The 72,089-nt window shown below is 39.7% G+C and overlaps 1 long non-coding RNA gene across 1 annotated transcript; it reads left to right on the forward strand.

Annotated features, from left to right (window-relative positions):
- Positions 1–26,137: 26,137 nt before the first annotated feature.
- Positions 26,138–34,307, forward strand: LOC124235365 (uncharacterized). The gene is made up of 2 exons (XR_006887452.1): positions 26,138–27,106; positions 27,445–34,307. It is a non-coding gene; the product is annotated as an uncharacterized LOC124235365 (long non-coding RNA).
- The last annotated feature ends 37,782 nt before the right edge of the window (positions 34,308–72,089 follow it).

Here is a 72,089-nt window from a genome sequence, read left to right on the forward strand (position 1 = left end):
TATAGTAATAAACTTGCCCAAAAGGTTTTATTAACCAGGAAGTGGCTAGAGTAACTGGAAGGAATTGCAAACACACTTTATATGTAACAAAACAGTATCTCAAACATCGTTATTATGATATTATTATATTTCAAAATATAACAAATCTTAAAATGCACATTCAATTCAATATTAAAAAATTAGTGAGATCCTTTTGCTATTAAAATAATTTTTTAGAAACTCGAGTAGAGTTCATATTAAAGAGGACAGGGATGAATTTATTCAGACAACACAAGTCCAAGAAGTATTTGGTGGGTAACACAAACTGAGTTATTGATGAGTGGCAGGGAATTGGAAAGTAGAATTAGAACAGTAATTAATGTCTTGATAAGTTACCCACTAGAAACCATTATAGGCCAAGATAAATTGTTTTGTTTTTTCTTCTTTTCTATTTTTTTCTGTCCTTTTCTTTTGTGAGGAAGATTGGCCCTAAGCTAACATCTGTGTCAATCTTCCTCTGTTTTGTATGTGGGAGGCTGCCACAGCATGGCTTGATGAGCGGAGTGGAGGTCTGTGCCCAGGATCCAAAGCTGTGGACCCCAGGCCGACCAAGCAGAGTGCATGAATTAACCACTACGCCATTGGGCCAGCCCCTCTTCTTTTCTATTTGTATCTTGCCAGTTGGGACACTTTGTTTTTATTTACCCTCCAGGCTCTCGTGAATGAACAGAAAACAAATGTTAAAATATCACATATGAAGAACACAAAGGCTGTAAAATGCACCAGCTACAAATGATTGTATTCATTGGCTCACTGGTCAAAAACTCTGTCAGCTGGTGCATGTAGGAAGCTAAAGAATGTTTTCTTGCCAACTTAAGAGATCAAAATTTTGGATCACGACAAGGCAGGACTTTTTTTGGGGGGGGGGGGGCGCGCCAGCAATCTGCTTAAAAGTGGCTATATAAAACATTGTGTCAGGACAGCTTCACCCCCTCCAAGAGTGGAGCCTGATCTGGTGTTCCACAACTTAATTAGGGGAGGGGAAGCACACATTATGGTCAGCTGGAGTCTCCCTGGGCACAGAGTCAGCACGGGACATTTTGCCAAAGTGCCGCTGGGTCTTCACTGATCCTAAGTGCTGCCATTTGTACTTTGTCACCTCATCTACCCCAGAGCAGCCCAGGAGCTAGATGGCCCTTGAAAATCACAGTCTTGCTCTCACCACTACCTGGGAAATTGTTCTCTTTAGTAGAGAGGCCTTTGCATGGAGGGTAACCCACAGTTCAGGGTTGCTTAACTCAAGCCTCAGAATGCACACACTGCATCTTTAAGAAATAGTTTACTTGTGAATCAGTAAACGTACCAGACAAAGCAGCCATTACTTATGCATTCCTGCATACCCAGCAAGGTGAAAATAATAGAATAAACATCATATACTTCATTATGATATCGGTTTACACTTCCAGGGTACACAAAAAGAGGCCATTTCATCAAGCTAATTGCCTGAAAGTAAAAGAGAGAGAACTTTAGCTATTAGTCTATTATGGGGCTTTTTTCTTAATCACAAATAGGGGCCGTGTGTCCCTGGGGGGATGTGTATTCTAATTTACAACTGAACTACAGATCAGAGCAATCAATCTTGGGCAGCACTTTGACAGTGTAATTGCTGCAACATAACAAATAAAAAAGAAGAAGAAGAAGAAGAAGAAGAAGAAGAAGAAAGAAGAAGGCCCAAGCTGAGCTTCAGCTAGAGGTGGAGACGTTTCCAGGCACTAGCACAGGGTGGGAGGGAGAGAAGAACCGCCACAGACATGAATATGCAATGAGGGCTCATTAGCGGCAGAGTGTTGCCATGACGAATGGCATTATCCCCGGCCTGGTGCTGCCTAAACATGAATTTTATAACGACCCATTTATCATGACTTGTCATGGGCTTCTGTACTGTACTTTCTTCCAGCTCACACACCTTTCCCTATTATGACATTAGAAATGTTTCCTTTTATTATTATTGCTTCCTTTTGTATTATTTCTGGCTCTTCAAAGCAAGTGTCCAAATATAGCCACACGCTAATAAGTGATTACTGACTTCAAAAAGTTGAACTAAAACTTGATTTTTCGTTCCATCTTTCACTCTAGTCTTAGAATCGAGCAAAAAGTAGGACTAAACTTTTAAAGAAATTTCTTAATGTGTGAGCTTTTTTTCTGTCGGCTTCTGACACGGCAGATTTTTTTAAAGTTTAAAATTAGCTAGGTTGTCTTCCTTTCATTTATTTTATTCACTTTTTGGAACTTCAAGAACCTCTCAATATCTTAAAGGTAGAGCTCAAAAGTTTTGAGGTTTTTTCCAAAAGTCTTGGAGCCATGACAAAAAAGTATAAGATTAAAATGCTTGAAAGATCTTTAGTGCTTAGCATTTCTAAGTGAGTTAACTTCTCACTTAGAAATGCTCTTATAGTGTGGGGAGGAGGGCTGGGCTGTTCTTTGATGACTACTTCCCAGAACTTAACGTTTTACTAAGAGCAAAAAAAATGTGAAAGCAATCTCCCTTGATAGAAATCCTGAGGTCTGTTTGAATATTTAGCAGCCATAAAATTGCTATATGCAAAGGCTTGAGTCATTGCCATTGGCCAGGAGGGTGTGTGAGCCCATCCAAGTTGGGTCCACCCGTTGGTCAAGAGTATGGTTCCAGATTGGGAGAAGTGCCCTGCTGTAATAGAGATCCAATCAATGAAACCTATGATTAGTCTGTTTAGTTACCATAAAGAGAGTAGTGTTAAAACTATTTCTTAGTTCAGCTAGATGAAGCATAGGAAGGACAGAGGAGCCCAGGGGAGTAGAATCTGGTATTGTTTTGCCCACCCAGGGATTAGAGTCATTCCTGTAAACAATTTGTAAACAGCAAATAGTTAAGCAGATCTTTTTGACTGCGGCTATCTCTACTGTGCCCCTCGATTCTATATTAACAGTAACTGTAGTACTGTTTTACATAGTAATATTTAAACATTAATAATACGTAAAATTAATGATAAAACATTTTATATGTTAGTGATCATTTTGTACTTGCCAAGCATTTTGCAGGTTCAAAGTTCTTTCATCTGATCCTCAGGTTAATTGGGGGCAGGGTTATTATTCCCATTTTAAAGAAGAAGAAATTGAGGCTCAGAGCTTAAGTGACCAGCTTAAGTTCACACAGTTAGAAAACAGAAGTGCAAGGTCAACATCAAGTCTTCACATTCCTAGGTCAGTGCTTCTGTAGATCCCAAGTCACCAGAGCAGAAATCGCTCCTAGAATGTCAGGTCTTCTCTTTTGGGATTTGGTAATAAGTGAGTAAGTTGGGAAAAGAGCCCACTGAAAAGATGGCTGTCATTTACACTGAGAGCCTGTTATTCTCCTCAACTACTTACTAGAACTGGAATTATCATGTGCGCGTCAATTAAAATTAAGTTGCCATTCCAACCATTTAAGTTGAATTATCTTTCATCATTTAAAAACACAGATAGGAAGTGTTTTCAGTGTGAAGACTTGGGCACCATTCTGCCTGGTATTATCATGTTGTGAGTCTAATGGGCATGGTATTGTTTATTTCTGAAGAAAATATCTTTGTGTTTTCCCTCATGAATGAATTAAACAGGATTTTTGGAGATAATTTGGTGAGAAGGGATTTAAATATTGGCAAATGATGTTAAAGAACATTGTGATTATGACTGAACAGACTAAGACTGTCTGACACCAAACATCTGGATGAAAATGGAAAAAATTAGTTGAAAACCTTGATGTTTTGTTTACGTGACACCATACATCTGGATCTTTAAAAACATATGAGTTTTTGACTCTTTTCCCCCCAGATTTCACCTGGATGTTTGGCATCGTGTACAGCAAGGTGACAAAAAAATTAATGCTGTTATTACTGAATTAGATTAAATTATTGTATTTAATTGATCTGCCAATATTAACTAATTATTCTATTTAACATAATATTTGATGAATAAAACTCTCCACCAGGCAAATAAATACAGGAAGAAAGATACAGTTAGGTGATTTAAGAATCAAACTTGGCTTCAGGCATATTTAAATCTTGGTCATAGTTTACTGACATCAATTTCCTTGGGCAAAAATCTTTTTAGGTCCTGAGACAACAATTTTCTCTCCTGGGGAGTTGTTTCCCCATGTGTTATGAGAAGCCATTAATTTACAATGTGTTTTGACAACAGTAAAATTTCGTAAACACTTAGTAACATATGAGATACATCTAGTAATAGACGTTTTCTTTGCCAAGTGAATTATCCAGCCTGATAAAATCAGGGTAAACCCACTCTCACAGCAGCCTCTGACATGCCCGAGGCTGAACCCCAAAGAGGAATCAACTGAAACCAGACTTCAAAGACTCCATTGCAATGAAAAGCACCTTATGCGACTGACATTGTTTTCTGATCTCATCTAAAAAAAGTTATCATAATTATTGAACATTTCCTCTGTAGCTTATTCTCAATCCAATCAGTTATAATGAAAATAGTCTGCCGGCCTTCTATATTCTCAAGTTTTCGAAATGATTAGTGCTTCCTTGAGATATCCCATTAATTGGATACACAACCCAGAAGAAAAGGCTGAAACCCGAGAGTGTATAAAAAAACATAAGGTTGTTGCAATTTAAGTGCCTTCAAAAGATCTAATTTGATTTTTAAAAGCAATCCTGCAGATGTGAAAATTAAAGGCACGCAGAAACAAGATATGGTTTAATGGATTTGTAGGTTAAGAAACATTTAGTTGTTTTAGTAGCCTTGCTTGGATTTTGTTTTTTATTTAGCTGTTAGGTTGGAAAGATTGGGCCCATAACACAATAGAAATTGTTGAGTTTTGTGGGTTGCTATAATCTTGTCGAATTGCCCTGTTTTTCTTGCTCGATGTTTTTCTGAAGCAACTTGTTATTTCTATCTGCAGATTTTCAATCCTACTACCCGTCAATCAGATTTCAAATTCTAATAAAGTATAAAAGAACCTCTCCACTTGGTTTGTCATGGCTGCTTCATCAATGAGCCCATCCCCCTCTGAGGCCAAGCAAATTTTACACTTATTCCCACTTAAAAAGAAAAGAAAGAAAGAAAGAAAGAAAGAAAGAAAGAAAAAAAATCCCTTCTACTGGCTCTAATGACATCTTCAGTCATTAATGAGTTAATAAAAATCTCAAAGTCATCTGGGGCTAGATAAGGAGGAAGAAAGAAAAGTATTGTACTGTAATGACAGGCTGCCTGGCTGCCCTCTGAGATGTCATGGGTCAGTCATGTTAAGAATGTGTGCGTCCAATAATCTGCTGATTTTTATCAGCAAGCCCTCCAGCAGGAACTGACAAGGGCCAGTTTGGGAGTCACAATGAATAAACAATGACTTTTTGGATTGTTGGGGGCTATGTAATAGAGTGAGGGGTTTATATATACTAAAACATGATGACATTAGCAATCAATATACCAATTACCGGACAAGTTATTGGATGAGGCATTCACGGGTCTTCAGCCTTCTTGTACTTTGAAGAGGCCTTGAGCAGAGAGACTCCCTATGCTCAGAGGCAGGCAGAAGTCCAAGACCTGAGGCCCTGATCTAAAAGGCAAGCCCTGCTTCTCGGGCTGAAGTAGTCCAGACCTGGATGTTTTGAATCGCTTGGAGAGTTTATTAAAAATACAGATTCCTGAGTCTCCTTCCTAGAGATTCCATCTCGGGAGTCTGGGGTAGGGCTGCTGCTTGGTGTTTGTAACAAAGGTTCCAGGTAGTTTTGATCAGGAAGGTTAGGGAGCTGATTTACAGCTGTAATTCCCAAAGCGTGGTCCCAGACCACTACCTTCAGCATCACCTGGGAGCTTGTTAGAAATGCAAATTCTCAGGCCTCTCCTCGTACCTACCGAACCCACAACTCTGGGTGTACAGCTCAGAGAGCTGTGTTTTAACACTGCCTCCACGTGATTCTGATGCACTCAACAGTTTGGGAACTAAGGCTGGAGAGCAAAGATCCTCGCCAAAGGGTTGCAACACAGCACTATCATCCATCACCTCCGAGGCTCCTCATGAGTAATTTGTTACTCATCCTAGTTAGGAGGCTGAAGTGTGCAAGTGATTTACTTAAAAAAACTAAATGAGAATAGATCCAAGCTTATCTCCTTAATCATCTCACTCTCATTCACTTGCACACCGCTACGTTTTCCTGAATGATCTTGATGTATGAGTGACTTTGATTATAGAAAGGGAAGAATCAACATGGCTTTTGTCTATTATTTAAAATAGAAAGAGAAAGTGGATTTGTAAGTAATCTCAGACAAAAGGGATTCTAAGAAAAAGCAATGTGAAGTATTTATTTACTAATAAATGTAGCTAATACTCATCTGGGCATTCAATGCCCTCAGACTCTTGTGTGGATTAGTGAGATCTACTTAAAAAAAAAAAAAAGCAGCTACAGCACATGCTCCAATTAGAAGAGAAAAATAACGCATGGCTCAGGGCTGGCAAATCACAAGGAGAAAAGGAATGGGAAAGGCCCGCCTGTAGCAAAGTTACGGATTTCTCTTATTTTGGCTGAGAGTCTTACTAAAGGGGCAGCCCGAGCTTGCAAAACTTTCAAAAGACGTAGACTAGTCTGCCAGGCATGCAGCAGGTTTAAATTGGTGTTTCCCAGAGCATGTTTCAAAGAACAATTCCAATGTTCTAAGCACTAATATAAAAAAACATGTCTGGGGTCAGGTGAGAAAGTGTAGGTTAAACTGAGTTGAATAGGATTGTTTGAGGCAGATGCCTCTAACCCATTACTCTGCACTGTGATTCTCTAGGAAAGGGTTGCCCAATGGATTTGATCAGCAAAACTGTTTTATAAAAGATAATCTTGTAGAAGTCGTGTTCCAAGGAGTAAATTTTAGGAAACATGGATTCAAATCATTTAAGATGCCAAACACCTGTGGGTAGAAGCTAGCTATTCTGTGTGTTATATAATAAGGAACCTCTATCTTTGTTATAATTTATTAAACCCTCTGTGTCTGGCATCAACATTAATTATGCAGTGGCTTGAAGCCAACAAGAAGGTTCCTGTAACCATCACCAAAGAGTTAAATAAGTTGTCCGGCTGTTGATGGTCTGGTTAAATCATCCTTGAATTGTTGGCGTATCTCCCAGAACAGGTAGTCGTTTAAAAAGAAAAAAAGAGAGAAACCTGGATTTTACTAGTGAGATTACATTGTTTTCACAAATGAGAGATAATTCTATCACAACATTTTATATATACCTAGAAACTTCACACGAAAGCAGATGTGTACCTAGACTGATGCTGGAAAGACCTTCTGCCCCCATTGAAAGCATTGCCCTCGTTGTTTCCACCTCACTGGGTTCCAGATGGCTGTGGCCGTGGCAGCATCTTGATTCCCACACTGACTATTCCTGAAGGTGATAGGAGGTCGGGGATGTGTGCTACAGAGCTCAGGCCAGTAGAGATCTTAAGCACATCCTTGGTTGTAAAACTTCTTCTCTTGAAGTTGTTGCCAGAGCTGTGCGTTAATGCCAAATGTTAATTCTTGCTGGGGACATGATGTCTTATAAATGTTATGAAAGAATATCATTTTTCCTGTAGAAGTGAAGGTACTTTTAAGGCCATGTTAAGAAAGGGATTAGTTTCCCAAGTAACATCTGTAGGTCATGTGCTTGCCTATAAATCGCTTCTTTGCTAACATCCCCCCCCAATTGTTACACAAGAGTTGGAAGGAATTCTCACATGGAAGAAAGAATAGAGCTTAACTGACATTTGAAAGATATGTAAAGATGAAAAAGAAACAAACAGGAACTCAAACATAAAACAACCCCACCACCCATGCTAATATTTGTCATCTTTTCTACATAGTCCTGCAAGTCTATGCAAGACTCAGAACCCATTGGGATGTGTCTCTGAACTACAAATAATAGGGCGAATTCAACTTTAGGAGGTTTTCAAGCCCTTTTTTTCATCTCCTTTGTAAACACATCCTTGCTGATACCACATGTGCTTCCCAGCTTTGGAGACACAAGGTGTTCCCAGGAGGAGATTCAGTCTACCCCTCGTAGGAAAGAGCAGAAGTTAGGCAGAGCTCACTGAGGTCTACCCACCACTTGTCTGGTTTGTTATGGAGTTGAATATTTCTCCCCTTCCTATTCTTTGAAATGTTTTGAATTAAAATAGCTTACTCAAGGTCACTGAAGGCATATGGTCCTGCTCAAAACTTTAAACAAAACATTAGTTTTTACAACCTTTTGTAATTTGGTATTGTATACAACATGGTTATATGCAGAGTTTCTGTAATCTTTTCAGTGGGTGACAGAAATATGAGAAGCAAATTTATAAGCCATTTAGTGAAGCATTTAATCAATTTCATGCATAGGAAATAACTCCGATTGCTTGGCTTTATCTATCTTTCTCTCCAGGAGAACTCCAGTCAACGTGCTCTCCAAACATGGGGCTACGGGTGGAGGTAGGGGTGTCGGGGGGTGGGCACAAAGCACAGACAGGGGCAGGGTGGGGGGAGAGTATATGCACCGACCTTCCCATGTGCTTGAAATATCAGGGACTTCTGAAGTCTGCCTAAGAGGGTTGCCAGCATCTCTGAGCCTTCTGGAGGCTGTTAATGTATTTCAGAAAGAAGGTCCAGGTCTAATGTTTAGAGGAAGTTTTCAAGGCCTTTTACTGCAAAGTTATTCATTAAACACCCTTTTCCCAGAGTGACTCTCACGTGCTCAGCATGGCAGACTGTGTTCAACTTTAGGCTCAAAGAAATATTCAGTGGTTATCACTTTCAAACACATGAAAAGTAAAACAACTTACATTAAAACTTACTTCTGAATTAAGGAGTCAAAGCAATGTGACCAAAATAACTGAAAATCCACCAAAGTGGACTGTTAAAAGTAGAGATATTTTAGCATATTTCAGACTATTTGAACTGTCTTTTAGGGTTCATGTTCTGATTCTCTTTTGAATTGCTTAAAAGATTAATCCAGCTCTTGGCTCTATAGTGGGTTAATATTTTCTTTTCTGTCATGTGCTAGAATCCCTCTTACAACATTTTACCCCAAACACCATCAAGTTCTTAAGTGCAAAAGTCCTAAGGGAGCAAAAGAAGATTTTGTGATAATCACTATCTGCTAAACTATATTAAAATTGCATTAGCCCTGCCTTGTCCTCTAAAATTGGAACTGATATAAAGGTACCGTAGACACAGTTTCTAATTTAGAAAATAATTTGCTTCCACTTATTTCTGAGCCTAGAAAGATATTTCAGTGAATAAATTCCAATCTAGATTATTTAGTTCTGATTTTAAATCACCTCCATTCATGGATCTTGTCTAAGAAGGATATGATGTTTCACACTCTCTTCTAAATATAACATATACGAGGATGTTTCTGCATTGGCAAATCAGTGGCATGCCAGTTGATATGTATTTTGCCACATTATTTAAGCTGTGGGGGCTGCACCATTGTATTGCACAGAGTGACCCTGGTAATCTTGCATAAAATCGGTAGCTCTGAAGGAGATTGGCCAATGGAGGTTTGCTTGTCTGTCTATCTATCAATCATCTGTCTATCTATCTACCTGTTCTATTCCTATTCAACTTTTAATTCCTGCTTTAAACCTCACTGACTTTTTTTTAAATAAATCATTTTAAAGGAAAGATGTCTTTGGTATAAGACCTGATATTTGATGGGGAGAAAGCGATTCCTTAGAATCAAAGTATTTAAAAATTTTCAGATAAATTTGAAATGCAAAATAATTGCCATACATTTACTCTCCTTGTAAATATTAACGTATCAGATGATAAGGCTCAAGTCCCCCTTGCCACCACCTCCAAACCCAGTGGCTTTCTCCGTCTTCCTTGATGTGACTATTTTAGCAAAGGTGTACATCTTTCTAGTCCTTTTTCTATCAAAACGAAACTCTAAAACATGTGTCATATTGTAAATATCATTGCGCACTTGGTATTCTCCCTCGCCAGTGTCTTGGAGATCTTACCTTCTTAGTAGAAACAGCTACACACCATTTTCTAATTGCTTCTAGAATTTCCCATGGTACGGCTATACCAGTGCTCATGGAGTTATTCCCATACAATGTGCATGTAGATTCCTTCCACCTTTTTGCTATTATACACAGCCCTGCAGCACATATCCTTGTACATACTTCCTTATGTACTGAAGTATTTTTCATATGCTCATCTGCATAATACTCGTAATGCTCATATGCTGTGAGTATTTTTCTAGCATGGGTACTTACAGTGAAGTTTCTGGGTATGCCTATTTTATATTTTCCTAGTTATTGCCCAGTTATCTAGCAATTTTAATTTTGAATGACACTCCTACCAGAACCTCTAAAACGACTTTTCTCAACTCAAACTTTCTCACACTCGGCCACTTTCATTCTTTGTTAAAAACTTTGCCTTTGCTTCTCCAAGAATTTGGAAACCATCCACAGTGCTTTTGCCACTGACTTTTCCTTCTTTCAGGGTGAGCTGGGACAGGCAGCCTAATCACTGGCCAGATGTTTAGAAATTGGGCTTCTCAGGCCCTTGGAGGTGGCCAGATATTCAGAGATTGGGGAGCATCAGGTCAAAAAATAAAACCAAACCTACTGGTCCTTTAAAAATGTGTTGGTAAAGTCAATGACATTTCCATTTCAATCATAACATTGGTGCCTGAATTCAAACAATTGTTTCAGCCAGCTTTAGACCTGAGGCTCACACATTTTTACTGTTTTAGAAGACAGCATTGTAACAGAGTGATGTTGGTTTAGGACTGAGGGCCCAGGAAGGAGATTGTCCTGGGGACAACTTGCCAAGATTACTTTCCTATTCTCCTTTGCTCGGTCAATTTCTGTTCCTTTCCACTGTACCGTGCACCGATGTCCTCCTCCCCGTTCTTATTGCTGCCTCTTCATTTGGAACCCCCTCACCAGCTTTTTTTTCCAAATATGGTAGCTCCATACTCACTTGTTTCAGTAGGCCCTTCTCTCTACCATCCATTTTACCCAGCTAAATCTTATCAAAACACAAATCTGGTTTTGATTAGCTCTTGCTTAAAATAATTTCTTATTATCCAGATTCTTTGTCCCGCTGTTCAAAGTCCTCCATGATTTGTCCCCAAACCAGTCTTTGAAAATGTACTTTCTCTTCCTTTATATATCTTTTACTTAGCAAAACAAATGGTCACGATTCCCTAAACGTTCCTACCTCTCTGCTCTTCCCATGGCTGGAATGCCTTTTCCTCAACTCCAGAGAAGACCCTGCCTTCAAAGTTGGGCTACTTCCTGTGGCGTCTACCATCTTCCTCATGCTCCACCAAAGCCAGGGTCACCATTACTGGGGGGACTACGACAGGTGCTGGAACAGGGAAGGGAAAACAAACGTCAGATGCTGGGTTAGTTCTAAGTGAACTGGTTGGACTGGTATAATCTACATAAAGGTTAAGCAGATTCTAAGTGATGGATGTTAATGTGTTTTCAATTCTACTGTCTAAAACACAAAGTGAGATGTAATCAAATTACACCCATATTAAAAAGTTAGGCTACAGCAAGTCTCTCTTCAGCTCTACTCTGCTGCAGCCATCTAATCAGGAAATGGCCTACTACGTAACCCGTGAATTGTGTGTAACTCTGAACCATTAAGTGCAACAAAGCTAACCCCATATATATTAATAATATATTTACTCTACATTATGTATAGTAATTCATAGAAGAAAACGATGCTTTTGGGTCTCTCAGTAGAACACGTACTTTCAGCTGATTTTAAAGATTAAAAAGGATCGATTTTATATAGTTTTCTCTCTACTTTTCTATCTGTTCCTCCTTGTGACTAATGGTATACACTTCTGAGTAGCTTAATGGAAGTTAGCAAAGTAATCCTGGCCATGGGCCAACTTTTTCTTTTCTTTAAGGATAATTGTCAAATTTCTTTTCTTTAAGGATGATTGGGATTGAATCTCTAAAATCTCTTTAGTTACCTTTTAGAATTTATTTCTAATAATGAAAAATTGGAAGCCAACTATATGTCCAAGAGTAGTAGATTGATTACATACACATAGCATATCAATATTGCAATATTATGTGCAATATTAAAATGCTATGAAGTCTATAGCAATATTGAAAAATGTTTTCTATGAACTCTTAAGGAAAGTTAAAAGGCAAACTCGTATGTAAACTTAACTTGATATGTATATGACCATCAACTTGTCAGGATGGTAGACTTGCAAGTAATTTTATTTCTTTAAAACTTCTTTTAATGTTATAATAATGAGTGGATATAGAAATCCAAGCACTATGCTAGCCTTTTTGCTCGTAGTTGAGTGGTGAGAGTTAGATTGGAAGAGGGGCATTCCTTGTTCCCTTATCCAGCATGCTGGCTGGAGGGGGTCGCCCAAAGTAGGAAAGAGTACACCTTGCATTTGCAAACAAGGAGAAACTGCCCTGATTCTGCTCAAGGAGCCTGGTTTAAAGAAACACTTGTAAGAAGAACCTGAAGCTTCAGCACAAGGGAAAAACTCATTGCAGCTTCCCCACATGTTGTAAACACACCCAGCTGTCCCAATCGTGATGGATTGATTATCTTGTGAGAGGGCAAAGAAACCTAGCGGATAGGATTCCAAAATGCTTTACCAATCTTTGAGGAACTGTGGAAATTGGAAAAATTACTGGCAATTTAGCGATGTGCAAATGGTGATTTACTTTCCGAAATATTTCGAAGGTGAATTTTAGAAATGCTTGGAACATGCAAAAGCCCATAAATTAGATGTTGAGTTTCAACAAAATTTAATTGGATATTTTGTAATCCTTTATCAGAGGGTGATGGAAATCTAGACTATTAGACTGGGAAGGAAGCTTGAGATAGAAACAGAGCTCACTTGCATCCTTCATAGGTTCGCTATGAGTAATCTATGTCAGGCTGACATTTTTTTCTGATAAGGTGAATGTAGAGTAGGAGAGGGATGCTGTAGACCAGCGTTCTGCAGACTGTAATGTGTACAGAAAATCACCTGGGGACCTCATTAAATTGCATGTTCTGATTCTGTATGCCTGGATAGGGTCTGGGAGTTTTCATTCCTAAGAGGCTCCCAGGTACTGCTGATACTGCTGACCACACTTTGAGTAGCAAGGTTTTGGACCAAGAGCTCCCAATATAGTGGTTAAAAACCAGATTCCTGTGCTCTATGTCCAAAGTCTCTGAGTCACTAAGCACAAGACTGTATTTTTTCAATCTTCCCAGATAGTTTTATTACACAATCCTGATAAGAAACAACAGCTCTAGATGTTGCATAACCTCTCACAATATTTTTGATTACAACACAGTTAGGTGTATTTGTAACCAGTTGTACTTTTATTCAATCCGAGATGAAATTAATTCCTTTCACCTCGGTACAACTTCTTGACCTTGTACCTAATTCTATAGTTGCATATTCCGTTTTCTACTCTTGCATGCCTTGGCTTCTCCTACCTACGCCCTCCTTCTCACCAATACACCCTTCATGGACTTTGTATGCTTGGTTACTTCTTTTTGAACTGAATTGAGCACTGACTTGTCCTGTGTCCTTGAGCTTCAGATTCTCATGTGCTCAATGGACATCATAATACCTTCTCTGTCTACTTTGGTGAGAATCAAATAAGAAGCCTGAGGTTGTAAACCAGTGAGCCTAGGTTCTAGACAGCTCTAGGGCAAATTTGATGTGACCTCAGACTAGTCATCTGACGTCTCTGACCTTCTCTCTTTCACCAATAGCAAAAAGTTTAAAAAAAATATGAAGTGCTAAATAAACATGAGAGAGTTTTCTTATCAGTGGTAGGAAAATACATTACTCTTTAATTGGGCAAAATGAACATCCAAAATTTGTAGAGCAGCATTTAACATGTCATTAATTTTTACATGAATTCTCCCCATTAGCACTGTTTCTTATGAATGTCTTTGAGAGGGGTCCAAAATGTCAGCATTGCTCACTGCTAGCTGAGTTTCCCCTGATACATATGCTGAATTTCCATGCATGATTCTGGTTGGGGACCATATTTTTCCAGGCTTAGTTGCTGCCAAGGTATGTGAGAATTGCTCTCTTCTAGGTTGTGCAAACCCACCATGAAAGCAGAGTGCCATCAGTGCTCTCCACTTGTGCCTCGCTAGAATTCTAGTCTTCAAGACCTGTTTGACTTTGGCCAGAGAAAGAAGCCAAGGATTGCATGCTGACTCTGCCTTCTGCCTCTAGGGCCACCTCATCCCACTGGGCTGTGAAATCAGCATTCCTCTGATGCCTATCTGGTTCATACCGGTCTTTGCCTAAACATTCTTTGCTATGGTGAATTTCAGAGAGAAGAGATACAGACAACTAATTTTTTTCTTTTAGGGTTAGTCTGCCTAACTGAAGAATTCTACTGAAGAAAGTCGGCCAACTACCTTTAAGTATTAACTTCTCAACAACCCAGAAAAAGGTGAGTTAGAAATGGAAAAGACACGAGAGAGATGGGGGTTAAGAATATGGGCTCCAAAGGCCTGGGTTCTTCTGGCTTTACTATCTTCTTGCTGGGTGATCTTAGGTAAGTTAGCTCACCTCTCTGAGCTTCACCTTTCCTTTCTGTGCAAAAAGGATTAAATGAGGCTATCAATTCTGTTAGAATCTATACTAGTAGGAGCAGATATCTTGGTTTTGTTCTCCAACGTACTCCAAATGCCTAGAAAAGTTTCCAGCACACAGTAGGTGCTTGACTGAGTTGTTGAATGAGTAGCCTCCTTCTAGAATGATAGAAAATACATGTCTTTCTTTAAGTTCCCTCAAAGTGTTTCTCCATGTTCTCTGAAAGTGCTGCTTCATCAGCATGTTCTCATTGTTCTTTAACATTAACTGGCCCCAGCATTTTGTTTACCATGCTAGACAAAAGCTAGTGGCCCGGTTAAAAGTCTGAACATTCTGTGGACTTCTGCATCATCTCAAGTGTTTATTGACTTTAACTAAAGTAGATGCAACCATTTGAAGCTTCAAGCAAGTTTCATCTTGTTTTTATTTTTATTTTACTGTTTACAAAACAAGGTATTTTATGGATGTAATTTATACATCGAATAGAAGAGGGCCATTCCCAATATTATCTTTATCTTTGAGACATAAATAACAAACAACTCCAGTAATCAAAATTTACTACAATTGTAATAGATTTTGGCAGAGTTTATGTATTGTATGCAATGCTAACATAATGCTGACTTCCAAGGATAGAGGCCAGGAATTCTTGTTTGGCTTTGTTAAATAGAAAAAAAAAAAATCCACTACTGTATTTGTAGCTTTTACTACATTCAAGAGATTAATTCTCATAAATAAAATTGTTTATACCGGCTTCTAATCAGAAAGTTGAAATTATCTATGGCAATGTAACCACTAAAAACCTGTATACTATGAAAATATTTCAATAATTAATGCATGCTCCATCTAGAGTAATTGACAGGAGGTCATAAACGTAATGGGCCATCTGTGTTTGATTTGTACATGAAAATGCTTAAAGGGCTAGGCAGGTAATTCAAGCTTCTCTGGCAAAGAAGATTTGTTCCAATTTCTCCAAGTAGCAGAGCCGTTTACTAGAAGTTTGTTTTCTTTCTTTTTTCTTGAAGTCTTTCCAGATTTCTACTTGGGCTATGCAGTTCTCACCGCTTCTCATTCGAGTGCAGCAATCCCTTCTAGTGTTCTTGGTGTAGGTGCGGACCATGACCATCCTCAACAATTACGCTTGGCTCTCTTAGCCATTTCAATAGCAACTTGAAAGCCACATCTGATTAAAAGTTATCAGAGGCTCACTCCAATGCTATGACTCTATCATTCACTCTGCTTAGTCTGACCACTTCCAAAATTTATTTTGCAGATTTTCCTCTTCTGTCAGTAGCAAACAACCCTGCTTTTATCTGTTAACAAAGAGTAATAGCACCATTAGGAATCTTAGTAAGATTTTTTGTAATTTACCCTTTTGGGAGTGGACCAGAATCACCATATTTCTGGATGTAAAGTGGTCTTGGTGGATGTCAGAGGAAGTTCTAGAATTTTCTGTGCAAGGAAACAAAAGAGCATTGAATAATTGCCTACAACACTGTCCTGAGATCCAGACTCGTAAATTTATCCAAGAACACATATTCAGTTGGAATTTACTGTGCATTTGTCATCTGCTAGGTATTGTGCTAAGCAATGATTATGTTGAAAACCACATCTGATTGGTTGAACGAAGCTGAGAAAGTCCCTGCTTTCATGGATCTTACATTCTAGTAAATACAACTTCTTCCTTAGACAATTTATAGGTTCTATAAACTCTGTGCTTAGAAAACTAAATGTGTTATCGCCCCTGACCACCCCCCTCCGCATGCTGTATTGCTTATTTTGGGAAACTGTGCTGCCATCCACCCAGTTGCCCAAGGCAACAACCAGGGATTGTCCTAGACTCTTCTCCTCTTCTTTCACCTTCACCAAAGCAATCCACAAGTCCAGTCAATGCTAACTGCTTCTCATTGCTTGACTCTGCTTCCTTCTCTCCATCCCTATAGTCACGCCTTAATTCAGTTCTTAATAATTTTTTTTTTGAGGAAGAGTAGGCCTGAGCTAACATTTGTCACCAATCCTCCTGTTTTTGCTGAGGAAGACTGGTCCTGAGCTAACATCCATGCCCATCTTCCTCTATATTACATGTGGCACGCCTGCCACAGCATGGCTTGACAAGCCGTGCATAGGTCCGCACTCAGGATCCGAACCGGTGAACCCCTGGCCGCCAAAGTGGAAGGTGCAAACTTAACCTCTGTGCCTCTGGGCTGGCCCCCTTAATAATTTTTTTTTATCTAGAATATTGCACCAGCCTCCAGCATTACTTCCTTACCAATCTATTCTTCCTCCTGTTGCCAGAATAATATCTTAAACATTAAAATGTTAATACCATTATGTCATCTCCCTGTAAAAAGTTCTTACTGTAAGGTTCTACAAGTGCCTTGGAGGCACAACGCAAACTTCTTAACGAAGCATACAAGGAAGACTTTGCTAATGTGGGCTGGGCCTCATTCTGCAATGCCACCTCTTGCTGTATATCCTGCTCTTTGTCACAAAGAAGTGTATCCTCTGAGCACATCATGATAACTTAGTGCCCTAGAACATGCAGTTCCCTCTCCCTGGGATCCCTGGAATTCTTCCTTCTATTCACTTGAGCAATCTCTCTTCACCCTCAAACTCGACTCAGACAGACGATGCTTTTTGACACAGCTTCTCTTCCTGGACGCTTGCCTGGCTTATTAATGGCCTCATTTTGGAACATTCTGGGTTTGCCTCTATGGTATCCTGGTGCAGATCTGTCTACCTGCCTCAGGTGGTCACACAGTACCTGCATATGGGAAGTGTATTGAAAAGGAGGTGTTGAAGGGCATTCACGATGTGCCCGGCATTGAGCTATGTCAGCTCCAAGACATGACAGGGCTTAAAGCCAATTCTCATGAGAAAGTGGGGTTGGCAATAAGACAGTCACTCTCTTCTTTCTCCCATCCTGTTACTTATTTGGAACCAATCGTTAAGTCACCTCTATTGTTTTCTTTTCCAGGCTAATTTTTCTTAAATGTTTTTAGCCTTTAAATATCTCTTCATATTCAGTTATGTCAGTTCCTACAACTCTTATTTACCAACACATGCCTTTTAATACCTTAACCTGCGCCCTTCATGTTTTCCACAGGCCTTGGAGAAAGATACAAGCAAAAAGTTAAACTTGTTTTACCTTCATTTTTGAAGTGCAGGAGAGTTTTTCAGTTCCACTGAGGCATTTTACATAATGCCAGTCAACTAAGAAAAAAGCAAAAAATAAACGCCCCCCCCAACCAAGTTCTTCATGTATTTGACATTACAAAGCTATAATATCTGGATGTTTAGCTGAAATTTTCATTTTTCAGATACATTTTTGTTTTGAGCCGGCACAATCTCCAGTCTTTCTCTCCTGTAGAAGTGAACTCAATACTAGCCACCATTCTGATTTGAATCAGGAAATAAAAATATAAAATATAAATTCAACAAAACTATAGGGGCTGGCCCCGTGGCCGAGTGGTTAAGTTTGCGCACTCCACTGTAGGCGGCCCAGTGTTTCATCGGTTCGGGTCCTGGGTGCGGACATGGCGCTGCTCGTTGGGCCACGCTGGGGCGGCATCCCACATGCCACAACTGGAAGGACCCACAACTAAGAATATACAACTGTGTGCTGGGGGGCTTTGGGGAGAAAAAGGAAAAAAATAAAATCTTAAAAAAAACAACAAAAGTATAAAGAGCTCTTCACTATTTCCTCAACATGGGCTCATTATCTTTTAATATATAAAGTGTACTTTCAGAATGATAAGAAAAATGAGAACTTCGAAAATTGTTAATGCGTGTGGTTAATGTATGTACTGAAGCAAAGAGGTAAGAAATTCCACTTATAGCAGGAAGAAAATGCAAGGCAGTTCAGGAGCCCGCATCTGTGGTTGTTTTCAACATGGCTGAGGGTGCTCAGTGTGCTGTACTCTGGAGGATGTTACTGAATGGGGACAGAGCAGGGTCACATGGGTCAACCTTTGTTTCTCTTGCACCAAGCTTAAGAGGTGGATTGTGCCTTCAACACATAGGACTAGTTCTTTTTGATTCATCCTGATGATCAGAAGAATTTTGACGTATTTTTCTGTACATATTCAAACACTAAAAGAGCAATATTAGACAGCTATAGCCTTTGCCACCCAGATGTTTAGAGTTCAAAGCAAATAACAGTATGACAGGCCAGAGGCAACTGAGCCATCTATCAAACAGATGCACAGCCTGATGAGACAGCAGATTAAAAGGTTTAACTGAGGGTCATTTCAGCTGGTAGAGCTCTGCGCCTAGCTGTGTTTTCCACCAAAACGTAGTTTCTTCTATTGTTTTTTGATATTATAAAAGCAATGCATACTTGTTACAGAGAAAAATTAGAATATACAAAGAGCAAAACTGAGAACACCTAAAAAATGAATTTTCCCTCTCACTACAAATCAGCCATTGTGATCCCATTGATATATATCCTTGCAGATGTGTAAAATTGCATCCTGTTCTACAGACACATTGTAACCAGCCTTTTCCATTTCATGTATCATCAAATACACTCTTTTCACTAAACTTATTTATCTAGTATCATTTTATGGCTTCGAACTATTCCATTGTCTGGATTTACTAATGTGTATTTAAACAATTCACATTTATTAAACATTCAGGCTGTTTTTAACTTTTCTCTATTTCAAGATGTTGCTTTAAAATGTGTATAGTAAGACATCTTGATTGGCATAATCATCTCAGAAGGTTTATGTGCTTGAATGAGAAACTGTTGTTTGTCAAGAAGGCATATTACATGCTACAAAGCAGTTCACACATCATTTTTTCAAAAAATTGCAAACATACAGAAAACTGAGAATAATATATAAATACATCAAGTTGGCATGATTCTTTGTTTTAAAAATTTGGAAGATATGCCTTGTAAACAAACCAGTTCAGTGTTTGAGAGTGATGGGTAAATACGTTTGGAAGGTGGAATGGCTTAAGGGCACGTGCTGTAATAGGACAAGAGTGGGCTGTAGAGGCAAATGGATGGATGTTTGAATCTCAGCTTTCTGACCAGGCTGGTTATGATCACTTGAGGCCCAGACTGTGTGTGGGTGAAGATACCTAACACTATCCTCGGCACCCTGTCGGTCTGACGAGAGCTGGCGCTCATTTAAATTAGGTGGAGAAGTAGAGTCTTAGGACACGAGGAGGGTAAATGTTGACATTGTGAGATGGAGATGGCAAGAATGTGGACGAGATACTAAAATGACTCAGTGGGCCTGAGAACAGGGGAGAGAACTCAGTGGTGGAATGAGGAGAAAATGCCGCCAGGTGCTATACAGCAACAGAACGCCCTGAGGCAGATGCTGATGATGACTGTAGCCAATGTGTAGATGGCATTTACAATAATGATGGTGACAGCAGCTCATTCTTATATAGCATTTACAATGTGCCAAACAGGGTCTGTAAGTACTTTAAATATACTCACCATTTAATCCTCACCATTCTCTCTCTGACCTACCTCCTACACCTGTTGAAAGGATTAAATAGGTTAACATTTATAAAGCACTTAAAATAGTGCTATATAAATGTTTGTAAGTTTCCCCTTTTGCTGAGGCACAGAGAGGTTAAGCACCTTGTCTGAGGCCACACAGCTAGTCAATGGCAGGAGCAGGGTTAGAACCTGGCTGTCTGGCACTGGAGCCCATGCTGCCTCTGAAATCTCTGGCCAAGCGGGACAGTGATGAAGTGCAGCTACCACTGCCCTGACTTCATTTCATCCACAAAAGAACAACAAAGGGGACGCTCCCTCTGTCCACGTGAATAACCCTTAAAGCTGAAGCTTTCCAATGACGGGGACTCACAGACCAGCTGGTGGCTGCATTGCTGCCGCCCCGTCTCGCCTCCGCCCACCCATTCCATCCCTGGGCCCCTCTTTTGGGTGGACTGGGTGGGAAAGGCACTCTCTTGAGAGGTTTGGAGTAACATTATTTAGCAAAAGGGAAACAAAATATAGACCCAACCTGTAGAAATGACACTGTAACTGGGAAAGAATTTAAAATCTCCTTAAATAACCAGTGTCTCCAAGACCTCTGGATTAAGATTGGGCTAACGTCTTCCCTTTCTTGTCATTGTCCCAGCTCCTCTTCCCGTCACCTGGCATCTGCTCCTCAGTTATTGACCACTTATCATTCTGTCCTGATTGTAACAATGATGGTCATAACAATAATGCTATGAGCTCACGGTTATGGAGATCTTGTGTGCCAGGCACATTCAAGCATTATCTCATTTAACCCTAGAACAGCCTTGTGTGCTTTTTTTAACCTACTTTGTGAATGAATTGAGGTTCAGAGAAGAAAAATCACATAGCTGGTAAGTGGAAAGGTTGGAAGTGGAGCCCAGATCCATCTTGCTTAAATCCGATGCCACAGCTTCTCCTCTCATCTCCCCTCCCTGACCGGGTACTAGCGCCACCTCCACTGAGCATTCAGCTTTCCAGCATCACCTGATTCTCAGAAGATAAGTGGGGAGCTGTGCATAGACTTCCTTGAGTTAGATACTCTGGCAACTTCCATGCCTTCCATAACTTTTCTTTACACATATTTAATGAGATTCTACGAAGGGCAAAAAGCTGTGCTAGGTTCTTTGGGGATATAAAAATTATTTTAAGAGGAAGATATCCTAATCTTTATGAGATGTTTTATAAATATATAAAAGATTATAATACAAATATGACAACTATGAGAGAGCAATGCTCAGTCAGCTACAAACGTGCAGTTATAGTGTGAATATACACTATATGAGACATTCAAGCAAGCTTTGTACTCAGACAAAAAAATTATATCCTGAAATTATCTTTATGTTGAAAAAAAATAAGGATTGGGTCAGCCTTGATGGCCCAGTGGTTAAAGTTCAGTACGCTCACTTTGACAGCCCGGGTTTGATTCCCAGGCATGGAACCACACCACTTGTCTGTCAGTACCCATGCTGGGGCATGGCTCACATAGAAGAAGTAGAAAGATCTTCAACAGGAATATACAACTATGTACTGAGGCTTTGGGAAGGGAAGAAAGAAAAGAGAGGAAGATTGCCAACAGATGTTAGCTCAGGGTGAATCTTTCTCAGCAAAAAACAAAAAAAAGGATCAAAAGTAAATTTTAAAATACTCAAATTCAAAAGTAACAAAATAAAATAGGAATGTAGAAGGAAGGAATTAATAAAGGTAAGTGCTAAAACTAACAAAATAGGAAAAACCACGGAAAACAGTGAGTAAAATCAAAATTAGGCTCTTTGAGAGACTAATGCACTAGATACACCCTTGTCAGGCCTGATTAGAGAAAAAGTGAGATAAATATAGATTATCAAGAAAATATAACTACAGATGTGGAGAAGATGAGAAAACTTACTGGTGGATATTATGTGCACCTTTATAGAAATAAATTTGAAAACCTAGTGGCAATAGATAATTTTCTAGTGAAAACTGGAACTCTTAAAATGATCATTTTAAGAAACATGAATAGGTCAATTATTGTAGAAGAGACTTGAAAGTAAAAGATCTGTCACTAAAAAAGGCACGGGACCTAGACAGTTTTACAGAAGGATTCTGTTTAGTCTTTAAAAATTAATTTAAACATCAATTCCAGTGTTGTATAAAATCATAATCACAAGAAAGGAAAGATACAAAAATCATTTGCGAAGATAGTTTCTAAAGACAGTACAGAATTTGAAGACCAACTTCTATAAAGAATTATAAACACAATATTAACAAATCAAATCCATCAATGTATGAAAAGCATGTGACACCGTTGCCAGAAAGCAAGAATATATCTTAATCATTTCAATTTTATATATTGTGGGAAGGATTCCAATTATTTATAATGTATGTTATGGTGGTCAATGTATTATCAATGTGTAACTCTTTTTTTCTATTGAGGTCACATTGGTTTATATTATATAAATTTCATGTGTACTTCATCATATTTTGACTTCTGTATAGACTACATCGTTTTCACCACCAAAAGACTAGTTTTCATCCATCACTGTACAGATGTCCCCCCTGAATCCCTTTCACCCTCCTCCCAACCCCTTTCCTCTCTGGTAACTGCCAGTCTGTTCTCTGTGTCTATGTTTGCCACTGTTTTATTTTTATCCTCCACATATGAGTGAAATCATGAAATCTGACTAATCTCGCTTAGCATAGTACCCTCAAGGTCTATTCATGTTGTTGCAAATGGCAAGATCATAGTGTGTAATTCTTAAATCCTGATTCTTGAATAGCTTGGAGATTGTAGGAGAGAGATGAGTGTGGAAGGTGGATGTTGGCGGGGGAAGGGAGAGAGTCATTTAGCTTTAGGCAAATGTTTAGTTATTTGTGATTTTTTAACTTGTAGGATATGCAAGTTGAAGAGAGCAGTGATAAGTAAAGAAGGAACCTGTGAAGAATATCTACCATGTTCCAAACCCTTGGCACTCTGCATAATATGTCATTTAATGGTTTGATCAGGTTTGGGTTAATAAGCAGAGGGCACACATGCACACTCACAACAATAGAATGCCTTCTAGAAACATTCATTAATTAAGGAACACAAACCAACATATTATTTTTTTAAAAGTTATTTAGGAGAGGGGCTTATCCATAGAACATTAGTATTAAATTGGCCACAAATAGACACTTCAAATATTTTCCTGACATATGTCATTCATGAGACAAGAGAGACAGCAATTTTAATTGACGTACGAGTTCGTAGATCCTGACGTTGCTTTATAAGCTCGTTAGAATGGTTTTGCTGGTCGTAACCACAGAGGAACGAATATTCATGCTGTGGAGATGTCTCTGCTCACCTTGATATTCTCAGATTGTCTTATAGGGTAGGTGTCTGCTGGTTGTAGTGTCTCTGGATGGAGAATCTTAGAACCTCACAATGCCCGGGCAGAAGCTTTCTTTTCTATCCAGCTCAGCTATACCTGGAACCTCTTGGGATCCTGGGGAGGTGGGTGGGTCCCAAGAGGAGGGAGGAGATCTCTGGGCATATTTTTGTCATGCAGCAGTCTCCCAGGACATCTCTTTGAGGATTCTTTCCGCTGTGTTTTTCTCTGGCATAGACTGGGGGCTGCTTTCGAGGTTTCTTCCTCTGGTTTGCCTTGAGAAAGGAGATTCCCTGTTGCAGTTGTCTGCCCTTGAAGACCTGGTGCCTTCCTATGTGGAGGGGAGCACTCTCTCTCATAGCACTGAAGCGCAGTGGAGCAGAACTCTGACTAAAACATATTACTAAGAAAATTTAAACAAAGCAAACTGTGGACACCTCAGACGCAAGACTTTGTAATTTAACAAGTTGGAGTAATAACTATTAGGTCAGTGAATGTAAGTCTATCCTATAAACAAGGATTATAAGATTTAAACAGGGCTTTGCCTCACTACAATTATGTCAGCAGCCAATGGCAATAGCTGTGGAGCCACCCTGTCTCTCTGCTTCATCACTTAAAGTGACAGTATCCAGCTTTCCACTCTGCATCTATCATAAAGACACATTGATTTCCTTTCTGGAGAAACACATATTTCTCTTCTCCTGCTAAAGAGATAAATCTGACAGATTTTAATCAAATGTAGTTGTTCACAACTACAGAAATGTGTTCAGTGCCACACGTGAAAACAAAAATACGCCAGCAACTAAAGAAGGAGTTTCGTGGCCAAGTTTATTTGTATTAAAACACACTCACACACACGCACTCACACACACGGCAGTGAAACCTACCAGTTGGTTAATATTCTTCAAGGTAGTGTATCATTTGTAGTGACATCAGTAAATGTTGGTCTCCATTAAAATTTCCGCTAAAACTATGCTGTCTAGATTCTCTGTTTTACCCTAAGGTGCTGGAATATTGGGCCTTGGTCTTTAAAGCAAGGTCTTTCCCAGAATGAAACTTGGCTTTAAGAGGAGACACCATTTGAGATATGGTATAGAAGGTGAAGAAACTTCATGTCTTGTATCCAACAGGCTCTCATATCTGTATTTTTGCTCAGTATTTGGCTATGATTTGGCTAAGGGTGTTATGGAGCATTTGCATTACTTCATAAACTTATATATTGATTCCAAGTAGCTCATTATTCTTTTAAATGTGTCCAAGGAAAGCCAAGATGTGACACATATTTTTTTCTTATGAATTTAGGTAGACATTTAAACAGATTTTTTTTAATTTGGTGGGTACAAAAAAATCCATGGGAGAGGGTCTTAAAATCAGTACAGCTTGACACCTTTCGCATCTCATTCATTGATTAGTTCAGGTTCTCTCCTTATAGGCTGAGTTGATTTTTAATGCTACTTTTCTAAACATTTGAGTCTTTGGCGTGTTTTGTCTTTTCTTGTCAGTCTAGATATGACTGATTGCATTTTCATTAGCATGGAGAGATTGGATGTCTCTTGTTCATACCTAGTGGCAATTTCCTGCGCACATATCTTGGAATAATATATCTTATTTCTGCTAATTTTCAGAGGTGAAAAAAAGAATCCACATCATGAGTGGAAGTGTGGAGATACAGTTTTAATTGGCCATCAATCCAATCCTGCCTTAAATAGTCCATCTTCTCAATAAAGTTTTTTCATTCTGTCCTCATAATTTTGAATATTATATTAAGATATATGATTCAAGAAAAATTGTATTTGGAAAGAAAAGTATTGAAAGAAAGTTATTTTAATAATCCTACCTAGTGGGTCATGGTGTATGTACATCTGTAATTCCATTGCGTTTCAATGGGAAACAATGGAGAACTGTTTCTCTTTTAAAACATGAGTTTTAAAAGTTTCCTTTCAGTGCACTTCCACTGTCATTTCTAAGTTCGTAAAAATTACGAAACACTAGTTTTTATATGATAATGTGCCCTATAAATGAATTGCCCTGCACTGTATTATTGGGTTAATTTTGACAACCACTTTGGTCTAAGAATGATCTTACGACTCTGCTATTTGTCCTTGATGTACCATTTGGAGATAGAATTTTTTCTGAAAAGCGTAGGGTGATATGGGGAAGAGGGAAGATGGAGAGTGGCCAAGTCAGAAGTTACCTTGTAAGAATAATATTAGAAGAGGTTGGCGTTTAAACTGTAAGAGGAATAGACTAACTTCTTAAAGTAAAAATTAAGAAAAGGAAGCCAATAAAAGTGGGTGAACTCATTTATTTGAAAATCATAGTGTCCTTATGAAGCCCTCAGCCAAGAAACTGGTGGTTAAAAATTTGTCCTAATTTCTATCTGGTACTGGTGTGATTTGAAAGTTTAGCCCAAAATGAAAGGCCATCCTGACATAGGAAATACGTGATTCTTGCTTGAAAGAATATTTGTGATAGCCCAAACTACAGCCTCTAGAAGATATGAAGGCAAGCACAAAATGTTACCTGGATCGTGATTTATACATGCTGAGCAGACACTAAACTCACCACCCTCCTTTGCCCCCACAGAAAGTGCTCCAGGCTAGCCATGACTCCAGCACAGTATTTCAAAGCAATATTTCCCAAAGTTTTTTCTTATTTACAAAAGAAGCAATTCATTTTGTAGGACATTTTAAACTGGCAACTGGCCAACAACAATTTTGACCAAAGCTGGGTGCAAAAGGTATTGCAAAACACAAAGCTAGAGGATATTTGGGAAAGACGGAAAAAAAAAAAGAAGGTTATTCATCCTTCCATATGGCTTTTTAAAGTCATTTACAATTATGTGCCGTTTATGGTAGTTTCTATAAATTTTTTTCCGTTGGGAAGGCAGAAGACTGAATACGTTTGTGGATGCATCACAAGAGAGAAGAAATTCAGAATGACAATGGAATTTAGTTAATTGTTTGAGGATCTGCACGTGATAATGACACTGTTAACCAGGAGAATGGAGAGTGTGATCTCATTTGTTTTTCCAGAGAGAGATTTCAAGAACTTAACCAGAAATTAAAGTTGCTAGTGATAGTGTGAAACGTAAGCAATAACAGTCCTACCGCAATTACGCATCTGATTGGAAAGTACAGTATATCAGATGTCTTAGAGCCTGTGTTTGTTCATATATCTGGTGCCCATGGAAATGCACTTCAAGAGAAAGGAGAAGTGTGGAGCTTTCTCAAGATGTATGTAGATAACTTTATATGATACACAATTTAAACCACGTGCCATGCCACCAATTCATGTCCTTGGCCTCTTATGATTAAACCGTAAGGAGATTTATAGACATTCGGGTCTAAATGGGATTCTTGGAGCTTTCATACATAGTCCATTCCATAGCTGCCAAGTAAAGACTTTCTTACACAATTCCAGCAAAATTGGAAGACATTTTAATTGTCGAATTATTCACAGATCTTCACCAACAACCCCTCTCTCCCAGTACACCACCATTTGACAAGTCCCAATCTTGTATCTTATAGATGGAATTTTCATAACCTTTCTACTAGGGCTGGCTTTCTGTTTTTTTTGGAAATAATTCTTGGAACCTCTCAAAATTCTCTGTAGCTTCCTAAAATTGAGAAGTCAAACCATGGCACTTCCTCAAGAGCACTAACTTTGGACATGGACAGACCCAAGGAGGAGTCTCAGCTTGGCCAGGTACTAGATATTCAGTAACTTCGGACAAGTTACTAACACTTTCAAGCCTTAACTTTCTCAGATGGAAAATGGGAACGATGATGCCTACCTCATAGAAATTACATGTGCAAAGGTATCGAAAGCACTAGCATAGAATGGCATATTGAATAACGGCGAGCTAAAGACAGAAGTGGAAAGAAAGCAGGAGAGAGTGACTTGTGGCTTTTAGAATTCCCTCTCTATCATTCCTATGCTGTCATTTCTGCTAATTTTATCGACAATGCTGTATACGTGAACATTTGCCAGATTCTTGTTTGTTCTTGTTTTTTCCTGACGTGTTCTCACTCATCTTGTTGCAGATAGCTCTGAATTTGGAGCCTCAAAATTTCAAGAAATTAAATCTTCTCTGAAGAAGAGTGCCATCTACAGAGGAAGGCACTCTTGGTGTTCCGTTTAGTGAAGTGCCACTCTGATGCAGTAAACCACGTTCTGGAGGCTGGAAGTAGGGGATCCTGCATCTAAAGTGCACAGCCTTCCCAGGATTAGTCTCTTGGCTGTCTCACTGTGCAGCTAGTAATTCAGAGATAATCATGTTACCAAGATGCCATTTAATCTGCATTTGGCATATCTCAAGTTTTCATCTTCATTAATAGAGCCATCAAAGTTTCATTGGGTCTGACTGCTATTGGACACACTAGTGATTCACCCAGAGGGGGGGTTTGCAGTTTGCATGGAGAGACTCTGCTTGCCAGATGGCAGCTGTTAATCTGCCTGCATCAGGGGTGCGAGGGGGGCTAAGCTCCTTGGGCCCATAGCCAATGGGGCTATCCCTCACCTCTGATCACACATCGTTGCCGGCACCAGGCTGGGGATCCTGAGCCCCTCTGGCAGGGTCGATCTCCACTCCCTGCAGGCTGGGGGGAATGGATGCCTGGTAAAGGGAAGGGATGCTTTTTCTGGTCTTCTTACTGTGTCCCTGCTGCCTCTAGCATAGGCCACTGAATCAAAAGATACCTGTGGAAGGCAGTTTTGCTCCAGTGGAAGGGCGCAAAGCTGGGAGTCAGAGTAATTTGGCTTGGAATCCCGACTCTATGTGAAGTTGGGCATATCACTTAACCTCTTTTAGCTTCAGATTCTCCTGTTTGCATGATATGAAGCTGATGCTGTGGCCATGGTAGGTCCTCCATAGAGTAGTCAGGGCAGGGGAGCCAGATGGAGACCTATCCATCAGTCCCATGTGGCGCTCTTGGGTGTAGAGCCCAGAGAAACTCTTATACAGGTCCCTGAGGGGGCTGGATAAGGATGGCATCACAGTATTGTTTGTGGTAGTGAGGATGGTGGCAGCCTAGGAGTTCCTCAGGTGGGAGAGATGATAGGATGTTAGGGAGGCTTACCACGCAACACTGTGCAACAGTTTGAAGTAGTGTAGAGAAATCTTAAAAACTGTGTTGGGAGAAAAAGAACAGAACAAAGTCTGTGGACATCATTTGTATAAATTAAAAATACACACACAGAACAAGGATATACTATGTGTTTCACGAGGATACGTACACATTCAAGGATATCATCAAAGCTAATAGTGCTGTTGCTTGTGGGCTGGGGACAAAATGGGTGAAGGGAAATGGGATGAAAGGTGATGAACAAATGAGCGAAGGGCCTGTACAAACTTAAAATGACAGCATGCTATGAGTACAGGAACATGACTTATCCAGTGTTCTGCCCCTGGATCTGAAAGCAAAAGGAAAGATCGAGAAAAAAGTCATGGCCTCAATTAAAAAAAAAAGCCACGGGGAGGTAGACGATCTACTGAGAGTAGTGTTGTGGGGGCTTTAGGATCAGGCGTAAGGACAGGTAACTGCGTGGCTGTGGAATAGCTTTCCATTGGGCCTCGCTCTCTCTCTTTTGGGAAGAAGTCTTATGAAAAATGTGAGACTGGAATGAAGCAGAATAGACTGGGATACTCATTTGCTCTTGTCTGAACTCTCAATCATCACAGACCCTCACTTCCTGAAGGCACGTCCCCAATTTTTCCCAATTCTTATTGTAGACCCAATTTTTGTCACTTGGTCCCTGTAGAGCTTTACAAAAGTGTGATGCTCATTCTTGTTAAACCAGTTGGGAATTTCCTTGATCCCCAACTCTTTGGCCCTGCACAGAAGTGTAGCTGCTCTTCCAGTAAATGAGAGCTTTGCACACAGTAGGGCAGAAGGATATTACTGTGTGAGAAAGGACCACAGGGAAACTCCCATCATTTTCCTAGAATCTGAGAAAAAAAAATTACAAATGTGTGATGGGGCACACTCTGTGGTCTTCTTTTGTTAATTTATGAATTGCAAGAGGAAGGTAGACTTATTGGAATAGTATAATTAAGTGTCACCGTGGTATGGATAGTAATTACCACCAAGTATAATGAAGCAGGGAAAGAAACAATGTCCCTCCTGGATGGCATCATCCATATAAGCCTTGTCTTCTTCAAAGCTCTGTGTCCATTTCCTTTAAATACAGTAAATAAGGCAGGCATAAATAAAGAACAAAATCTGAAAAGGAGGATGAAATGATCTATAATCTGCTTCCTTTCTTGGAAGCTAAACTTTTGAGAGAACATTGGAGACAAAAATCAGCAAGACCTCTCTGGGCTAAGAGAGGCTACTATTGCGCCACACTTCTATTCATTACCACCATCTCCGTCTCCTACTCTTTCTCCTCCTTTCCTCCCTTCCTCCTCCTCCTCCTTCTTGATTGCCCAATCAGATGCCTTATCCCTCGGAAGGCAGTGATTAGTTCAAGGATGGGTATATGACCCAGGCCAAGTCAATTGAAGGCTTCCCTGGGACTTTGGTTGGTGATATAAAGAAAGAGGTGCTCCCATTTCTAGGAGAGCCATATATAATCCAGTTACTGCTGATGGAAAGAGCCTGACTGAGAAGGAAGCCAGTGAAGAGAAAAACAGAGCAGAGCAGGAGCAATAGAGATGGACGAGATGCCATTCCCTGAGCGCCTGCCTCCAGCCATGCTTGAAACCAGAGGTCTCTGGACTCTTCACTTACATGAACTAATCAAGCACTATTCTGGTTTTAGCTGGTTTGAGTTGACTTTTTATCATTTACAAACCAAAGATTTCTGTGTAACGTGCCACGCAAGTAAGGCAGATACTGCTGTACCAGGGAGCATGTGCTCATTTATCAAACATTTAGTGTAAGGTTACTTTATGCCAGAAAAAGCCTTTCCACAGCAAAGTCACGTGACTCATTGAGTCATTTTCAAAGAAAAAGAGCAAATCTATGGGTAGTTCAAGAATACCTGACATATCCTCGGGTATCTGAATAAGTTTGTGTGTGTGGACACGTGTATGTGTCCATTAACTTCAATAACTAAAGAGTAATATGACCATATGTTGGGTTACCTGGATCGCATAATATAACTAGACGTGATTCATGAATTCTTTGCGAGCACTTTCATGTGCATGAGGGCATGAAGAACTAGTTTATTGCTAATAGGTTGATGAGCTGTGTGACTTTAGGCAATTGACTCAACTTCTCTGAGCTTTCATCTGTAAAGTGCTGATAGTAATAGTCTCTACATTAACCGATTGTTGTGAGTAAGAAATGAGCAAATACGTGTAAAGTGCTTAGCACAGTGGCTGGCACATAATAAAATCACTCAATAAGTCATAGCTTTATTACCATCATCATCATCATGAAGAAAGCTTCCCCAGTACTTTGAATACTTTGCATGCATGTAGTGCTTTATTTACGGTTTACCGTGTACTTTTGCATACATCATCCAATTTGATATGGTGGGTCTACAATGCCTTGCAATAGCCATTTCCTATTTTGGCTTCTTGCGAGATGATAAGGGCAGTTTTTTCCAAGGTTTCCGTGATATTTGGCACGATAGACTGAACCTAGTATCACATTACGAGTGACGGAGAGGTGCATTTGCTTCAGCAGAAGAGTTTTAAAAAAAGGAAACATTTTTAGCACAAATGTGGCCTGGTCCTGAGTATCTTTAATCAAGGCTGGAAGGTTAACTGCTCAAGAAAACTTGAGTTACAGCTGTTACGCTTGTGAACAGACCCAATCAGGGGAGATGAAATGCTATTTTGACGAGAGTGTCTTTCTTTTTCTTTTCCTTAATACGTCACTGATATCAAAAAGAAACCTGAGGCAAACTCATCTTTTTTGTCATTGGTCATTTCAAATAGTCTTAAAGTTGGACTTCCTGAAAGACTTCGTGTGTTTCCTGTTACCAACATAAGCAGATTGTTGAATTTGACACATTGAAGTATTTTCTTTGTTTATGGAATTTTTTCACAAAGGCATGCTTTCAAAATGCTAAAATACAGATCCATAGTAAGATCTTCTTTGCACAAGAAAATATTCTTCAATTAAACAACTGGGTAAAAATCCTCAATTGTATTGTTTAAGGGAATGTTACACTTTTGATTGTACACAAATTTCTAGAATAAGAAAAGGCCTTGATTTACTCATTCAGCAAAGTGTGCTAGTAATTCTCTCTTTTAGTTTTGGATCTGGATGTTGTTTTATCTAATTCAGGGAAAACACAGCTTCTTTATTAACCGTTAAGGGGACGGCGGTGGTCCAAAAGGAAAGATTTGTACATTTTTACTCGTATAAATTTTAATAATCTCTTGTACAAAAACCAAAAATAAACCAAGAAGCATAAAAACAAAGTTTTCTTGGGTATTTAGATGATTTCCTCTTTGTCAGAGTCCCTGTGAGAAGCTGGAAGAAATATTGGGTTCTGAATTTTTCTCCTCTGTGTAGGGTACTCCTGTAGCCCGTTACTAAGTGACTTCTGATGTTGCAACACACACGCACGCACACACACACAAGCACACACACACACAGAGTCAAGAAGTGTTCTTCCTTTTGTGTCATTGATTTACTGATCTAGTGCCTACCTACATTCTTAGAGTAGCTTATCAAGAGTGCTTAGTTCTCCCTTCTTCGTTGTCCATCACACGAAGGCCAAATTCTAGATTTATATGTTGACACTCATAATTATGGACACCAATCATTATATGAAGATAAGCCATAATATTTAGGTTTTTCAAATACTGAACGCGTTTTAAATGACAGGGAGCCAGATTCTCCTAATGCTTAAGCAATTGCTTAATAGTAAATTAGCCACCCTTAGAAGCCGCATTAAAATACGCTGCGGAAATTATTTGGTAATACACAGAAGAGGTCTGTTCGCATTGGTGAAGAGTCTGTCCCAGAGAAAGGAGCTACAGCTTCGTATTATCAGTGAGCAATTTAGCTACCTTACTGCCATGTATTCCAGAAGTGATGCTCAAATTTTAAATGTAAACTTAGCAAATACCACTCATGTGTTTTGGGGAGATGGTGCACGTTCAGCTCCATATTCCATACACAAAGGGAACCTGGCTGTGCCTAGGTCTCATTTATCTATGGGCGCACATGAGGTCAAATTAACATTAATAGTTCTTGAGAGCCACCCCTGGACACCAACAGGACCTCCTGTGCACGCCCCGCTCCCTTCCATTGCTCCATCTGGGCTCTGTTGGGCTCCACAGTTCTCCAGGGCTGCTCACCGTGGAATCAGAGTTGCTGTGAGGTCTGTGCTAGAGTGTGTGTGGGAGGGCCTCTGTCTGTGTGTCACACTTCATCACTTCAGCCTGGAGGCAGCACAATTTGGACCTGAGTCTCACAGTGGCTTTCATCAAAATTGCTCCTTCGGCCTCATCCTGCAGCGTCTCGATAGAGTGTCAGACTGAGTTTCCGGCACTGCCCGGGAAACAGACAGCATCCCCTTCCATCTACCTGGCTTCCCACGTCTTTACGGATGCCTATGCTCCGAAGTTCTTCTCTTTCAGTCCCAACCTCCAACAATGTTGGACATGAACTCATGCAAATAAATGAATTCAAACAAATGGGGAGCGAGGAAAGGAGTCTGTGGCCCCACGAGTCTCCGCACATATTTTGCTACCGTTAGTATATTTCATTTTAATGGATCATTTTAGAGATGGCTTGAGCATGGTGATGATTTGGTCTCAAAGGATAAATAGACCCAGAAGTTTAATAAAAATCTTCTTTTGTGATTTTGTGGTTATGACTGCGTTGGACTCTTAAGAAATGTACTATTACTAGATGATGGTACAGGTACAGAGATCATCACAGAAAGTGAATAGGAATTTAAATAAATTTGTGAAAGATCAAAATAACAAGCTTGCCGTGATGATTTTTCAGGGCAGATCAGAGATCGAAGAGACGTGGGAGTGTTCAGTAGTCAGTGACTTCTGCATGATATTTGCATAGAGAGAACTTTAAAAAGGTTACATTTCTCTTCTACTTTCATATTTACTTCATGTTAAGGTTATAGGATCTTGTTGGCAGTGTTGCCGATGCTATTTTTATAAACTCCAACTCAGTGTTCAAATGCAGTAGGATGGAAATTTTGAGCCTCAACAACAATAAATATGTTTTATGGGCCTGTAACATTCAAGCTGTAGTATGTCTCAGAGTCAGCGAAGGCTCTTTTCTGCCTAGAACTCTGAAGGGAGAAAGAAACTTTTGTTTATAAATTTCAGAGATTTTTGTCTTTGCACTCATCACGAAGCCAAACGGAGATATAATCCACTTTAAACAGTTTTGGTCAAGTATCAAATATGCCTGTTTTTTGATAAGGGAAAAAAAATCCCCTTTTGCCAATGTAAGTTCTCCAGTCTGTGTTGCAGTGTATGACTTCTGTCGGTCAAGCTGTGATCTGTGCACTTATGCAATACTGATCCTGAACAGGAAGTAAGGGGGAGATATGTAATCTGGCACATCTTTCTGATCCACTTCAGTTATGCCTGATTCTGAATCGACTTATAGCATTTAACATAAAAAGACAGTTGTTTCTTATATTTTTTATTCCTCCCTCCAAAAAATGCAAAATTTTTTATGCTTATCTAGGCAAAATAGTCTGAGGTATTCAAAATCGATCAAAGATTATTTAATTTGTGCTGCAATGTGTTCTATATCAGATTCCTTTACAAAGATATTTGGTAACAGAACAATTGTGTGGGTATGTATAAATTTTTTGACTCTCTTAGATGAGTGTACTAAATACTTACATGTGTGTACTAGACTATAGGTGCCTTGAAGGGCAGGGCTGTGTTGTATTGTTCATTTTGTCAACCCCACAACACGTAGTGGAAGGCTCTAGAGAAATAAAACACTGGTTTATAATTGTATAGACTTTACATTCCTGAAGATGTCTTTCTTACAACCATCTGGTGAGGTGGTTTGGGCACATCTTTACCATTGTTATTTCACAGATGATGAATTTGAGCCTCAGAGAGAGCGAGTCATTTGCAATTCCCTCCATCCGTTTCTTGCGTCCCACAGCCGGACCCTTTATGTTGAGTAGAAGCAGTATTACCATGCAAAGGTGGTGGGAAAGGGCTGCTAACAAATGGTATGTTTGAATTCATATGTCAGGTTAGTGACAGTTCATAGAAGCTTTCCTACAGAGCCACAGGACTTCTCTATCATCACTGACACCTCACCTCCAGGACGAGAGGGAGTATCAAACTGCTTGCAAGACAGCTATGAGCAAACCTCAGCATGACTGGCAGTGAGGTTTGCAAATGGATGGCAGTGGAAACGTGTCTCTGGCCTGAAGGTGGTCTCCAGGGTGCTCACAGTATGTAGTATGTAGCTTTCCCCTAAGCTTCAGGTTCAGCCCTTGAGTTGCTGGACTATCTTTACCTAAATATTACCTGGTTCCATTCATTATAGACTGAGTTCTCTCTCAGATAGACAGGAGGTTCTATTGAGAATAGCTTAACCACCCGTTCTCAAGCACGGCTCACTGGGCACATTCCACCTTGTATCTTTGGGTGGCAAATCTTTATATAACAAAACTTCCTTATCTTTCAGAGTCATAGTGAGAAGCTTAACATTTAGCTAAAGCCCTGCACATAATTCTAGGATGCACAGTGTAACAATTTAGCTTGTCTCTTGGATTGTGCTATGTGCCTATACATTTCTATCCAAGTCAACAAATAGTTTATTGAGCACATACTACACGCCAGGTCACTGTGCTGATGTTGGGAATATGATGTAAAATGACACATGCGCAGTCTCTTCCTTCATGAAACATATGCCTAGTGGTGACAGATGAGAACAAAGGAGTGACAGTTGGATTAGTGTGATGAAAGAACAGTCTCATGAGATGGGAATAGCCTTTTCAGAGTTAAGCATGCTGGAACTTTCTGGTTATCTCAGATTTTAGATTGACTGAAATTCTTCATGCTCTGGTCTTGGTAGCTGTGAAATGCTGTGGAAGTTTCATGGCCTCTTGGGACTAAAGTTTCATCATCTGTGAAACATAGGAGTTAAACTGGATGATTTTTAAGTCTTTTCAATGAAACATTGAAAACTTTTCCTCTAATATATGGAACCAGATAAGAACACCCACTCTCACCACTCCTGTTCAACATACTTCTGAAAGTCCTAGCCAGAGCAACTAGGCAAGAAAAAGAAATAAAAGGTATCCAAATTGGAAAGGAAAAAGTAAAATTATCTCTGTTTGCAGATGATATGATGTTATCGATAGGAAGTCCCAAAGACTCCACCAAAAAATTCTTGCAACTAACACACAAATTCTGTAAAGTTTCAAGATACAAAGTCAACATACAGAAATCAGTTGCATTTCTATATACTAACAACAAAACATCTGAAGAAAAAGAAAATAATCCCATTCACAACAGCATCAAAGACAATAAATTACTCAGGAATAAACTTAACCAAGGAGGTGAAAGATTTCTACCTAGGAAATTACAAGACTTTGATGAAAATAATTGAAGAGGGTGAATAAATGAAAAGATATCCCATGTTCATGGATTGGAAGTATTAACATTGTTAAAATGTCCATACTACCAGAAATATCTATAGATTCAATGCACAAAATTCTAATGCATTTTTTCACAGAAGTAGGAAAAACAACCCTAAAATTCATATGGGACTACAAAAGACCACAAATAGACAAAACTATCCCAAGAAGAACAAAGCTAGAGGCATCACACTTCCTGATTTCACACTATTTTGCAAAGCTACAGTCATCAAAACAATATGGTACTGGCAAAAAACAGACACATAGACCAATGGAATAGAATAGAGAGCCCAGAAATAAACCCGTGCACATACAGTCAACTAATACATGACAAGGGAGTCAGCAATACTTAATGGGGAAAGGATAGTCTCTTCAATAAATGGTGCTGGGAAAACTGGATAATCATAAGCAGAAGAAGGAAATTGGATCTCTATCTTACACCACTCATGAGAATTAATTTGAATGAATTAAAGACTTAAACATAAGATCTGAAACTTCTAGAAGAAAACATAGGGAAAAAGCCCCTTGACGTTGGTCTTGGTAATGATTTTTTGGATATGACATCAAAAGCACAAGTAACAAAAGCAAAAATAAACAAGTGGGACTACATCAAACTAAAAAGCTTCTGCACAGCAAAAGAAATAATCAACAAAATGAAAAGGCAACCCACGGGATGGGAGAAAATATTTGCAAGCTATGTGTCTGATAAGGAGTTAATATCCAAAATATATAAGAAACTTATACAACTCAATAGCAAAAAGACAAACAATCTGATTAAAAAATGAGCGAAAGACCTAAATAGACATTTTTTCCAAAGAAGACAGACAAATGGCCAACAGGTACATGGAAAGTTGCTCACCTTCACTAATCATCAGGGAAATGCAAATCAAAACCACAATGAGCTATCATTTCACACGTTTTAGAATGGCTATTATCAAAAAGACAAGAACGAAGTGCTGATAAGGATATGGAAAAAAGGAAACCCTTGTGCACTGTAGGTGGGAATGTAAATTGGCGCAGCCTCTATGAAAAAAAGTACGAAGGTTCTTCTAAAAATTAAAAATAGAACTGCCTTATGATCCAGCAATCCCATTTCTGGATATTCATCCAAAGGAAATGAAATCAGGATCTTGAAGAAGTGTCTGCACTCCCATGTTCATTGCTGCATTATTCACAATAGCCAAGATAGGGAAACCTCTTAACTGTCTGTCTGAACAATTGGGTAAAGAAGTCATGATAAATATAATGGAATATCATTAAGCAACGAGAAAGAAGGAAATCCTGCTATTTTCGACAACATGGATGGACCTTGAGGTCATTATGCTAAGTGAGATAAGTCAGATGTGAAAGGCAAATATTTTATGATCTCATTGATATGTGGAATCTAAAAAAAGCTGAACTCACAGAAACAGAGAGTAGACTGATGGTTGGCAGGGGTTGGGGGCTGGGAGAAATGAGTAGATGTTGGTCAAAGGGTAAAAATTTCCAAGTCATAAGATCAATAATTTCTGGGAATGTAACGTACAGCATGGTGACTATAGTTAACCATACTGGATTGTATACTTGAAAGTTGCTAAGAATAGATCTTAAATGTTCTCACCACACACACAAAAGGTAATTATGTGAGGTGATGAAGGTAACCATTTTGCAACATATATGTGTATCAAGTCACCACATGGTACACCTTAAACTTACATAATGTTATATGCTAATTACATTTCAATAAAGCTAGGTGAAAAAAACCCTTTTCAATCTAAAGTATTTTTGTTGTATTATTGCAATAGCTAATATTGATGAGAGACTGAATATGTGCCAGGCACTGGACAGGATGGCTCTTACAGGCATCATTTCATTGAATAATAAGTAATTTTTGTGAATCTGCTGTGTAAACCTGACTACAAGTGACACTGAGCAGGCTGTGGTGGGTGCTAGACAGCCATCAAGGGAGCAGATGGCTTTGTCCGGATATCTTCCTGGATTTGGATATTTGATAGTCTTTTGGGGGGAACTTACATCACATATATAAGCATATTCTATTTATATAATATTTGTATGTAAAATCTCGGTTCATGGCAAAAAACAATTTGATGCCTCACATAATTTTTAAGAAATCACTCAAGACAAAAAAGCAGTTTCAAAGCAAGAGTTCTTCCATCTGTTTAGCTACTTATTTTAAAGGGGAGTTACATTTCAATGCCGCATACCCACCCATCTCCATCAAGCATCTCCTTTTGCAGAGTTGTTGAAGTCTTCTTGGAATTCGTGCATGCTGTTTTCAAATGTTATTGTATTTAATTGCTGCATGACATATTAGGCAGACTTGGTCTCGGCTACCTGCTGGGGATGAGTGCACATTCCTTTTGATAATGTGAGAACAGGAAATGAGCAACGTACTGGCAGTAGGCTAAAAAGCACTTGCTGGGAGAAAAAGCTGGGGTGTCCGATATCCCATGAGCCAGGCACATTAGCTAACTCACCATGATGATGATGGTAATAGGATGATAATAATGACGAAGAAGAAGATGATGGTGGTGACAGTGGTTAATGTATATTGAGTGTCTCAGAAACTTGGAAAATTGGTTGGCATAACCATTTCATTTAATCCTCACAACAACTGAGCGAACTCAGTGCTCATATATCCATCTATAGAGAACAAAACTGAGCCCCAGCATCTGTGTACATTTGCTCTAAATCACACCATCAATAACTGGACAAGCTGGAATTCGAACCCAGTTCAATCTAATTCCAGAAGTCTGGTTTTCAGCTTTTACATGGTACTAATTTAAGACCTTGGCACCAGGATTACTTTCTAAGAGACAAGGTGAGTCTGCTATAGTCTCTTTAATTCTACTACGATTTAAAGGGAGCTATTATTTATTATTTGAACATCATCCATAAATAAATAAGAAATTCTCTCAAAGTGTCAAACAATTGGAAAAAGTAATTTACATAAATGTCACAAACGTTTAGGAAGTTGGTGTTCAGTCTGTGCGTGGGAGGGTAGTGTGTCCTGGAGGAAAGACCCTGGACTCGGGGGTTGGCCTGGCCAGGAGCTGGGCCCACACTGCCAGTCATGTGATCTTGCCAGGGCACTTACCCTCTCTAAACCTCACTTTCCTCATCTCTAAGGTGAGGCTAAAAATATCCCCCTTGAAGGCATGCTGAAGCCGTTGGAGATCATAAATGAGACATCTATACAGTGCCTGACGAGGAAACTGCAACGTTGCTCCTACTCCATAAATGGTAGGAGGGCTCTTTGGTAGTAATGATTATTTCCCTTTCCTGCTTACAAACCACCACCAATCAAGCTTTTGGGATAAAACTCTAACTCCTTCACTCAGCCTAAATTCCCCACCTGATTTGATCCCTGCCCATGTTACCAGCCTCACCTTTGGCCATTCTCCCTCTCACCAGTCTTTTGATTCTGAGATGGGCCAAGCATTACCCGTCCACCCCAGGACCTTTGAACATGCTATGTCCTTGGCTGAAAATACTCTTTCATCTTTCTCTTAACTGACTACTCTTCTTGTCTTTAAAGTCTCAGTTTAAATGTTACTTCCCCAGAGGTGTCTTCCTTGAACCCTAGAAAACATCTGATCTCCTTTTACGTATTGCCAGAGCACCTTCTTATCTGAGTGACTTCTCACAGTGGTGATTAAGTACTTAACTCATCCTGAATTGTTTAATGCCTGTCTCATCACTGGGATGTAACGTCCAGGAGGGCAGGGGCTGCATCCACCGTGTTCACACACTATCCCCAGCTCCTGGCATGGGACCTCACTCATAGTAGCTATGTGAAGAGTATTCATTGAATAAATGAAAAAAAGAACAAATGAGTTGATCAATCAAGGATTGCCTTATTTCAAAGATTCCCCTTGCTGTTTCCTGACCTGTTTTTATTAAAAGAAGACCATGGGATGTGAGCCATGGAGACTTTTACCAAAGTCACAGGTTTACACCCAAAAGTTGTGCCCTTTTCACCCCTGATAAGAACAAGACTTCCTTGGGGGCCGTTTGTCACCCACGGGACCGCAGGCAGCTTTGTCTATCAAATGAGCTGCATCCACTCTGACCAGAGCGATACACTGGATGATGGAAAGATACCCCCTCTCTGAGACAGATGCTTCATTTTATGATGGAAACAGAGACGCCGAAGCCTGCAGGTGCGGGCTAAGCTGACACGGGCTCTGTGGAGAATCATTAGAGCCTCCTTAGAGATGTGGATTTACTCTGTGTTTAATCAGCCACAGGCAGGAGAAATGGCTTCATTTCAGCTCAATGAGAGCCAGATCACAAAAGGAAGATAGATGGCCAATACGGTTCATGACTACAACATATTGTCTTAATTTGAAGGAACAGCCTGGCACCTGTGCTAATCAAGGAGGGGCGTGCAATACAGCTAGCACTGAGGGCCAGCCAGCTTAACTCTCAGGGCACCCCTTAAGGAAAAGCTCTCGTTTGTTTTCTTAATTCATATTTTAAGGAAAGTGAGAACCGTAAGACACATTACTCAATCACTTAAGAAGTTCCCCAGCTTGGAATTCAAGATGCTTGAGAAAGGACTTTCCATACCTGAAATGTCTGAATCTCTACCTGTGAAAAAGTATCACAGCCAATGAAGGAAGTGCCTTACTTAGGAAGGGTGACCATTTCCTGGCTGCTTTTAATATACGGTCATGTTCACAGTTGACCAGAAGGAGCTACAGAGACGGTGTCACGTCTACTGTGTGGATACCTGCTGGTCACTTGTAGGCTCTTGTTTTCAGTGGCTCTGTCCTCTGCTTTTCTTTGGTCCCCCAGAACTTGCCTTGGGGAGGTATGTAAAATGGATATTCGGTTCAGCCGTGGTTAGCTTTGCAGTTGCCTAAAAATGCCAGAAAAGGGATTTGAAGCTTGTGTGGGAGCAATCACATATATCTGAACTCAGCGTCCTTGCCAAACCTCTCTTATTTGAAGTAAAAGCAGATAATGAGTAGTTTGGGTCCTTACAAACAAGTGTATGTTTTAGAATCATTTGATACGTGTCACGTCCATGTTTTCATTCTATCTCCTGAGCCTTCACACAAAGAGCTTTTACAGCCCTCCCCACCCCAATGACTATTTTCCAGATGTTCTGAAACAACATCAAGTGACCCAATTTACCCCTGAGAGGTTTATAAAGGTGCATTTATGGAGAGACTGGCTGAGCGAGGCTGAGATATTCGCTCAGCAGCTTAGTCCAAGATAATCTCCCGTGAACGTGGTAGCGAATCTTACTTTACCTAAGGCACATTCAGTACAGTTTTTAGAAAATGGTATGCTAAACACTCCTAATGTGAAGAAGAAACTTAAGAAGCTTAACAATGGATGTAGAAATATTATCATCAGCTATCAGGGTAATAGTATCCAGTCATTCCCCACCTACAGGCACAGATTTAGGCTTAAGCACATGAAGACAACACGGTAGGAAGTGTGTGGTCTTGAAATGTTTAAATATCAGCGAGTCAAGGAGAAGGACTTAGTGAACATAAACCTGAACAAGTGTCATTTGATTTTGTGCTGAATGTGATGACAACAAAATCACAATTGCAGAAAGGAAAATGGCATAGCAAGAGGCATGCTGAGGTTTTGTATAGACCTTTATGGGAAAGCAAGACCGTTGAAACAAGAGGAGTCATCATTTGTAGATAGGAGATTGTTTTGTTCTCTGCACATGGGCAGCAAAGACCAGAGCAGTCCTGGGATCAGAATCCAGGTCTTTGCCTAGGTGGTGGAGGGGAGCCATTTCCCAAGGAGAAACAAGATGTTGCCTTATATTCAGTTATATGAAAAGCGCTACCAATTCTCTCCAAACATGGGCATTAGGCGACATGTCAAAATCAGGTAAGAAAGTGGGAGAATTCTTCCACAGCACCTCTGTTATGTATAGATGACATTCAGGGGAATCGGTTCCCCCCTAACCCACAAAGGAAGCAACATGCCAAAGACTTGATGTGAAAAATACTTAAAGTCTATAGTATGTCAATCACCCAGTGGCTGCCAGGGCAAAATGAACAACTTTCCTGGCATGCCTTCCATTATCACTGGCACCAAACTCCCTGCAGTCATCCTGTTGAGGTCCTTCCCACATGAAAGGGAGAGCAAGCACGTGTGACAGGTTTCTGCTGTCTGTAGATCTCAGAAAGCCTGCTGGTGGCCTGCTGTTAAGCAACCACTTACAGGGGAGACTTTGCAGTGCTGCAAAATGTCACCATCTAACAGATGATGGCCCTTTCGCTGAGTCCGGGAATTGAGCCTCTTCATCTCTCGGAAGGCTGGGAAGTTTCGGTCAGCACTGACATGTTTGTCCAGCTCAAATTGTGGTAGAGAAGTGTAACTCCAACTCTCCTGGTCAGGGGGATGCCTGCTTGAGATGAGATCAACTACTCTTTGCCTTGAAAACTTGTGGTCTGGACCGTTCAAGGCATCATTTTGACTCAATTGTCATTGCTGGTGCTATTTTGATTCCTGCAGCTGATCTGCTCGTAGTTAGAAACATGAGTTATATTACCCTTATCTTAACATCCTTAACCATCAGTGTTGTTATTGGTCATCAAATTAGCCACTTCCTCTCATTTCAAATCCACTGACAGTTTTGGGTGGTTTGAGTTGAGTGGGTTGGACAGGGGGAAATAGGCGATTTCCTCTGCCTCTTGTAGAGCTAATCTCTCATCCAGATACTGCTAAAGCATCTCTTTCAACAAGAGTCTTTTTTCCTAATTTAACAGCATAACTGTAAAGAACAAGTTTCTTCTTTACAATGCTCCAACTCAAAGTCCAAATGATAGATGATTTCCTGGTCCTGAAGAAGACACTTAAGCACTTCTCTTTCTTTCAACAATTTATTCCAGTTTGAACAAAACAGCCTATTTCTCATTTAAGCATAGAGCAAGCGGGTTAGCGTACACAAACAAAAATATCTGGCATCTGTTTAGGTGTTGAGTAAGAAGGACCTAGAAAGAATGTTACCAGACAGAAATATTATTTTCTGTGTCCACCATTCAACATTTGGGGGCTTCTCTCCCCTCAGCACAAATTTCCTCTGTTCTTAAAAGTCCTTGCTGACAGTCTGCTGAGAAAACAAACTTTCTTACCTTGGATCTTTGGATATTATCTGAGTCTGCCTTGGTAGCCCCAATAAAGGAAACTTGTAGTTCTTAATCTTTGCATTCCTTTGTTGTGCATAGACCCCTCCCCTTGTCCCCAGGAACCCCACTCCCCCCACCAGTCCACCCACCAAGTAACTACTTGGGCTGCTCAGGTGGTCAAGCTGGCCCTGAATCTAGAAAGTATCCATGGTTTCATCTGTCCCAACGAGTTCTTCTTTCTCCAAAGTAGAACATTTATTTCAGCTAACTTGTTTTGTTCAGGGTGATACCTCTTAACTACCAAAATGTCATTTCTGTGGAAATTATTTCTGCACAGAAACATTTGCAAACATCTTTAAAAAGGAATCCTCCTTCTTTACTCCAACAAAAGTATAGCTAAGTTACCACACGTGTTTCTAAAATCCTTTTTCCGTTATAAAAATCATCCCTTTTCTTTCTTCCTGATCAGCAGGAAGATGTATATATGACCACGCTCTCTACCCAAGGGTGAAGCGTTATATATTTTGCCATATGTACTTGAGCCCACAGAGGCTCAAAGGGGCTGTAACACCTTTGAGCATAATAGTGATTTTAAGAATCTTGTGACAGGTTTTCCAACTGCCAGGTCTTTGGGGAACTGAGACTCGCTTCTTCCATGGGTGTCTCTCTCAAGGGAGCAATTCAAATCAGGAGTGATTGGCGCTTCTCTCCCATATTCATAGTATGTAATGAGAGTCCAAGCGTCCAGAATTCTCCCCCATGTGGAACCTTCCTAGAAGGTTGAGCCATCCTTATAAAGAGGAATCACCGCCACTCAGAAAACTTCTGTCAGCTTCCTTCTGTGCTGCGTGAACATAAGACTCATCTGAGTAAAGTGTTATGAGAAAATTCATGCCTCATCACAAAGAAACAGCTGTGTATTGCCACAGTCACTAACTTTTGAAAGATGTTAAAGGAAAGTGTTAATTTCAAGCCAGTCACTGCAGCTACAGCTTCCCCTTCAGATTTTAATATCATGGTGTCTCCTTCTGGTCCTCTAAGTGTTACTTCATTTCTCTGATAGAAGAGAGGAAACCAGGGCCTGTAATTTATGGCTCCTATTAAGAGGGCTGGCTAGATGTGTGGACAATATGTCAATAATTATTTCTGGTGGGGCCCTAACAGCATAGGAAGTGTCTCTGTAGAATGGCTTATTTTAACAGAAGACAGATATGCCTGACCTGGGTTTTATGACAGATGTCAAATATATCGAAGTGTGTTGTGAAGCAGATCGCCTTATTGGCAAAGAAATGAAAGACCACCAGGAAGATAGATGGGAAGCTTTCCTCCAGGGTTTTCTTGTCTCTTTGCACAGGTACCGCAGTGAACCTGAAGAAGGGCCAGTGGGCAGGCGAGAGTGGAGACGTCAGTGAGCAGTCTGAACTTCTGCCTGTCCGTGACTTGGAAACCAAAGTCCCCAAACCCTGGAGGGTTGATGGGAGAGTGCACGGTGGGGTGGGGGAGCAGGCTGGGTACTAGGATGATGTGAACGAGGCCACCCTGAGAGTGAGCACCTTTTTACATGTGACACTCTAGGTGCCTCCTGGACCCATTCAAAAAATGTTGGTTCCCCAGCCTTCCTTCCCAAGGTCAGTTTGACAAATACTTCTTGAGGGTCCACCCTGTGCCAAGTGCCATGCTTAGTGTTGAAAGTTCTTGCTGAATACCACAGGTTTCTGGCTCTGACCCCTGCTGCAATCATAGACCTCTCCGCCTTCCTTCTTCTGGATCCCTCTACTTTGGGAAGACACAGGGTCTTTGGGTCACTTATTAGCTGCTGGGTGGCCTAGCGTAAGTTGATTCACTTCTCTGAAGCTTGTCTTCCTCAGCTGGAAAAAGGGGCTTGGACTCCTGCCTCACAGAGTGGAGAAGATTGAACGTAACAGTGTCCTTATGCTTGCCCAAAAGATTACACACAGAAACGATAAAGGGGGAGGCGACCACCACCCCACTGTTTACCTTCTAGCTCATGAAGACTGCTTTTTCAGGTAATTTATATCACCCTCAGCTGAAACGATCTGCTGTTAGATACAAGCCTCCTGTATCTGTAGGCGCTGAGCTCTCTTCATCAAATATGGTTATCAGAAAACTGTCCCCCTTGGGACAAACAAATTACAAAAAGGCCACCCTTCCTTCAGGCGGGTGTAGCCAGCACTGGATGCTCAGTCTGGTGGGAGAACCAACTGGATTGCCACCGTCCCTTCGGCTGGGCACCCTTGTGCCAGGCACAGCCTTCACGACCGTCTATGATGGTCCTGCCAGCACTTCACACGGGTCTTGGCCCGACAAACACACTCAGTAAATGTTTTCAGACTCGATTACAGTCACTGTTGTGTCTAGAATGATGGCATTATATTTTCAAAGAAATTACTTCAGTCATCGGAAAGGCGTAGTAGATAAATTACGGATGAAATGTAAAAAGTCACCACAATAGTGTTCTTTTGTCCTCTTAAAATGTTTCTTCCTCTCAGTCGATCATGCAAAAGAATATACTATTTCACTCCTTCTGGGTTTACCGGACGTAAATGGTTACAGGTTTTTTTTAGTGACCATGAAAAGCATGGAGAAACTGACGTAAAACAGATTGTTAAAGAAGGCTATGTGTGTCGTTATGCATACAGGATTCCCCACGATGAGGTAAGGGAGGTGAAGGAGAAATTGAGAATAATTTGGAGGGAAAGTTAGCTGTGATATAGAATATTTTGTTGGTTTAACTATTTTTCTTTTGCTTCTTCGGTAAAGATGGTTTGGATGCTGAAAGTCAAATCATTAATAGATGGAAGAGCTGCATAGTCTCCTGTTTTGCATTTTTATTTTACTTGGTTTGTAGCAGGACCATGAAGAGAAATTTTAAGAATGCAAGTTTTATTCTCTTTCCGTGTTTTACCCTCGAGCTACGGCACTTTTGACCACAACTACCCACAAAGAGGAGATTCTGTCAGAGGGGAGGGGGGATGTGAACCTTTTTTATAGGTTTCATCCTCCAAGACAGCTGCCAAGGAGGTCAGATGCTTCTCTATGGAGCAGGAAATGCAAGTCTCCCTAGAAGGAAAAAAACAGGATGCGATTTTATGTAAAAGACAGGAGAACAGGGTAAAACTGAACTACAAAAAGGAATTGCTCTGTATGTGGGGCAGTTGCCTTTAGTAAGATCCTAAGGATTAGATTTGTAGCTCCCAAGGAGGTAAGTGAGTCGCTGTAGATGTCTGTCTCTTAGGTGGGCTTGAAGAATCAAAGAGAAATGAGTTTTAGTTTGAATATAGAAAATGTAGACTCTGTCACTGGGCTGAAGGAGGAGCAAATGGCTTTTCAACCACAAGAGTATTCCACAAACTCATATTCTTTTCTCTTCTTCATTCTGATTTTTTTTTTGCCTCCCCCCTTTTATTTCCCTCAGAATTTGTATTAAATTCGTTACACGTTCTTCAGGGAGAGAGATTCTCAAGGGTTTAATCGAGGTAAGATGCTATGAATAAAAAAAGGGGGGGATAGGAATTCACCGTTGCTTCGTTGGACTAAACTATAGCTCATCTCAATATACCCTTCTCCTCCAGGAAGCTCTGAGTCTCCAAGGCCTTTATTAACTTGATCTTTGGGAATAGTGTTTTAATTTTTTCCATAATCATCATGCAAATTGATCATGATAATCTCTGGAAAGGAAAATGAGTGAACCAATGGCCTCATTAATTCCAATGCTAGGGGGACCTACGTTCCTAAGAGCTGGGACCTTAGCCCACAGTGGCCAAGGCCTTCTTTGTGTATGCATTGGTCTGGTCCCCAGGGCAAGTGTGGCTTGTTCCTTGCCTGGCCTGTTTAAATTGCCTCATGCATTCACTTCCTCACAAAATAATGAGGGAATAATTTGAAAGGTTCCAACCTTACAAAAGAAACAATTGTGTTCTGCTAGATTCCAGCCAGGATCTCTCTCCTATGACAGAACCATCCCATTGAGGTACATGTTTTATCTGGACCTTACCTTAAAGACACTGAGGTCTCAAACTGCTAAACTTTGGACACTAAATGGAATCAGCATTAAAATGTATGGCGGAGATTCATCATTTCAAATGCTGTTCTGCTGAATTAGGAAGGCTTTTTAAAGAGTGTGTTTTAATTTTAATTTAACCTGGTGAATGGCAGAGACAAATATATCTGTCCAAAATATACTTAGTAACAGATTTTTGAGTCGGTTATTAATTTAATGTAAGTGGTTCCTCTTTTTATTTTTATAAACTGTAAAATTCAGGAGAAAGCGGAATCAAATGGAATATACTTTTATTGATTGCTCGCTATGTGCCAAGCAAGGTGTTAAATACTTTCAAATGCTGGCTCATTTATCCTCATCTTACAGATGAGGAAAAGGGGGTGTGAAGAGGTGAAACAGCTTGCCCAGCTGGAAAGTGGCAGAGGCATTTACAGATCTGCCTCATCGTTAAAAAAGATTTGAGGCAACTCTTTGAAAATTAACCTCTTCAGAGCTATGTAGAGCTAGACTTGTTCTCAGTGGACCTTGCCCTACCCTTGAGGAGTAAGAAGTTACTATAGTTCTTGGAGCCGTTGGGTACCGTAAACCTCTGGATGAGAATAGTTACTCAATGGGTATCCAGAATGGTGCCTGGTACCTAACGGTGCCTTCCACTGATTAACTGTATCTGTGGCTGAGAAATGTATCTCTTCCTCTTTTGGGGAAGATTACTCTCTTCTAGTGAGATACAGATGGAGGAGGTGCTCATCAAGTTGGGGTGGGGAGGAAGGGAGGTGCTAGATGGATTAGCTGAACAAATCTAGCTTCTCAAGAGAGAGCAGGGCCACAGGTGCGTCTCCCTTTGGAATAGCCCTTTATCTCAGCCGCAACCCATCCAGGTTACATGTACTTTAATGTCATTTTGACCTTGCTCGAAAAATTTTATAGCAAATACACCTCGACACCTACCATCTGTAAGGTGTATTCATTAGAATACAATGAAATATACCTTCAATTAACATTTATTGAGTTTCTTCTGCACGTTGGGAATTATACTAGGTGCTGCAGATACAAAGATAAAAGGGCCTAATAATCTTGTAAGGAAAGTGGACTTAGGAACAAATGTGTGCAATCTTAGAAAGAGGACCCACAGCAGAGCAAGCACAAGGAGGGACTTGAGAAAGGCTTTAGAGAGGCAGTAATATTTGAGGTGGGTCTTGCAGTTATTAGGAAGAGGTCTTCAGATTGAAAAATTGGGGTAAATACATTCGATTTTGAAGGCACTACATGTTTAACGTGACAAAACGAGAGTATATTAGCACCTTGGTAATGGCCGTACAGACGTACAATCGGATTAGGAAGGTGGGGCCTCGTGGGGGAGAGCTGGCACTGCAGTTAATTTATCAGGTAGGATGGTATTTTCTCAAACTATGCTTAGAAATTTCCTTGAGATGTTAATTGGTATCATCTGGGAAAATGGGGTTTTAAGGCCAAATAAAATGTGGAGAACACTGTGTTAGGCAGTTGCGTGGGGTTCTTCCCTACAGGACTATGCTACTCTGAGTTTTACGTTTCCCAGAGCTTGCCCTAAGCCTGTTTGTCTTTCCCTTTTCCCAGTGCTTACAGCGTTCCGTGGGTCTCACAGTGGAAAATACTGCTTTAGGGTAGAGGCAGCTGGCAGCCTTCTTCAAGAAGTGAATGACTTGTACTTCAGAAGGAAACTTTAGGCATCTGGGAGGAAGAATGCCAGTGGCAAGAGACTGGGTGCAAAGTAACCTGTACCCAGGATGTTCAATTCTTCCAGGCAAAAGAAAACCAGGATCAGACTGAAGGCACCGAAGACGTAAAGGAGGAGATGGAACTGAAAGATGCTTAGCAGGTGGAATGGATCCTCTGTGACCGTATGGAGGGTGAATGAGAAAAAAGATCTGAGGGTGATTCCCTAGTTTCTAGTTGGGAGCTTGGTAGCAAAGAGAAATGTTGGTAGAAGATGAGAAAAATAATTTAATTTAGGATGTGATGTAAATTGAGATGTCTGTAAGACCTATAGATAGAGCTGGTCAACTCAGCCAAGAATCAGAGATACTAATCTATAGCTCAAGACACCCATGAGTATAATTTTATCTTTCTGTGGTGCTTCAGATGACTCTTTATTATCTAGCAGTGTCTTACAGGTCATCCTAATTAAGTGTTGCTTGACCATAAACGTAGAACGACGCAGGTTAGAGAGAGCTGTGTTTAAAACAAAGCCAAATACAAATTATTGGTGAACTCCATTTATTGAGATACTGGTGTGTGCCTAGCACAGCAACAGTGTGTAAGGAAAAAATAAGCAAACAAAAAATAAAGATAAATAAATAAATAAGAAAAAGAAAAAGCCACAACCCTTGCTCTAGAAACTTACTATCTTAGGCCTACAGAAGATATCATAAGGGGTCAGATTTTCTGTGTTAGGACCCTGGACCTTGCACTTGCTAGATGACCTTGGATGAGTTATATAACTTTTTAAAGCTTAGGTTTTCTCATCTGTAAAATATTGTTTGCAGACTATCAGTATCTTCCTCATTAAGGAGTTGTGAGGATTGGTTAGGGTTAAACAAAAGTTTATTTATTGTATTTCGAATGTATAAAATAAATTTCTTTAGGAAATAATGTATGCATTGTGATCTATTTAATAAATTTTACTCTTATGTTATTTCATTTCCAGTTAATACCAAATAATAACCTGCCTATTTGAAATGCAAAAATCAAGCTGGTTTGAATTAAAGAAGTGTGAAAAATTCTTGGGTTGGCAAAATACGTAATGCTTTCATCAATTAAAAATAGGTAAAATGTGTTAAAAATAATGAAAAGTTGATGCTTTAATTGAACTGACTTTTTCATAAGCCTATATTTTTGTGAAGCTTAATGAAACAAAAATTGAAATGGTGCCCATTATGAAATCTGTATTAATTGTTATTATTCCCATAAAGTTCACATGATTACAAAAAGTTTTGCAGATATGCCAACAAGAAATGTACAATACCGGCCTTTCATTTTCTCCGAATTTATTTTTGGTAATAAAGACCAATATTCACCTTGGCAAAGAGAGCGTTTGCTAAATTGAAAACTTCCTTTAAATACACAAGAAACTTTTGACGTCAGATTGCCAAAATTGCAGGGTATTTTTGTCAAAACTGACAAAACTTTCCTTTTTTTTCTTGGCTTTGTCAGGAGCAGGACTGTTTCTCCACTTTACTGTCACTCCAATACTATCATAATCTTAAATATCGTTGTGCTAGAAGGCATTGCAATATTAATTAAAAATATAGTCTAATTATTTACCCTAGCTGGTTCGTACAAACCTCTACAGTATAATCAGTGGACTCCCTTAAGGGGCTTCCCGATATTTTGGAGAGAAATAGGAAGGTTTGCTCCTGACTGAGACTTGGCTCACGAGTGTAATTAAGTATAACCTACAATTCACCTTTAGGTCGCTAGATCAAATGTAGCTTATCTGGGCAATGTCTAAAGGTATGTGCTGATGTTGACTGACTACTGTTGGGCGGCATACATAAAGGAGGGGAACTTTTAATTTACGTCCAGGCATCTCAGAGAACATTCCGATTGTGTCTGGAGACAGAGGGAAAGTAGAGGGTGGCCAAATCGGGCATTCATTTTTGACAGTCCTCGAGACAAAGTGCCATAAAGCAAGCTTGGGAACGGCTCAGCTGGCTGAAGGTGTTTGGTGACAATCCCTTCCCACTACTGGCTTTAGCGCTAGCCTGGAGTTGCAGAGAAATATTTTCTAGCTGTTAGAGGTGTGGTGTGAAGACTCCTGGGGCGGAATCATCAGGGGATTGCCCTCTGGAAGCACCGCAGACAAATGTTTCCAGCACCGTGGTCAGATCTGTCTTTAAAATTTTATATCCTTGGGCTTCTCCGGCATTATTTAAAAGGGAGAAATTTCTTCCAGAAGGGGACTCAAAGGGTCCTTCACAAATAGGTCTTAGAAAGAATGACAGTAACAAAACTGACTTACTGGCATAAAATGTCCAAATGTCACTCCCCACCCCCTTCAAATTCAAATGGATGTCGAAGAGACCTCCTCAGTTTGAAACATTGAATTGGCTGGCCTGAGGAAGAAGCGAACAGGGCGAGCAGCCACACAAAGTGGAAAGAGTTTGGGCAATGGGAAACGGTAGTAAAAATAGAATAACGTTGGATTCTAGACATTGAAACTCATCAGAAGTCAGGGTGGCTGAACTGTACATTCACTGAGGGACACCGTGGAAGATGAGAAGAGAAAGATATTTTGGGCTACATATGGAAGACTTTGAGTATCTTGACTATTCTTTTGAAATGTAAAACACAAATGTAAAGTGTAGTTTTACCTACATAAGCAATTCAGTAGAAAGATCTCACTCATAAGTAGAAGATAAAAACGACAAAAAAAAAAACACATAGCATTGGAGATTGGACTGGTGGTTACCATTGGGGAAGGGGGGAGGGGGAGGGCAAAAGGGGTGATTAGGCTCACATGTGAGGGGATGCACTATAATTAGTGTTCGGGTGGTAAAAAAAAAAAAAAAAAAAGAAAAGAAAAGTCTCAATTTGTCCAGAATCTGAACTGGGGGCAGGTATTTGCTATGACTTTCCTGATTGAATTCAATCTGAAATTTTGGCCAAGGACAGTTAAGAATTTGGAGTAGAAATAGGCACTGTTTCCTAATTCAATAGGTGTTAGCAGCCAGGAAGGTAAATCAAAATGCTAAAGATATATGTGAGGAAGACGGTAGACGATGCCTCCCTTGGCGTGATCTGTGAACAGAGAAAGGGATAAAGCAGCCAGGGATGGTGGTGTTTGGGTTTCTGCCTCGGAGAAGTGACAAATAGGATCCTTGCCAGTTGGAGACTCTGACTCACCGAAACATGAGAGGTCATGCGAGATATAAAGTCAAACAGAAAGAGTTATATACGCACTCAAAGGGTTTTATTTTATAATGTGTTAATCTTGGTATTGGGGGATTTGTGGGGAAGTTGGTTGAATCCCCTGGAAAGCATCCCAAAACACACCACATCTGTTCCAGTGGATAAGCATCCATCCATCCATTCACTCAACATCCCACTTCATGTGGGTCACTGGGATAAGCAAAAACAGACGTGTTCCTGACCTCGTAAAGCTTACAGTCGAATGAAGTGTCTGAGGAGGGAAGGCACTTGCTGTCCTACTGGGAACTGAGGCCAAGGCGAGAATATGAGATGTGGGGGAGAGGTGACAGGGCCAGTTCACACAGGCCCTTGTAGGCCAGGGGCAATATTTTATTTTTAACCTTACAGGAAATGAGGAGCCACTGAAGGTTTTTTAAGTAGGGAAGTGATATGATCAGATTTGCTTCCAGGGGTTCTTTTTAGCATCCGCACAGGGTTCCTTAGATGCCCAATTTCTCCCTACTGCCCATGTCGATGAGGTTTTCTAACAATCCCAGAAAACTGGTGAGCACGAGAGCCGTTTTAATAAACTGGAGAAGCGGAAATGGATGGAGAGACTATTTTTCCAGTTGAGTTTGGATCCTCACGACTTTACAACTAGACCACACAGTAGCTCTCGTTGGTTGTCCTGGGTCTGGTGCCTTCCTCTCCTGCCAGATCAGTCTTTCCAAACAATTGATCCTGTCGTGTCCCCATCTGAACACCTTCATCAGCTCCCTAGTGCTACAAACACAGACCTCCTTGACTGAGCAACCCAGGCCCTCGGTGGAATGTTCCCTGGCAGTCTTCCCTCTGCTGTTACCTATGATTTTTGCACATTAGACTTCCCAAACTGGTTCCACAGAATGCCAGTTTAATGAGATGTTAACAGATAACTCTGTAAAAAAAAAACAAAAAACAAAACGTGGGGGAGGTTCACTAGTCAAATAAATTGGTAAAACTAACCCAGCATATAATAACATTCTCTCCTTGAGATTCATTACATAATTAACCTCACTAAAGGCTCTGAGCAGTCCTGCAAAATTTTGTGTAACCTAGCATTTCCAAATCCATTAATGTCAAATTCTTTTCTATACGTAAAAGACATGGTCACCTTGTTGAACAGTTTGGGAAACGCTGCTCTATGGAAACCCTTCACTTTTTCCACATTGGTCTGTTTAACCCCAAATGTACCTTTTAAACTTCTCCTGCCATGGCTTTCTTTATGCTGTTCCCCTCTTTTAGAAAACTCTTCATAATCCTTTCTATCCTTCTAAGCTCATCCAACTCAAATGTCACCTCCCTCATGAAGCCCGCCCTGATAATCCCAGGTTGATGTTCTTCTTTTCCTGACTTTTAAAGCACTTTTTAGCTGGATCATTTGGCATTTATTTACTGCCTCCTATTGTTCTTTCTACCGTTTACATTTACAATCATACTCTTCCTGTCTTTACAGTTACGAAATTAGTTTATAAGTCTCTTGAAGGAGTTGATGGTCTTCTTGCTACATTGAAAGGCAGATTTATGAAAGAACACGAGCTTTGGACTAGAACAGTTATTCCAGTCACATTTCAGCTAACCAGCTGCATGACTTTGGGCAAGTCACACAGCCTCAGCGAGCCTCGGTTTTCTCATCTGTAAGAGAGGAATAACAAACTACCTAACCATTGGTGTCGTGAAGATTAAATGAGACCATGTGCACATTGCAAGCAATCAGCCTGTCAGCTATTTATTATTATTATTATTATTATTATTATCATCATTACTTCTATTACTGCTACTATGAAAACATCTCCCTTTTTTGGTGATGGTGACTGTGTCCAATATTCCAGGACATCAGCATTTCTGAATATTTTGACATTTTGGCATCCAAAGAAGCTGCCTCTTTGCAAAGGCAGAGAGAGCCACATTTGATATACCCATTGCCTAGCAAGGAATGGTCTCTCTCCCAGAGATGGGGCCCTGTGGCTGTAACAGCCATGCTCCCTGGACTTTCTCGTCCACCCAGGTCTTAATAGTAAATCCGTCAGCAGGCAAGGAATCAGCCCAGTTCATCTGATTTCTGGTTCAGCGTGAACGCTGTGCATTGTGTGAAGAGGTGGTTCGCCCCTGCTTGTGGCTGACTTGCCTGCCTGGTCTATGTGGCCTGGACATCAAGGGACATGCAGCTGAAGGTCACAGGCTGGGCAGAACCAGCACTTCTGTTGCTCTAGGATACCTTTCATTTGACTCTTGACATGCGATTGTCTACAATGTAATAGTTCAGCAAAATAAAATGTCAGGTGTCTTTTTATATTTTACATAACGTATGTATGTGAATTAAGAAAAAAAGAACAATATAGATGCATATATGTATTTTTTTGATGTTACCATTCATTTGCTAAGTGTTTATTGAGTACCTACCATGTGCTGAGCACAGTTACAGGCAGATGTGGTACAATAGTAAACAAAAGACGGCCATCCCTATTGTAATGAGCTGAATTCCGGCTGGAGAAGACAGAAAACAAACAAGTCAACAGATGACAGTATAGTACACCCAGGGGCGTAAGTGCTAGGAGAAAATCGAATCGGGACAGGGGCTGGAGAGCTGGGGGCAGGGCGGTGGTCAGGGAAGGCCTCTGAGTTAGGATGACATTTGAGGAAAGGTGTGAAGAATATGTGAGAGGCACAGAGGCTAAGGGACCCTGAAAAGGAAAGGGACTCTGTCACCTAACGGGCAAGAGAAGACAGCTGAGGTAAAAGGAAAGAGTGGCTTGAAGGGAGGTGAAGAAACACGTTGGATTTTCTGGCCAAGTCAACAAGTTGGCATTTTATCTGTAAAGGAGTTGGGAAGCTATGGGTGTGTTTTAGGGAGAGGCACTATGTGTTTTTAGAAGATCCTTCTGGAAGTGTGGGGTGGAGAATGGGTTGAGGAGAGTAAAGTGGGTATGGAGAGATGGGTTGGGGCCTGTGACAACGGCTTAGAAAAGAGATGATGCTAGCTTGGACCAGGCCAGGGTTTCTCATCCTCGGCACTAGTGACAATCTTTGTTGTTGGGGGCTGTCCTGGGCACTGAAGGATGTTTAGCATTCTCCCTGGTCTCTACCAACTGGATGCCAGTAGCACATTCTCCCCTCAAGTTGTAACAACTGCAGACAAATATCCCCTGGGAGGTAAAATTGCCCCAGGTTGAGAATCCACTGGGCTGTCTTGTGGGTAAAGACGGATGGAACAGGACAGATTTGAGAGATCTTAGCGGGTAGAGTCAACGAGACATAATGTGAATGGGCTGATAATGAAGAAACGGAAGAAGAGAGAGGAGCCCAGGAGATTGGCCTGGACAGATGGTGCTATCAGTGCCAAGCCAGGCAACAGCGGAGGAGGAGCAGGCTTCCTGCAGAAGACGCTCACTTGGGTCAGTTCTGGAAGTGCAGCATTGGGGCAGCTCATGAGCCACACTCCCCCCTCCCCTGCCAGTGGAGATGGGAGCAGCAAGTTGAATTTCCAGGCCTGGAGTGCAGGAGAGAGACCTGGGTAGAGAGGCAGGTTTTTGAGTTGGCGGCTGGGGCTGGGGCCTGGTGGCTGGGACTATCATGGGAGTGAAAGGGAACAATTAGGGAGTTATGTAGAAGGAGAAAGGAGAGAAGAGGGCCGAGGATAGAGCTACAAGCAACCTGAAGAACAGAGGCCTCAAGCGGGAGCTAGCAAGGAGACCAGAAGCCTCCCCGGAGCCTGTGAGAACCTGGATGCCGCACAGGAAAGAGCGTGGGGATCAGGACGGCGACTCTGGAGTCCAGCCGACCTGGCTTTGAATCCTGATTTGCCACTTAAACTTCTGTAACTTAGCGGAATGCCCTTTTCTCCACACGTTATTTAGCCTTTCGAAGCCTTACAGTGATGTTGGCAGGAATTCAATGCAATGCTGTATTTCAAATCTTTAGCACAGTGCCTGGCTTGCAGTAGGTACTCAGTAAGTGATAAATGGAGAAAGAGATATGGAGAGGTACAAAGCTGTGGATGGTACCTAGAGATGGAGCTATTCTCTAAAGATGTTCTACTCGCAGCCCTTGGCCACGTTCACAGAAGGAGCAGCAGCGTCTCCGCTAGCGTGCCTGCCTGGGATCTGCTGTAACTCTACACAGCCCCAAGCTGGCATGCCCCCCGGGAATGTAATGAAAGGTGTTTTCCTCCCTTCAGGACAGGTGCTCAACTGAGACAATTAAGAGTCTCAAATTCCAGAGCGTAATTGTTTGTTCTACACACAAGTTAGACCAGCTCAGAACACCTGTGGACTAAGTTCTTTTGATGCACCAAAGCCTGTCTTTTATTAAGCTCTTTGCAAGCAGTCAAAATAAGCCCAAATGTCCATGTGTCACTGAATATGCACGTGGACATAAAGCAAGCCAGCACGAGGCCTGCACAGTGAGCGCTCAAAATAGCAAGTGATTCCCCAGGCTCTGGAAAATACGGTTACGTGATTAATGTAACCAGAGTTAGACATAAAATAAAATTAAATATTTTATATATATAGAAACTTGCCTACACACACATAAAATTCCCTATTAGTTGTATTTGAGGTTTAGCCATGTTGAATCGATAAAAAATGATTTAGAACGGCTGGTTTTCAGCAGCTGGTTGCGCTCTCAGTCTTCCATAAAGAAGTTAAAATTAATTTTAATATGTTGATGGTGCTTATTGATGATAATATTCATAATAAATATCCATTGGAAAAATTCTCTGGCACATCTATGTGACAGAGAGGTCAAGAATGTTAATGACAATCACAACTACAAAATGCAATTCAGTCAATTACTTTAATTAAATCTAAAACTACTTTATGTATTCTCATTTATAGAGTAAACTGATAGTGGAGAAAAGGGCATTATCTTTATCCAGCTCATTTTAGAGTCCAAAGATGTGGTCTCAGATTGTGTTTTAACATTTGTAGCTCTTACATCCTTGTGGAACATTTAAGGTAATTATGGGTCTTACAAGTAATGGTGCTGCTTCTATAAGGGGAAAAAAAGGAGGAGATTTCCTTCTGAATGCAGTTTTATAGAAAGAGATCTTTTCCTTCACAGTTGCTAATCTCGTATTTACAGACTGGGTTATATTGGATAGCGCCAACATTCCAGGGTAAATGGTAGAAACGGCTACATTTCCGTGAATCCTTCTTAATTATACCGTTTGGGATCAGAAGAAACGGAACACAGCTGTCTGAAGTTCTCACTGCCATACAGGTTCAAGTGCTTACTACTCATTTGTTATAACCATATAAAATGCATTTTTTAAAATTAAATGTGGTGTCATACAAAACTTTGTATTCCTTATGCATTTATGTTGTTAAACTTGGAGAATAGAAATGTGAGCATTTTAAAAAACGTCAATCCATTAATTAACAGTTCATTCAGTCTTTCAACAAATAGCTATTAAGTGCCTACTCTGTGGCAAGTAGCGTTGAGCTATCCAAATACAGCTGTGAACCACACAGACAAAATCCTGTCCCGACCCTCAAGGGGCTTACATTTCAGTTTGAGAGAAGAGTGAAAACAAACAAGTAGATTGAATAATATCAGAGAGTGACAAAGACTACGAAAAAAACAAAACAAGACAAAGTAGGATGATGGTAGGGTGGTCAACTTTTCCAAGTTTGCCCAGCACTGTCCTGGTTTTAGCACAGAAAGCCCTGCATCGCAGAAAACCCCCAGCTCCAGGCAAACTGGGATGATTGGCACTTTAGTAATTAGAAAGAGAGTGACTAAGAAGGGGTTTCTTTGGATGAGTGGTCAGGGAAGGCCTCCCTGGGGAGGTGACTTTTGAGTCGAGACAAGAATGGTGCAAAAGAGGTCTTCACAAATCTGTAGAATGATCAGGATGACACTCATCTCTTCCTGGAGATGTTCCAAAAGGGTTTTGTACTTTGAGAATATGAATAAACATTTATGAAATGTTTTCCATGGGTCAGACAATGTAAATAATGTATCTCATTTAATTCTTACAACCCAGGTGGTAGGCATTGTTATTCTCATTTTGCTAGTTAGACATAAAGTGATGAATATTTTCTGAAGTCTTGAGGCTCATAAGTAGAGATTGGGGATAAAATCTTGCTCTTATGAGTTCAAGGCTCATACCAAGTAGGATGAGGGGTGAGTTTGAACTACTTTTGGGAGGCAGAATCACTTTCTGCTTGGAGAGGAGATGAAAATGGATCCTTTATTTCATGAAGCCCAGGCTCTTGCTGTATAGCCCATTAAACATCTACTAAGAAGGATTAGCTTGGACATTATTCCTAGTCTATTCTAGACCCAACAGTTTCTGGGTTAAGTGGCTTTAAAGGGTGGGATAACTCCTAAAGAACTCAGGATTTCTTGGTGGAAATATGAAGAGGTACCAAGGTGAGACCTAGAGTTTCTTCAAATTACAATTGAGATAAGAGGCAAAGAATATAATTTTTTTTATGGCATTACTGTGATTCTATTTATCTCTGGGCTAGTGTTGCCTATGGACAAATGGGATCTTTGTCTTATTATTTAGCTTCTGGCATGTGTGCATTCCTGAAGTCTTTACAGAGCAGACCTTGCATATTATATCTTTGGGATTTTCCATTGCAACTAACATAGGTCCTTGCTTGTAGTATGAAATCTATAAATATTTGCTGAAATTCACATATTTGGAGGCTCCACTTTGGTATCCTAATAAAATTAAAATTGTAATTTTAAGTGATTTTTCTATAAGAGAATTTCTGAAATGACTCAATTCTGGATTTGGCTAACAATCATTTTGGACCTCAAAAGGAACAACATTCCTTGCAATAGTTATATTTTAACCCAAGTCATGCCATGATGACAAACTTTGAAGATATAAATTTATTTAGTTTAAAATACAAACATGTGGGAGACAATTTTGGAATGGTAGATTGAGGACATTAAAAAATCCACTCCTCCATAAAAGCAATTGGAATACTGGCAAAAATCATCAAAAGCAACTTTTTCAGAACTCTGAAAATTAGCCAACAGCTTGGAGTAATCTGAAGAGTGCTTATTTAAGAAAGATGGCTAAATCATGATAAGAACAATGAGCCCTGTAGCATTTTAACTTGCCCTAGTCCCATCTCACTCTCCCCAGGCATGTACTAGACTTGAAAACCAACAGCCTCCTAAGTATTTTAGCTATGAAAACATGCATCCCAGCAGCCATTGAAGGGACAACAATGGTTTTGAAGCTCCCCAAAAGCCTCAACCCTAGAAAACTGTCACTATTTGATCTGTCTCACAGCTTGTCTTTATTTGACTTGACTCAAAGCCCACTCTGTACAAATAGCCTTTTCACTAGGGTGTTTGTTAAAAACAATTAGTGACAATTTTTTACTGTAGCAGCTATCTGAGGTGGTGGCAACAGTGGGAGTTACCAAGAGACTGAGAAAAACAATAAAAAAGAATTATTGGGTAATGAGATGTCTATAGAGGGCTTTGAAAAGTTCCAACATATTCCTGGGAATCTGGAAACCCACATGCAAGTGCAGAGCTATGCACATGTCCAGGAAACACCTGCGAATGCTCTAATCTCTCACCTCTGGCTTACCTTGAGGCTCTGTGTAGGCAGGAAGTGAAGGCTAAGGTGGAGTTCTCAACTGCCTGGCTGAGTATTAAAAGTACTACCCCCTCTTCAGAGCTCCTTGGCAAAGGCTGGGAGACTTTTTGATTCAAATCACTTAAGGAAATCTCTATCTAATTATTAGCTGACCACTAAAAAAACAGATACCACAGTGGCTGCACATGACAAAGACTACAGACTTTACAAATTTACCCTAAGAAAGTCACTAAACAAACAAGCAGCAACAACAATAAGAACTTCAACAATGACAAATCCTAAGTTGGTGAGGGAGGCAGAAGGAATCTTATATCCAGAGTAGCCATATCATATATTTTTTAAATGTCCAGTTTTCAAAAGAGACAGAAAAGTAGAGTCCACATCCAGGAAAAGAGAAAAGAACAGAAACTGTCCCTGAAGTAGCCCAAATGATCGATTTACTACACAAAGACTTTAACTAGGTACTATAACTAAGTTCAAACAACTAAAGGGAAGTATATCTAAAGAATTAAAGGAAAGTATGAGAATAATGTTCCACCAAATAGAGAGTACCAATAAAGAGACAGAAATCATAGAAAAGAACCAAATAGGAATTCTGGAGTTGAAAAGTATAAAAATTGAAATTAAAATTTGCTAGAGAGGTTCAACAGAAGGTTTGGAATAACAAAGGAAAAAAAAATCAGTGAACCTGAAGATAGTTAAATTGAGATTAGCCCATCTCAGGAAGAGAAAGAAAAACTGAATGAATAAAAATGAACAGAGCCTCAGAGACCTACGGGACACTAGTCAGTGTACCAAAATACACACAATGGGAGTCACAGAGAAAGGGAGAGGGAGAAAGGGCTGAAAGAATATTTGAGGGAATAAGGGAGGAAATCTTTCCAAATTTAATGAAAAATATTAATCTGCACATTCAGGAATCTCAACAAACTTCAAGTAGGATAAACTTAAAGAGATCCTCACCTAGATACATCATAAAAATTATTCCCAGATAAACAAAAACTGAGAGATTGTGGCTAGCAGATCTGCTCTACAAGAAATAATAAAGGGAGTTTTTCAGGCTGAAATCAAATGACGTTAGACAGTAACTGGTAAATGTAACTCCATAGGTAAATATAAAAGACAGTATAAATACATTTTTACTTGTAAATATTCTCTTCTCTCATTTTATTTAAAAGTAAAGTGCATAAAACAAGAATTATAAAACTATATTGATGGGCTTAAGCTATGTAAATATGTAAGTTGTATGACGATAATTGCACAAGGGTAGGGGAGGAAATGAAGCTATATTGAAGCAAAGTTTTTGTATATCATTGAAATTAAGTTGGCATTAATCCAAACTAGATTTTCGTAAGTCAGATGTTGATTATAATACCCAGGACACCACTAGGAAAATAGCAACAACAACAAAGTAAAACAAATAGCAAGGACATTAAAATACTTTACTATAAAATACCTACTTAACACAAGAGAAGGCTAAACAGTGGCTATGGATAAACAGTGGAACAAAAAAGACATAAGCTATATAGGGAACAAACAGCAAAATGGCAGATATAAATCCTACCTTATCAGTAATTACTTAATGTAAATGAATTAACCATTTCAATCAAAGGCAGAGATTAGCAAAATGCATAAAACAAGACCCAGCTCTATACTGTCTACAAGAGACATGCTTTAGATCAAAGACACAAATAGGTTGAAAGTAAAAGGACAGGAAAACATATACTAGGCAAGGAGTCTTGGAGTAGCTATACTAATTCAGATGAAATAGACTTAAAGACAAAAATTGTTACTAGACAAAAGAAGAATATTTTATAATAATAAAAGAGTCAATCCAGTAGGAAGACTTAACAATTATAAACGTATATGCACCCAAAAACAGAGTTCCAAAATATATTAAACAAAAACTGACAGAATTGAAGGGAAAAATAGAAAATTTGACAATAATAATTGGAGAATTCAATACCCCACTTTTGAAAATGGATAGAACTAGACAGAAGATAAACAGGGAAATAGAAAACTCCAAGAACAGTATAAACCAACTAGACCTAACAGACATCTATAGAACATTTTACCCAACAATTGCAGAATACAATTATTCTGAAGTGCATGTGGAACAATCTCCAGGCAAGACCATATCAGGTTATTTTAAAAAGCCTCAATAAATTAAAAAAGATTGAATAGGAATATATATAAGTATATTCTCTGACCACCCTGGGATGAAATTAGGGATCAGTAACAGAAGAATTTTTGGAAAATTTACCAATATATGGAAATTAAACAAGTCTTCTAAATAAGCAATGGATCAAAGAACAAATCACAAGGGAAATTATTAAATACTGCATGATGGATGAAAAAGAAAACACAGCCTATCATGACTTATGGGATGCAGCTAAAGCAGCACTTAGGGAGAAATTTATAGCTGTAAGCACCTACATTAAAAAAGAAGAAAGATGTCAAATCAATAGCCTAAACTTCTGCCTTTACAAAGTAGAAAAAGAAGAGCATATTAAACTCAAAGCAAGCCAAAGGAAGAGAATAATCAAGAGTAGAGTAGTAATAAATGAAATAGAGGCTAGAAAAACAATAGAGAAAATTAACAAAACCAAAAGTTGGTTATTTGAAAGGATCAACAAAAGTGACTAATCTTTAAAGTGATTGACCAAGAACTAAAGGAAGAAGACTCAACTTGCTAGAATTAGGAATTAAAGAGGGACATAACTACTCATCTCACTAAAATAAAAAAGGGTTATAAGTGAAAACTTCATCAAGTGTATGTTAACAAATTAGATAATCTAGAGGAAATGGACAAATTTCTAGAAACACACAAACTACTGAAATTGACTGGAGAAGAAATAGAATATGTGAACAGACCTATAAAAAGCAAAGAGAGAGAATGAGAAATCAAAAAACTTCCCCAAAAGAAAAGCCAAGAACCAGATGGTTCCAATGATGAAGTCTTTCAAATATTTAATGAAGAATTAACACAATGAAGCTAGAATCACCTTGCATTACCCTGATACCAAAAGCAGATAATGATATCACAAGAACAGAAATATCCTTTATAAATATAGCTGCAAATATCCTCAACAAAATACTAACAAACCAAGTATGGCAACATATAAAAAGGATCATTCACCCTGACCAAGTGGAATTTATCTTAGGAATGCAAGATTAATTTAACAAATAAAAATCAATCTATTTGTTACACTATATTAGAATAAAGAACAAAAACCACATAATCATCTCAATAGAAGTAGAAAAAGCATTTGACAACATTCAACACCCATTTATTATAAAAAACACTGAACAAACTACGAATGGAAGGGAACTTTCTGAAGCTGTAAAGTTTACCTATGAAAGACCCACAGCTAATGGTATACTTCATAGTGAAAGACTGAATGCTTTTCCCCTAAGATCAGGAACAACACAAGGATGTCTGCTCTCATCACTTCTGTTCTACATTATACTGGAGATTCCAGCCAGGGAAATTGGGTGATACAAGGGAACAAAATGCATCTAGACAGGAAAATAAGAAATAAAGCTCTCTCTTTTTGAAGATGGTTCATCTTCTTTATAGAAAATCCCAAGAAATCTACTGAAAAACTACTAGAGCTAATAGGTGAATTTATTAAGGTTGCATAATACAAGATCAATATACAAAAATTAATTGTATTTCTATGTAATTGCAATGAACAATCAGAAAATGAAATTAAGAAAAAGAAACTCCATGTTTAATAGCATCAAAAAGAATAAAATATGTAGGAATAGACTCAATGAAAGAAGTGCAAGACTTATGCACTAAAAACGGCCAATCATTACTGAAAGAAATTAAAGAAGACCTAAACAGTTGGAAAGACATCTCATATTCCTAGGTTAGAAGACAACATTGTTCAAATGGCAACACTCCCCCAAAACAGTCTGCAGATTCAACACAATCCACTTCAGAACCTCAGCTGCTTTTCTTTTTGTACATTAATTGACAAGCTGACCTTAAAATTTAAATGGAAATACAAGCCCAAAAAAAGAAAAAGCCCATTGAAAAAGAATAAAGTTGGAGGACTCACATTTCCCAATTTAAAACTTACTATAAAGTTACAATAATCAACTCAGTGTGGTTTTGGCATAAGGATAGACATTTAGATCAATGGAATAGAATTAAGAATCCAGAAATAAACCTTCACATGTACAGTTAATTGATTTTTTCTTTGGTATCCCACACCCAGAAGCAGCTGACCTGACAATACAGTGGAAAAGCCTGTGGAAACTCCGTTAAGGCAAAACCAGGGGACAATGCTTTGCAGAGTTGTGGCACAGTCCTCCAGGGTGTAATATGCTTTGAACTCATGACCAATATACTAGCCTCCAGTAGCTAGAAAGAACGAATCTAGGAACCAAGGGATGGAAGTAGAAGTGGCACCTGTCACTATTATACCCAGTGACCCACTTGATAAATTTGTGTGTGTTTTTTTAATTGCATTCACAGTAGTTTACATCAATGTGCAATTTCAGTTACACATTATTTCTAGACTGTCACCACATAAGCGCTCCCCTTCACCCCCTGTGCCCACCGCCCACCGCCCTTCCCCTAGTAACCACTGAACTGTTTTCTTTGTCTATGTGTTTGTTTATATTCCACATGTGAGTGAAATAATCTGGTGTTTGTCTTTCTCAGTCTGGCTTATTTCACTTAGCCTAATTTCCTCCAGGTCCTTCCATGTTGTTGCAAATGGCATGAATTTGTCTTTTTTTCTGGCTGAGTAGTATTCCATTGTATATATATATGCCACATCTTCTTTATCCAATCATCAGTAGATGGGCACTTGGATTGTTTCCATGTCTTGGCTATTGTGAATAGTGCTGCAATGAACATAGGGGTGCATACGTTACTTTGGATTGTTGATTTCAAGTTGTTTGGGTAGACACCCAGTAGTGGGATAGCTGGGTTGTATGGTAGTTCTACTTCTAGTGGTTTGAATCTCCATACTGTTTTCCATAGTGGCTGCACCAGTTTGCATTCCCATCAGCAGTGTATGAGGGTTCCCTTCTCTCCACACCCTCTCCAACATTTGTTATTTTTAGTCTTAGTGATTATAGCCATTTTAACAGGCATAAGGTGGTATACAGGCAATTGATTTTTGACAAGGATGCCAAGACAATTCAATGGAGGAAAGAATAATTTTCTCAAAACATGGTGCTGGGACAACTGGAAATCCACACACAAAAGAATGAAGTTGGACCCTTATCCCACACTATACCCAAAAATTATCTCAAAATGGATCATAGACCTAAAGGTAAGTGATAAAATTACAAAACTGAATTAGGCAATGGTTTCCTAGATATGATACCAAAGGTAAAAGCAACAAAGGAAAAGATAGACAAATTGGACTTTACTAAAATTGAACAAAAACTTTGTGCTTCAAAAAGACACCATCAAGACAGTGGAAACACAACCCACGGAACAGGAGAAGCTATTTTCAAATCATATATCCCACAAGGGATTTATATCCAGAATATACAAAGTATTCTTACAACTGAAAATAAAGATGATTAAATTAAGAAATGGGCAAAGGATTTTAATAGACCTCTGAAAAAGGTACAATAAAAAGATATTCAATTTCATTAGCCTTTAGAGAAATGAAAATCAAAACCACAGTGAGATTCTACTTCATACCCACTAGGATGGTAAAAATAAAAAAGACAGACAATAATAAGTGTTGGTGAGGACATAGAGAAATTGGAAGCCTCATGCATTGTTAGTAGAATTGTGAAATGGTGCAGCCACTTTGGAAAACAGTTCGACAGTTTCTTAAAATGTTAAACATAAATTTACCATACGACCCCACAATTCTACACTTAGGTGTATCCCCAAGAGAATTGGGAACGTATTTCCACATGAAAACTTCTGGAATGTTCTTAGCAGCCTTATTCATAATAACCAAAAAGTAAAAGCAACCCAGATGTCCATCAACCGATGATTGGATAAACAAAATGTGTATATCCACACAAGGGATATTATTTGGTCCTAAAAAGGAATGAAGTATTAATACATGCCACAATATAGATGGACTTGAAAATAGCATGCTAAATAAAAGAAACCAGACATAAAAGGCCAGATATCGTATGATTCCATTTACATGAAATGTCCAAAACTAGCCATTGCATAGAGACAGACATTAGATTATTGGTGGACAGGGCCTGGGAGAAGGGTGAATGGGGATTTCTGTTTGCAGCAACAAAAATGTTCTGAAATTAGATATTGGTGATGGTTGCACAATTCTGTGAAAATACTAAAAACCACGAATGGTATACTTTAGAAGGACACATTTTATGGTATGTAAATTATATCTCAATAAGGCTGTCATAAAAATACTAATATGCTTTGTCACTTAACTTCTATAAGAAAAATTAAACATCTTAGTAGGTACATTTCTATAAGATAAAATAACAGTGGCAGGGTTCAGAATTGTTCTCTAATATCGGATTTTCTCCTGTCTGTTTTACTTGATCACAAGACCATTTAGCTGAACTATATTTCCCAGCTGCCCTTGCAGGTAGGTATAGCCATTTGACTAAATTCTGGCCTACAGTGTAAGAATGAAGTGTTTTATGAAACTCCTCTGTTGTGCCCTTAAAAGGAAGTTGCTGGCCCTCTACTTCCTCCTTCCCATTTTAGGCAGGCTGAAATGCGGACACGGGGGTGTTGAGCCGTCTTTGAACCAGCTGTCAAGAGCAACGTCCTAGAGAACGACAGAAAACAAGATGAAAAGAAGCTGGATTGCTGGACCAGTTTGAGGAGTGGAACCTTCTGAATCACCCCGACATGAGAGAGAAACAAACTCTTTACAAATACACTCTAAACAAGGCACACTCCTTTTCCTCTGAGAGGTCTGAGTGGAGTGGAAGAATTTGTCATGTGCATAAACAGCTAATGTAAAATGGAATAGATGTAATGACAGAGATTCCAGTAGGGTTTTGTGGAACCATATATGAAGTTGCGGGGAGCAAAGAAGGGCTGCAGGTAGATGAAGGGGTTATGATATCTCATTTCATTTTATATGTTTTTATGCTATATAGGGTATTTTTGTATCTTCATACTGTAAAGTTATTATTTTCAAAAACTTTTTATTTTGAAATAATCTTAGAGTTACAGAAGAATTCAAAGATAGTATAGAGAATTCCTGTACACCCTACACCCAGCTTGCCCTAATGCTAACCTCTTATATAAACTTGATACTAAGAAAGTTAAGTATTAATATATGTAAAATCAGTACATTATTAAGTATAATACTATTAATGAAACTCCAGATTTCACCAGTTTTTTTTTTGTTTGTTTCAGGATCCATAATTACATTTGGGCTTTAACTTTTGAAACCCTCCTTAGCCAGATTTGGAGAACAGGGTATTCACAGCATATCTCTCCAGTCAGTCTGAAGTCAAGAAGATTGGAATGGGATCTCGAAAGTGCCTGTTCGAGGCCTGGATCAGTTATTCATGAAACCCTGGGCCTGTCAAGTGGATGGTTGTAGGGAACAGACACGAAAGCACTCTGAAAAGTATAAAGAACTCTCCTCCAGCAAGATCATTTATTCATTCATCAAGCATTCAGAAAACATTCCATGAGCGCCAGCCATTTCTTAGACACTGTGTTAGGCACAGGGACCACACAGCACATGACTCCCATTTGTTGCTTGCCGGCCATTCTAGCCTTGTCAGGCTGATCATTAAGTATTTATTGACTGCCTACCGTGGGCCCTGTGATACCAATTCTTAACTTTTCTTCAGCGTGCGCTCCGTGAGTATTCCATTACAGGCCTGAAAGAGTTAATGTGCTGTAAATGCCTCCCTGCGCCTGGGGAGCCCTGCACCACTCAGTGCGGGCTGCAGATGCATTAGGCTTCCAGTATGTATTTTCTTTTCCCCTCTGTTTATGTCTCTGTTTTCTGTAAAGTCTCCTAAACTGCAGCAGTATCTACCAAGTCCTCTGACAATGCTATAAATTTCATTAAGAAGATGAAGCCTTATGGGGCAATTAACTCCAAAAGTGGTACAAAGCAATAGCAGGAGATACTGGCCTGTAGTACTTAGCACTTAGCTCTGAAATTGAGATAAGCCCTATCAACTCAGGGTTGTGTTTAATGTTCTCTGCGCTTCCATGCCACAGCTACAACCTAGCGGTCACCGTGTTAACACTCCCCAATATCTATTACAATTAGTTTTTGATTAAGAGGCCTAACATGGCTTTTGAAGCCTTTTATGTTGTGTCAAATGGCTAGTGATGGAGTGAGATGCGCAGACACCTCCCAGTAACAAAGCATCTTGTAAAAGGTTTCAAGTGAACTATTTTATCATCCTAATGGAAACCAGATGACTCTGACTCCCCCCTTAATTTCAACTATTTACTGAAGAGTCCTTGTTTTGAATTACTTAAAGATTTATTCTTAAATGACTACCTCATGCATTAAGAATCGTTAATAACAGAGCCATTTGGAATTTGGGAAAGCTTTTAAAGATGACTGAGGCAATTTTCACAGTGGGTTCGTTTTGTTTTATTTTTTCTTGCAATTTTTAAAAGAGCAAATGCCTTTGCCCTTTTCTAGTATTTGATTATTATTTTAATTATTGTTGAGGAGGCCTTTCTCTGTCGAGTTGTGCTTTCTTTGCCAGCAGTCTTGGCCTATTTTCTAAGAGAGAGGTTGGTGGTATTTTGTGAGGAAAAAACAACTGTGTCTAGTTATGACAGATTTAATTCTGTGCGAATAGATAATATGTTATTTTTATAAATGTACATTAGATCAAAGAAAGCAGAATAATTTAAAAACTTTTATAACCTGTAGAATATACATGTGAATTTAATGAAAATAGCATATAAACATGACATAACTTGTGAATGTGAAGCACGCCAGCTTTTTGTACTAACTGTCTTTTTTTGATAACCGTCTCTGTGGCCATGACCACGTACTCCCCTTTGATCCTCAGTTTCGTCATCTGTGGTCTGGGGGTTGGACTAGATGCGCCCTGAGTTTTTGTTCAGCGCTGGAAGTCGTTGGTTCTGTGATGTCAGATGTGCAGGAGACCTCACCCTGGGGAGACAGTGCAGTGATTGGGTTCAAGTCCTCTTGTGTGTCCACTGGTGTGATGCCCAACTCATCAAGACTCAGATTCTTTCCATGTAACATAAGGACAATGTTTTATCCTTCATCGATTCACAATCAATAAATAAAAGCAGGTATATAGAGTGTCCAGCTCTATAAATGGCAGCTTCTCAGCAATTTCTATTTCTCTTTTTTCTTTCATATTCTGTCATGTTTAATGCTGTTTAGTACAATCTGAGTGAGTGAAACTACCATGTTTGTCGTTATATTATAAATATTTAGCGAGCACTTGCTAAAGTCTGAGTGTCCTGTTAGGTCTTGGAGTCCTGAGATTAGAGTCAGAGTCCTTGTTCACGCATAATGTGAGTCACAGACAGTAGGAGGAGAATCTCAATGGAGTCAGACAGATAGACATGAGCAGAGGAGGGTCGCCTACCCAACCCAGACGGCAGCTGAGGCTTCATCATTCGTAGGTGACTCTTTTTGTACATGGTCACATACATCATTTCAGGTAGTCTTCTCAACCAGGCCCTGAGCCTAGCAGGGCAGGCATTATCATCTCCACTTTACAGATGAGGAAGCTGAAGAGCTGAATTGTTGGATCTTTTATTGCTATGATTAATATGATTCATAAGACCCTTCAAAATCAAACTCATGTCATTGCAGGGAACATGTGCAAAGATTTAGACCAAGGAAAAAAGCTAGAACAGATTCATTCATTAATATTTTACTTATCGGAGTCTCTTTTCTGAGCATAATTTCTCTGAGGTCCATTCATTTCATTCATTTATAAATTCATTCAACATTAATGTGCTGTTTGCTAAGCACAGGGCTAGGTGGTAGAGGTTCAAAGATGAAAGCTGTAACCCCTGCCTTCAACAAGGAGTTCCTGGTCTTATGGGGAGATAGATACATGCACCCACGGCACCCACAATTGTAGTGCAGAGGTGGGTGCTAAGACAGAGGTTGGCAGAGGTGCTTGAAGGAACACACAGGAGAGGCACCCTGATCATCTGCGTTAGGGGACACCTGAACTTAGCTGAATTTTATAGAACAAGTAAGGAATTGCCTGTGTGAAAAGTGAAGGCGATGTGGGAAAGGCTCTAGCCTAAGAAAGGCTGGGAGAGATGAGAGAGCACGGTTCACTGGGGCAGCTGTCAATGGTGAGAAGGATCCACGGCATGGGGATGTGGCTATAGAGAAGTAGAGAGGGACCGCATTATGAGGCCATCAAGCCAACGCCCATCCATCCACGACACGTTCAGAAACAAGTTCCCATACACTGTCTGTGGTTTCTGGATGGTAAAGTCTCCCCCACATTTAACTTGTAAACAAGCCCTGCATCTTACTTTCTTTCTACTTCCTCTTAAACCCATCTCGTTTGCTGCCTTTGGCTAGTCTGGTTTTATAGTCCACCATAGCAGTTGGTTAGAGGCTGTTATTAGTATAACCAACCTTAAATAATTTGATTTTCAGGTTGGGTACGTCACAATATCTCCTGTGGGCTTGATAGTCAAGCTACACATTTATTTAAAAATTGGTTTCTTCACATTATATTTGAAAGCAGTGCTACTCACTCATCTGTAAACCGTTCGGCCACATATATAGAAGTATCTCATCTGACTCTTATTCACGTAGTTCTGAGAATAAGGTTTAGGTCCTTACAGATATCCCAGTTCTCTGCTAAGTCTGTTGTCTTATTTTATTTGTTTTATTTTTGTTTAATATTCCTATAGAGAACTATGTATTTAAAGGAAAAGAGAGATTGTATAATAAATTTAGAAGATACCCTCAGACTCTCTCCCTGTTAGATTTTCAGGGATTTTTGTTTGTTTGTTTATTTATTTTTAATTTAGACTAGATTTAAACTGGACTAATGTGGCCCACAGTAAATGCATATTGTTTGGCTTGGGTAAAGTTTCAATGAGTTATCAATATTTAAAAGTCCAGAAATGTAGAGAGTTCAAATTATATATGACTCCCTTAAAAAATCAAAAGATGTGATGCCATGGGCTTGCAGGATGACACTCTGCAGAGCTCTGGCACGTTCATTCTTTGTTCCAGGGAGTCCATCTCTCTCACCAAGCTTCCCTGCCCAGCCCCCTACACCTTTGCCTTCATAACCACAGGTCTGGCTTTGATTTTTCCCAGTAAAAAATGGGGGTGAAACTTATGTTCACACAAAAACCTGCATACAGATGTTTATAGTAGCTTTATCCCTAATTGCCAAAACGTGGAAGCAATCAAGGTGTCCTTTAGTAGGTGAATGGATTAAAAAACTGTGGTATATCCATACAATGGAATATTATTCAGTGCTAAAAAGTAATGAGTTATCAAGCCATGAGAAGACATGGAGAAAACTTAAACACATATTACTAAGTGAAAGAAGCCAATTCGAAAAGGCTACATACTGTATGACTCCAACTATAGGACATTCTGGAAAACACAAAACTATGGAGAGAGTAAAATATCAGTGGTTACTAGCAGTTGAGGGGAAGGGAATAAATAGGTGGAACACAGAGAATTTTTAGGGCACTGAAAATGCTCCATATGATACCATAATGACTGAAACATCTCATTATACATTTGTTTAAATCCATAGAATGTGCAACGCCAAGAGTGAGCCCTGAAGAAACTATGGACTCTGGGTGATTATGATGTGTCAGTGTAAGTTCATCAATGGTAACACATGTTCCCCTCTGGTGAGGGATGTTGATAATGGGGCAGGCAATCTGTGGGAGCAGAGGGGATAGGAAAATCTCTACGCCTTCCTTTCAACTTTGCTCTGAGCCTAAAACTACTCTCAAAAAAATAAAATCTTTAAACAAGAACAACAATCAAAAAATGGGAGTGAATGCCAATCGGCATGTGCAAGATTTAACCCTCTCAGCTCCGAAGTTTTAATATAACACACGGGCATAATAACAAAATTAGAGAGTTAATACTTTTAGAGAGCCCTTGTGGGTTAGTAATAAAATAAGTTTCTTGAGTGATTTTATACACTGTCGTGGAAGGAAAACAAGGGAACAGTCACTGTCAGGCTAAGTACATACAACTTCTCAAGTAAATGGTCATCCAGAAGTTTTTCTTCTGTGATCTCACCTACTTCCTATCATGACCATCTCAAAACTGCTTTTGGTGAGAATATGAGAAATACAAAGATGGAACAGTAATTTTTCTCTCTCTAGCAACCAGAAATCACCACTGGGTTTTTCTCATCCTCTTCTGGGGGGTTCCTCGGCACCTGCTTTCCTAAGCTTGATTGAAAGTGCTAAGGTTTTCCTGGTGTTAATTATTAATGTGACCTGTTTATGTACCAGTTATCCGGCTAACCATTAATATCTGTTTACTCATTGATGACCTTTGCAATTTTGTACCTCTCTCCTGGCTGTAAATGTCAACCTTTTTCTTTTTCACA

This window comes from Equus quagga, chromosome 2 (genome assembly GCF_021613505.1).
Source record: "Equus quagga isolate Etosha38 chromosome 2, UCLA_HA_Equagga_1.0, whole genome shotgun sequence".
NCBI classification, from domain to species: Eukaryota; Metazoa; Chordata; class Mammalia; order Perissodactyla; family Equidae; genus Equus; species Equus quagga.